This window comes from Lemur catta, chromosome 14 (genome assembly GCF_020740605.2).
Source record: "Lemur catta isolate mLemCat1 chromosome 14, mLemCat1.pri, whole genome shotgun sequence".
NCBI lineage: Eukaryota > Metazoa > Chordata > Mammalia > Primates > Lemuridae > Lemur > Lemur catta.
This window is the reverse complement of record NC_059141.1, coordinates 37,823,516-37,895,604: the sequence shown is the minus strand read 5'-3', so window position 1 is coordinate 37,895,604 and position 72,089 is coordinate 37,823,516. Positions and strand designations below refer to the sequence as shown.

At 34.4% G+C, this 72,089-nt stretch overlaps 1 pseudogene; it reads left to right on the top strand.

The window, feature by feature from the left end:
- Positions 1–21,266: 21,266 nt before the first annotated feature.
- LOC123649905 lies at positions 21,267–24,303 on the top strand (annotated as a pseudogene).
- The last annotated feature ends 47,786 nt before the right edge of the window (positions 24,304–72,089 follow it).

Sequence of the window (72,089 nt, the reverse complement as noted above, 5' to 3'; positions counted from 1 at the left end):
CTGATTTTGGACAGGAACCACAGGGAGAGAGACCTTCTCGGGCTGCCTGCCTTAATACAGTGATACATTTTGAGAGTTTACTCTTGCATTTCTTAACTCTATTCCTGTCACTTATATGAGAATGTTTTGAACCTACCATCTGCATGTTATAGGCAACATGCACTTCAATAAATTCAATAAAATGTCACACTGGTATATTTCTGACTCTGCCAATAACCAAAATAAGCTATTTTCTCCCATAAATGTGTTTCAGTTTCTCCAATGGTGAAATATATGAGCTTGCTTTTTACCAGCTGAGAATGATGTTTTGAGTATAGAACATTCTGCTAAAGGTCAGAGAGAGGATATGTCTGATATTTATCTAGTCTGAATTTCAAAAGTTTAGACAGAGACATCTTTTAATTGGATCAAATAGGTTATAGTACTAGTAAATCAATTTGACATCCTTTAAGGACATGCTAATATAGTGAATTATGTAATGTAACAGCAAAAGGATATCATGAACAGGTGAACTTTAAAATCATCCCAGAATAAAGATAAAAAGCGTTTTTTTAAGCTGTTTATCTATAGCTCATATATGTAATTTCTTCTGCTTCTTCCTCTTTTACTTCAGCATTATCATCACCATCATACCCATCACAAAATTCAGCCTTTGCTAAAGTGAAAGCACTAAACAAAAAAGAAATCACAGTTAGGGAAAATTTGTCACATGGTGACATGCATAGGATCTATTCCATTGATGTTTTTATGTTTTATTTTAGTCTACTCTTGGGAGAATCTTTAAATTTGGGTTTGATTGGTGATATAGGGAGAATGATAGCTCCCAAATGTGCTAATCCCTGGAACTTACAGATTTGTTACCTTACATGGCAAATGCGTTTTTGCAGATGTGATTAAGTTATGGACGTGGAAATGGGGAGGTTGTTCTGAATTAAATGGTGGGCCCAACATAATCACAAGCGTCCTTATAAAAGAGGGAGGCAGGGGAGTCAGGGAAAGGGATACGCCCACAGAAGCAGAGGTCAGCTGGAGTGACATGACTGCTGGAAGAGAGCCATGAGCCAAGGAATATAGGAGGCTTCTAGAAGCTGGACAAGGAAAGAAATGGTTTCTCCCCTAGAGCCTCTAGAAAGAAAGCAGCCCAGATAGCACCTTGATTTTAGCCCTGTAATACTCATTTTTTCCCTTTTTTACCTCCAGAATGATAGGAAAATAAATTGTGCTCTTTTTAGCTACTGAATTTGTGGGTTTTTTTTTATACAGCAGCAATAGGTTCCTAATATAATTGCTGATTAATTTTGAGACCTAAGAGAAGATCACATGCTACTCTTAATAAAAAGTTATGTAGCTTACATGACAGTGTCTGTATAATGAATAAACAGGATAGCTAGAGGAATATTTTTACCTTGTAGAGAAAATCAAATACCATATACATTCTGTCCATGGACGAATTCTTTACCCTCTGACACAATTTATCAGTTACTATTCCCTTCTCTTTAAACCTTTTTTCCCTCCTCACTTTTATAGCATGCAACAGAAGGTCAGACTGACCCTCAGAGAGAGTAGTATCTAGAGTAGAGACAGCAGTTAGCAGAAAGCTTATTAATACATAGCAAGAAACCATTCTCAGACATACACTTGGTGACGGACGTTTCAGAGACCTATTGGGGGACTGGAGCCCTGAAAGTAACATAGTGGTTCAGGAATACGTATTTAATGTCTGAGTTTTGAGCATCAAATAGAAACTCTAATTCATAGGGTCATTTCATTAAAAAATTTTCTTTCTACTGCTGACTGTGGTGGGCCAGAGAAAGGGTGAGACACAAAAGCAATCAGAATACCTTACACAAGCACAGAAGGGACATCACCTCAGATGAAATGGAAAATATTCTTTCTATACCTACTTTGGAATTTTCAGCAATATCTTCATTGTGAAGGATTAGAGTTAAAAATCAGGATACTTATTTATTTATCATCTACATCTTATTTTACTTCACAGGTTTGAGTCATTTACTATCATTATTTTGATATTCAAATGGTCCCAGATTTGAAGCAGGCCAAATCTGTTACTATAAAATCGCAGAAATCTGCTATTTCCACAAAATAACTGGCGTGGACACTTTGAAACTATAAATTCCTTGATAAAAGGAATTCCTTAATAAAAAAGAATTAAGAAATCATTCTAGATTAAAAGAGAATAAAGAGATATGTCATCTGCTTATAATTTTAAGATTTTACTTTGCCAAAAAGGACATTATTGGGACAGGTAGGAAAATTTGAATAAGATCTGTAAATTAAGAAATAGTATTTTATTAATGTTAATTTTATGATTTTCATACTTTTATTTTGATTATATGAGATAATGTTCTTTGTTTTAGGACATACACACTAAGGTATTAAGGTAAAGGATCAGAGACATATGTCTGAAATGTACTCCAAGTTTCTCAAGCTCCAGTGTGGAAAAATGTTAACATTTGGGGACTATTAAAGAGTATTCTGTAACTATAATATTCCTGCAACTTTTCTCTAAATCTGAAATTTAATAAAAATAAAATTAAAATAAAGGAAAATGAATATATGTAATTTATAGATTTGTATATGAAAATGAATTTCAGTAAGTCATGGTGTTCATATATCAAGGTAGGCGTTCAGTCATTAAAAACTACTTCTTTGTGTATGCCTTTGTGTGTGTGTGCACATGCTTTGTTAGCTTCTACAACAGCAAAGATTGTGTTCAGAAACACTCATACACTGCTGGTGGGACTGCAAGCTAGTACAACCTCTGTGGAAAGTAGTATGGAGATATCTCAAAGAACTAAAAGTAGAACTACCATTTGATCCAGCAATCCCACTACTGGGCATCTACCCAAAGGAAAAAAAAAAGACATTCTTTAATAAAGAGCCCTGCACTTGAATGTTTATAACAGCACAATTCACAGTTGCAAAGATGTGGAAACAACCCAAGTGCCCATCAATACAAGAATGGATTAACACAATGTGATATATGTATGTCATGGAGTATTACTAAGATATTTAAAAAAATGATGAACTACCTCTTGTATTATCCTGGATGGAGCTGGAGGCCCATTCTTCGAAGTGAAGTATCACAAGAACGGAAAAACAAACACCACATGTACTCACCACTAAATTGGTACTAATTGATCAAAACTAATGTGCATGTATGGAAGTAACATTCATCAGGTGCCAGGCAGGTGAAAGGGGGACAGGCAGGGATGGGTAAACTCACACCTAAAGGGTACGGTGCATGCTGTCTGGGTAATGGGCATGCTTGTGGCTCTGACTCTGGTGAGACAAGGGCGATTTATGTAACCAAAGCATTTGTACCCCTGTAATGTTCTGAAGTAAAATAAATAAATTAATTAAATTAAATGAGGAAACATTTAGAAAATTATTGCTTTAACAAAACACAGGCCTGGCGATTTTTATGCTACAATTACACTAGTGTGTAGAGTTACCAGATTTAGTAAATAAAAATGCAATAAATTCAGTGAAATTTAAATTTCATTCAGCCACAAAAAAGAATGAAGTTCTGATTCATAATACAAAATAGATGAAATGTGAAAACATGCTAAGTGAAAGAAGCCACGCAAAGGCCACATATGGCATGATCCTATTTACACGAAATGTTCAGAATGAACAAATCTGTAAAGACAGAAAGTACATAAATAGTTACCAGGGGCTGTTGGGAAATTAGTGACTGCTAATCGGTACAGGATTTCTTTTGTGGGTGATAAAATGCTTTGGAATTAGTGGAAATGGTTGCACAATTTTGCAACTATTATTAAAGAAACACGAAACTGAACACTGTGAGATGAATTTCATGGTATACAAATTATATCTTAATGAAAGTTTATAATAAAAATTAAGCAAACAAACCGTAAGCTAGCTAAATTTGGTCTGCAAGCCATAGATTGCCACCCTTTGCCCTACACTAGTTGTTCTCATTCACATTGAGGTCATTTGATCATCAGGGTCAACATGGAAGCCTTTAAAACCTGCTAATGCTGGGCCTTGTTCCGTATAATACTGATCCAGTTGGTCTAGGATGGTGCTTATTTGGTGCTTACCCGGTGATTCTGGTATGCAGCTGTGGCTGAGAAAAACTAGACTAGAGCAGTGATTTCTAGCTCCAGGTTTAGCCCAGATCGGTTGTAAACCATTGTGAGAGGCAGAATAATGGTCTCCCAGGGATGTACAAGTCTGAATCCTAGTAATCTGTCAATACAGTTCTTTATATCACAAAAGGGACTTTGCATATATGATAAAATTAAGGACCTTGGATAGGGAGAGTATCCTGGATTATGTGAGTGGACCCAAACTAATCCCATTGGGTCCTTAAAGTAGAAACCCTTACGTGGCTGTGGTCAGAAGAAGGGATGAATACAGGAGGTTGAAGAGATGCAATTTGGCTGACTTTAAGATAGAAGAAGGAGGCCATGAGCCAAAGAATGTAGATGCCTTCTAGAAGGTGAAAAAGGCAAGAAAAGAGTTTCTTTCCTAGAGACTCCAAAAAGTAGCTTTACAGACACTTTGATTTTAACCTTTGAATTTCTAACCTATAGGATCTTAGGCTAATAAATTTATTTTAAACCAAAATAAGGTTGAATTATAGATGAACAATTTCTTTTTCTTTTTTTGTTTTTATTTTTTATTTTTAGTATGTGTCACATGTAGTATTTAGGGCATATTTATATTGAATGTTTACATGTTGTTTATCTGCAATTCGAATTTAATTGAATCTCTTGTATTTTATCTGGTAACCCTACTAGTACATTTATTGAAAGAAAAACTCAATGGAAAAATTAAGGTTCCTGGTATCTGAGTTCATAATACATTTGTTGAATCTTATAATGGTGCACAAAAAAATTTTTAAAAATACATATAAACAATGCAATTGATTGCCATTCTTTTGGTGCTATAAGAAACCTGTAGTAACTTGTGATAAATTTGAAAAACTAAATGCTGAGCTAAAATTTAGTTTTGAAAATATTTTTCTATGTAAATATAGATACTTGTAGCTTCAAAATTATATGGAAAAATCACACTTCATTTTTTATCATAAGTACTCATAAAAATACCTAAAAAATGTGTATCATATTATTCTCTACTACTGGGACTTCTTATATAACTAACATTCACTTTTGCTAATACAAAACTCCAAATGTGACAGAGAGTAATTAATTGCTAACTTTATAAACATAGACTTGTTTGTTCTTTCTTTCTCAAATAATTGAGTAAAAAATATTCAAGTAATATATAATGTAAATGTAATTTATCTCTTTGGAGATTAAGCCAATGCAATCTTTTTACTTTAGGAAAATAGGTGATGGAATTTTAAAAATGAGAATATAAATCAACAGCCTTGTCATTTCTCTGAAAGACTTCAGTAATGACAGCAATTATTTTTAAAGGACTGTTTTGAAATGTGTGGAATTGAGCATTAATAATTTAGCTGTCTCTGTATAAATGTGCTCTTTTCTTATGTGAGAATCATGAGTAGTGATGTGTCTGCACTAATCCATCCCTGTTGGCTGTTCCAATTCTCCTTCTGCTGAATGGCACACAGGTGAGAGGCTTATTTGGGGCTAACTAAATACAGTATGTTGCAATGTCCCCTCATAAAGAAAAAGGGGAGGCTCAAACTCTGATCCCTTTAGCATTACAACAGTTCACAGCTTTATCAATGTCTTCCAAGTTGTCAGAAGTCTTGTTTTATATTATAGCTTTAGCAAATAAATTGAAATTGAGATACACAGATGTGTTAGTCATGTGATCCCAGAAATAAAGTCAACACAAATGGGTTACACATTTTCATGTTTGGAAATGTAGCTTATTTTGGACTTTGAATTGAATCCCAGTTATTCAAAAGTACATTGTATCTCAACGTTTGCCCTTCAAATTTTAGAATGACTCTCGGACTAAAGCAACAATATTTTCTCTTGTCTCTTGATGTGGGTGTTATCAAAAAATAATCTGAGGTAGAGGGGGAAAAAAAATCTCCTCTGTGGTCCTGCTCCAGAGCCTCACATACTACTATCATAATTTCATCCTGTAGCACAGGAGTTGGCAAATTTTTCTCGTAAAGGGCAACTTAGTAAATATTTTTGATTTTGTGTGCCACAAGGTCTTGGTTTCAACTACTAAACTCAATCTTTCTAACACTAAAGAAGCCATAGAGAATATATATTAATAAATATGAATGGGTGTGGCTGTGTTCCAATACATTTTATTTACAGATATAGGCAATCGACCAAATTTATCCTATGAGTTGCAGTATGTCTACACCTATATAAAACTTTGCCTTTTTAGAAAGCTTTGGTAAATTTCAAACCCTTTGAAAGAGGACCATATTAAGTCATGATTTGTCTTCCTCAATTTAGTGTAAATTACCTTATCAAATTTTCTGCCAGTTGTCTCAGAACTGAGAAAAATAGTCTATTTTTGATAGTGGGAATTTAAGTTCAAGGGTGAACCAATATTCAAAAACTGTGTTTTAGACAATGCTAATTATGTAGGAAATGAACAAATATTATGAATTAAAAGGATCAATAATGATTGTGAAACTCTGGTTTTAAAATGTTAATTAGCTTTCTTGGCTCTAGGATTTCTCAGTCTTTAATATACTAATGCATATTGTAGAACTCTATGGTAGGGTTATAATATTGTTTCCCAAAGAGTACCTTAGTTTTGCAGTGGGCCTCCAACACGTACAAACACTTATCATTAGTAAAGAACATAGTCCACTTGGACAGCCATACTTAGGATACCAGTGCAAGACTACAGGTAGCCAGAGAGTATAAAATATTCTTGGATCTGACATCCAAAAGAGAGGGAGAACACAGAAGAGCCAGAGGTGTAATATAGCTATTGAATTGCTCTTTTGCCTCAGAGTGAAATTGTGCTTTCAATAGCAATGATATTCTGAGCAGTGATGAAAATGAAAAGTTATAGAAAGATTTATTCTATGGCTGTTGAATGGGAATTGATTTACAAATGAAGTATGTATTTAGTTAGAAAAATTTAATACCAGATACAAAAAGTGGACACAACTCAAAAGGAAGTATTAAATATCTCTGACATAGGGCATTAAATATTATATTCTCTATTACTAACATTTATCCTTTATTAGAAATATATTTTTTGCTATATTGTATAGCAAAAATAGCTATACAATATAGTGAACATAGCTTTTCACTTTTTGTCTGTTTGTAGCATTAGCTTCTTTCATTCTGGAAAGAAACGTTGCAGTGATAGCCCCTTAACAGGAGAATGAGCCCATAATTTAATAAGAGAATAATTTTCTACATGAATTTCAAAATAGCATATCTTTTTTCTACATACCTTTCTGATATTTATAGAGAAAACTTATTGCACAAGTAAAGATATTGGCCAGCTCTAAAAATATGATGTCTCATCAAGATGAATGACATGGAAAAGTTGTTGTGATTCTAAAGTGTTTGTCATAATGAAAATTGTGGTGATACAAAGGAGAAAATCATTATAGACATTATACATGGGGAATATCATCCTTATAAACCTAAAAATAAACCATGGAATTGCTAAATTTACTTTTGGAAAATTAAAATTACATCATGCTAACTCTAAATATAATCTATTATCTACCTATCTACCTATAAATTATAATTTACTTTTTTAATTTAAATTTTCATGATATGAATAAGGAAAAGCTTGCTATGGTTCTGCTTCTACTTTTTTTCATTCCCCATACTTTCCTTATCTCCCATATTGGCATATGAGCACGGCATTATGCTCTGAACTTGGAATAGGACACTCTCTTTTAGTCCTGTTCTGGTTTTCTGCTTTTCCATTCTATTCCATAAAACATTAGGCTTTTCACATTACTTCGAATTGGCCAACAGGCTTGATAAAGGCTAATTCTTCTTAAATATTGTATCATGAATGCCAAAATGATTTTTAGATACCCCATTTCTTCCACATTCCTGTATAATTATTCATTCTGTTCTCTAGATCTCTAGATCTAGATCAGAGGAAAATAATAAATCTAATTTCTACCAAAGTATACCAACTAATGTTAAACTCCTCATTGGTATATTTTTATCTTAAGAGTTATATGGTATGTGAATTGTCTAAGTTCTTAGTTCCATTTTAATTTTAATGTAATTATTGCTCTTATACCATATACACAGATTATACACTTATTTCTATTTTTCTTCATTTATGTATTATTTTATTGTTTCTCCATTCCTACTGTTTCTTTTGTTTCTCATGTTTCAAATGTCTATGTTTCCACACTTTGATATAGATTCCAATTGCCTAGAATCCTATCATTTGATTTTTGAGATGAATAGTCCATGTATATAATCATAAAGTTATAGTTTGGGGGTAATTAGTCCAACTATAGGGATATTGCCTCTACTTATTCATTTTACAAATGAACAACTCAAAATCTAGAGAAAGGGTCACACAAATTCTCAATGAGCTGAGGTCTCAAGACTCCATATTTATGACAGTTTCCAAGCTTTCATGCTAGATGCACAATTGTAGAATAATTTTTGAGAGTAGAAATAGTACCAAACAGCTACATTTGTGGAGTCACTGATGTGTGTCAGATATGATATTACTATTAATTCTAGTAATGCTTGAAACATATTGCAAGACTGAAATTATTGTACTTGTTTAATGTGAGAAATTGAGAATCAGAGAAGATAAGAAATATACATTTAGAGAATTCTTCTTTACACTTAGATACATCTGATCCAATAACCTCCTTCTTTTTCACAATAACTTACTGCTTTTACGAGTACTTTAAAAAGGACTACATCCTATGGCTAAGCCAGATGTCAAATAATTTTGATTATGTATATTTTGGTTTTGTTTGTTTTTTGAGACATCCTTTACCTTTATCTTACACATAATATTCTCTGTTGAAGATATTCTGGCCTCCAGCTCGAAAGACCCCAAAGAACTGAAGAATAAGAAGAATAAATTTGAAGACTACATGGTATTAAAAAAATGGTTTGTTCACACTGCCCAATAAAGTTTTATGCTTTAGGTTTTTTCTTATATTGCTAAGAACTAAGTCAATGGTGTCTTCAAATCTGCACTTTTATAATAAGACCAACTTTTGAAAGATTTTCTTTCTATAAGTACTGTTTGAAACCTAATTCATGTTTCCGACCTAGATTTTATTAATATAATTGCTAAGAGATTCTGAGGAAGGTGAGAAAATATAATGTATGTCATTACATTGCCCCCAATTACTAATAATTGGTAACCAGTTATCATTTATTCTGAAGAAACTAGTTCAGTCATCTTATTTTATATGCTGGTTCATTATCCAAGTCAAAAATGTGGTCTCCCTCTAATCTAAAAACACTCTTTTTGAAAACCTCATGTGTGTCCACTTACCATTATTAAAGAGCAAGACCTCGTATTTTGGCAGAATTATAGAACCCCAGATGATAGTAATTTGAAGGAAACAGCTACCCATTGTGTCTCTCTGATGAACTATTCACTATCAATGATGATAACAAAACTTCAAAAGCCTGACCGTAATAATAGATCCCAGTACTGCTTGTTATTGTTAATGATGACACTTGCTATTTTATAAGAATTAAGTTTGCAGGCTGCTCTGAGGCTGTTTAAGTCTTTAATGATCTTGTTATCATAGCAGAAAAAGCTAGAAACAATCCAAATTCACCTAAATACTTTGGATGCAGTACTCAAGACTGGAGAGGCTGTGATATTTTTGTTTTGATGCATTGGCTCATTTGTCCCAGTCTGTCTAATGGAACACTGAGAAGCTCAAAAGGAAGTTTGTTGCTATACTAGGCAAGATTTACAGTTGCTTTCCTGAGATGATGCTACAGCCTGAAACCATTTTGGATTTAAGGTTGGTAAATAGGAATGCACAAATAGGAATGTACAGAGAAATCACACTAGGAAATTTTCTATAATCATGGAAAATATTCTGGAGTATTTATGCATAACTCTATCAGAAATATATATTAAATGTCCTTAAAATCTCCCACAATGCTGACTGCTTGAAGAAGGCGATGTGGCTGAGTGTGCAAGAGTGGAAAGAGTACAGCATCTGCAATAAGCCAACCAGGTAACCTAACTGCTTCAAGACACTTAATACAGCCATAAATTGGTGATGATGCAAATGTTTTTCCACATTTATAAGGAAATTATAAGACCTAACAAAATAAAGCATGTGAATCTACCCTTTATTTTGAACATGCCCGTCCAAAAAATGCCTCTTTTGGAAAAAAAGTTGCGAGTAAAAAAAAATATATCAATGCCAGTCATCAGTCACTGTATTTTGTTATGGTTAATACTCACAGAGTAATTTTTAAAATGGCCAATAATAACAAACAGCAAATCTTGTCAATAGCAAGAGACCTAGAAGGTAACTGTGTTGGCTATGGATTAGAGAAAATCTATGCGTATCAATTTTATTACTGTTGTTTTTTTCAAAGTTTAGAAGTAATCGGAGGCTACAGGTGAGTGAGCATTTCATACTAAATTCTTCTCACAACTATGAGAAAAGACTTTTGAAATCCTTTTGAGGGACAAAATCTGTGGATTAATGTGGAGTAGTAGAATAATGATATCCCATATAATTTATTTTCTATATAAATTCAATTTACTTTTTATTTATTTGGTTACCATTAGAGCCTATGAAAACTGCTGTATTTATTATGGCCAGGTTTGGTGGCAGACATTGTGTATATAGAAAATGGGCCACATGGCATACATGACATTCATTGCAAAAGATTCTGGGGCAGTTGAAGGTTTGAGGGGTTGCTATTTGTGTGAAGAACAGTGTCTCTGCCAGTTAGCCTATGCAATCTATGTACAAACATGTTTGACTTCCAATTACATAAGACATGCCCTACATATCTTACTATGCTAAACTTATGACTCTAAAAATATGTTATATTATTTTCTGTACAAAACTTTGCTATGACTGGCAAATCCTAAGTAGTGTATGCTTTCTTACCAGTAAGAATAACATGGAGTCAATTTTTAAATTCTTCAGAAAAGTAGAAAACATTATTTACAGAGAAATAACCAGCACTGACATTTAGAAAATAATGACTGCATTTCAACTGGCTGGAATAAGAAGGAATAAGTTTGCTGCTCTCCCCAATTATTTTTTATTTTTGATGGTCATTAGTCCATTCAATTGAACAGTAATTGATGGATCTGGGACATAAATCCCTGAAACTAATTCTGAACTGCATACTCTCAACAAGTACACTATTTGCTATCCTTTTCTATTACTTTCCTACTGCTTGGTATCTGTAAACATAAAGCTCTGTAAAAGAGTATAAGGTATTGGGTATCTTAAAACATTGGCTAAAACTTTAAATGAGGTCAGGATCAATATATTTCATAAAGAGATCATGTCATTTAAATACTCAGTTTAGAACTGTCCTGCATCTTATCCGCATTGGATTCTCCCCAAATAAACATAGTCAAAAGTACGTTATTTTTTACAACTTTAATTAAATAATATAAGGTAAGTTATTGGAGTTTATCCAGTAAGGATATGGAGCATGCGCAAGTTATTGTACCAAGAAATTAAAAGATTTGGAGATGAAAAACAATGACAATTTATAAGTGTTTAGTGTAAGTTCTTTCCCATATTTGGCCATATCTCAAACTAAGGTTGAGAGTTGGTTTTAGCTTGGGCTACTGCATTCCGGCCTGCTCAGTACTACTGTGACATTAATTTCTTCACGCTGCTGCCTTTACTGGGGAATGTGTTGCCCCATAGGTTTTACTCATCCATCCAATTAGTACACAATATTTAAGATCCTGATCAATTCCCAATTCCTGTAGGAAATAATCTCTTCTTACCCAGTCCACATTAAGATGTTTCCATTCTAAATTCTTACTGTCATAAGAATATGCCCATGCCTTACAGTCTTCAAATAACCGTATTACATTATCTTTTCTCCTAAAACAATGTTTTAGTGGCAGGATCCAGTGACCAGGTTTACATTCCGTAACTTCATAAAGCCTACACAACCCTCAGAGGCATTGCATAAAGTTCAAAAAAGATTATCAGAATGTAGTTTTATAAATTATACTAATTTAATATTTCTTTGCAAAATTTATTTGTACAGATTCTGTTTTCTTTTAGAATATAGAAAGTTGCAAAAAAATGTCACAGTTACATTTACAACAAGAGAAAAAAAACAGAAAGTAAACAAAATCATAATTTTTGCTCTCCATCTGAGAAGTGAGGGATTAAGGCAAACAGGTAAACTGAATTACAAATAACTACAAAGCATTTGAAGGAGAGGTGGAACACAAATGGGACATATGACCTGTTTTTCATGTGATGGATAACAGGAGAAAGAGTTGGGATCTATAAAAGTGGATAAAAGAAAATAAAATGTAGCAAATTGTTAAGAGCCAAGAGTGGACTTCCATTGTTTAGAATTCCTAGGGAAACGAGGTACATGGGAAGTTCACATTTTTTGCTATCTCTTTGTAATGGAACTTCACTGGGTATTGACAGGGAATATTTACAAAGAGTAGAAATCTGAAGGAGGATTCTTGGTGGTGTAGATATTCAGGACTTGACAAGGTCTCAGGAAGGAATGTATGTTCCTGGAAAAACTGGCTATTGATTCATATGGGAGAAAAATTTTCAAAAATTTCTTCAAAATCTATAAAAATTATCCTAAATTGGTCCATGATACTTAAAGTAAAAAGCTAAAACTATAAAACTTTTAAAAGAAAATGTAGGAGGAAACATTCAAGGCTTTAGGGTGGGCAAAAATTTTTTAGGCTATGAGAAGTATTATATAATAAAAATTTTGATAAGCCATAATTGATAAAAATAAATTTCTGATTTTTATAAGACCCTATTAAAAAAATGCAAAGGCATGTCACAGATTAAAATAAAATACTTTCACAATATGTATGTAGAACAATGCTATAAAATTCTCAGTATAAAAAGACTAACTTAATATAAAACATCCAAGCCAGGAGCCCAAGAACTGGGGAAACACTTCAAAGTCCAGGCGTGGACAAGACTGTGACATTTAGGAGGAGTACTGGCATATAATTTTCTTGTTTTGTAATGTTTTTATCAGGTTTTATAATGTTAAGGTAATGTTTTCCTCATAAAATGAGATAAGATATGTTCCCTTTCTCTCTATGCTCTGTTTTAAATGTATTATTTCTTCCTAAAATGGTTGACGGTATTCACCAGGAAAGTCATCTTGTCCTGGAGTTTTCTCTGTGGTACTTTTGTTTTGCACTGTTTTGTTCTGGTTTAAAAACAAATTTATTTTAAAAACACAATTTATTTTAAAATCATAATTTATTTTTAAAACAGTTTACAAAACCAACCTTTAAATTATTCCACAATCATGTCAACTACAGGTGTCTATTTTAATGTTAGGAAACAATCTTCAGTAGTATGCTTTGAATGTGAATTAAAATCCATATTGATTAAATATCTGGATAGTTGCCATAGAAACACAAAAATGTAACCCTCACATCCTTGTCTTTCAAACAGCTGCATTTGCACCAATCTTACTCATAAAGACATTACTAAACTATCAAATTAAAGAATTTCTAAACATGCTTCGAACTCACATTGAATTTTGATTAAAAGCCACAAAAATGATACCTGTAAATACTACTGGAAGCCCTGATATCCTTTCATCCTACTTTTGGTAAAATATTGCTTTGTATTTTGCTGTATCTGTTACCATCAAGGCCCAAGCATTACACAGACAGCTGGTCTCAAATATTAATACATCCACTCTATTGATTCATATCAGCTTTGTCTTGTTTTATGTTGTCTAAGTGTTTGTATCTTGGTTCTTTTAACCTACCAGGATCTTGATATTTAAAACATTTTTTATTATATACTTTTTATAACTGTTTCACTGTGTTTTTTATCCGGTTTTAGAATTTTTTTCTGTAATACACAGTATTTTGGAAAAGAATGGCTTAAAGTAGCCTGTGAATCTACACATATATAGAGCTTTGTAAAGGGAAAACTTGAGGAATTTTATCAAAATTAGAATGACATAAAGTTCAAAGAAAAAAACAAAAAGCAGAACTCAAAAGATATTTTACACATGTCCGTGTCTATGCTTTCATAACAAAGAAGACAAAATTGTAACAAAAGTCATAAGAAAAAAATGGCTTTTATTCCCTCTTGCCTGAAGCAATTGGTTTGAAAGTTAAGCTTTGAAGTAGATGCTTTATAAAGCATTTATACTGAAAATAAAGAAAAAAAAATATATTGTACAATTTCTTTCTAATTGCAGTATATTTCTTTCATAAAAATGTCATACTATGCAAGATAAACTTTAAAGTCAAAAAAGTCATAAATTTGAGTTGAAGGCAGTGATTTTCCAAACTAATTTTAATACATAATACACAGCTTGGCAATAAAATCTTCAAAGATGATTTCTAAAGGAATAATTTGCTTTGAGTTGTGTTAATAATAAAAATGGCCTTTACTTGCCGCCAGTAAACCCAGAGGCAAAAGTTGCTCCTCACTCATAGCAATTTTGAATATCCCATGAAGGCAAGAATGACACATCATTGGTGCTCACCTGTCAAGCACACAGTAAATTCATAAATGATGCTTTAATAGTGATGAAGGGGCAATGATAATTGCTGGAAAGCAGGACAAAGGAGTCTGGTTCTGAGTCTGCTGCTCATTACTTGGGTACCTACATATTTCTGAGTCACTTAAGTCCTTCTGGTCTCTTGATAATTGGTTAAATATCAAGGTTCCATTAGATGATTTCTAAGGTCCCTTCTAGTAAGAGCTAAGTTAACAAGTGATTTATTTACAAAATGCAAGCATGCAAGAATAAGTAACTTCAAACTTTTCTGCATTGAACTTAATATTTTATGCCTATTCTGCCTGATATAACACAGATCAATTCCAAGTAAGGTATTTTAGGTTAAGTTTAAGTGCTAAAGGTTTTTTTCCTTCCTCCTCATTGTTCTTTGGGTGGCATCTATATTGCCATAGATTTTGCTGCATTGTCACATCTGTTGGTACCTACCAATGGCATCATCTGCTGACGTGTGTACATCCTCCAGTCTGATTCTTGCCATTGCCACCTTCTCATCTATATCTCTAAAATATCTGAGTCCTGATCCTCACAGCTCCCTCTTGTCATACCACTACAACATGTGCAAGTTTGCTCTCTTCTAACATATGCAAATCTTGGGGCCATAAGAAAATTCAGCTGCTCCCTCATGCCATTCTGGAAACAGGAGAAGCCTTGTTGGCCGCCTCAGTTAATCTCATCTTAGATTTGACTCACTTCTAAATATCTCCCCAGTGAAGGCCCAGGTAAGCTGCTTGAGAAGCAGGGCAGGTTTCTATTCATATGTCAGATTCTCTAGCCTGTCTGAAAGTTGTTTTGTATTCCCTCACCAGGATGAGGATACAATCTGAGGGGCGGATAGTTTGAAGATTTCCTTCAGAGAGATACTCATGCTCCTACTTTATCACTTTGCTTCTTTTTGTACTCTTTATTTTTTCGCTCTCCCCTGGCTTGTAGGATTTTTTATTTAATTTCAGTTTTTTGTGCTTGAGAAGGAGGAAGGTCAAAAAGATCAGATCAGATATTCTTCTCTACCTAATTATTAAGATAATAGTTTAACCCACGATGTTGAGACTTTGAAATGTATTTTTCCCCTCAAAACTGTTGTCACATTCCAAAAAACGACCGCCATTTTGAACCTCAAAAGCTTTTTGCATTTTTCTTCACTACTTTGTCCTGAGGATACCAAAGATGAATGGCTAGATTTTGCTTCTTGGGCCTGAGGAAGTCCAAATGCACAAAAAGAAGTATGTGGAAATGCACCAGGTAATACTTAAATTATTTTTCTTCACATAACTTGCAATGATTTTTATTTTGCCTAAGTTTTTTAAATATGGTACTTTTAGCTAGTGAACATTAATTACCTGATATAATACACAGAGTTGATGAAAGTACAGAGTTTGATATACATATACATTTTAATAATACAGGTGCTGGGAAATTCTGAGGATACTTTGCTCTCTCTAAAGGATATTAATCTTTCATTTATATGGCCATGAAAATGTGCAAAGGGAGATGGAAATTGTGTGGATTATTATATATTCAACTACTCCTGAAATAGCCTGGTTCACAGATATGTTGCTTCAGGAAAGCATAATAATGATTTGGGCCTAAGATCTTGCCTTTCAATAAACAATGTCAAAAATAACTCACAACAATTCTTTATAGCCCAGCTGGTTATCAAAGTTTGTTCATAAGTCCACAAATATGGGCATTACTGAAAGCATATGCCCAACGTTGCATCAGAGATGGAAAACATTACAATCACTGGGGAGTCTTAAACAAGGGATAAAAAAATGTTGTTGTCAAATCAAAGAGCAAGCTATAAATTATTCATAGACCATCAAACATACTAAGTCTCACATTATACAATAACTAGAAAGATTTTAATATAGGAGAAGCCCCCATTCTGTTTCGTAATTGAATGTTTTATGACATTTCATTGTATTGGTTCATTGTTAGTGCTAGGAGATGTTTATTCTCTAAAGAAATAAACTTTCACTGAGGATTGGGAATTAGAAACAATTGAAAGAACAATATAACAGAATAAATAAATTCATTGTAAGGGGAATAAAAGTGGATTTTGGTTTTCACAAACAAAATCTGATGCCTTGTCATATGATCTGTTAGAAAGTCCAGTAACATTTTCCAAATGTTTCTGAAAACAATACTTTATACATAGTCATTGTCACTAGGAGACATGACTGACAGATTATAATATTATAACTAATGAGACAGATGAGGTATATATGAACACTAATCAAAGAATTAATTTTGTTATCATTTGAAATAAACAAAAAAGAGCATGAATATATTGTTATGAACAGGAAGTACACACTTTTAAAATATTTTTAAATAATAATTTGAATATTATGATTTACATATTTTTATTTAGATATATTTTCCAACTAATAATTTTTCATTCCTGAAATAATGATTAATAAAATAGCTTTTCTTTACTTTCTCAATATTTTAAATAAAAACAAGCAGTTTCATTAAAAAAGAACATAACCCAAATATTTTTATGTATATGTATGAACTAATGTATCTAATTTGTTTTACTGAAGGTGCACAGATTTAATTTTCCTACATTACTGCCAATGTTTTCTCTATTTTTTCTTTTGTAAGTACAAATATGCTATATCTATGTTTCATATAAACTTTAAAAACTAAATATATACATACACTTCAAATTTAAATTAATTGAAATTAAATAGTTAATCAGTCACACTAGTCACATTTCAAAGGCTCAATAACTACATGTAACTATTGGATACTGCAATGGACAGTGCAGATATAGAACATTTCATCATTACAGAAAGTTCTATTGGATGGAACACCTTAAAAGAATTTGAAACTATTTTTTTGAAACTATTTTTAATGACTGCATAATATCCCATCATGTTTTACATCCTAATTATTAATATTTAAATATTCCTATATTGCTGTATATTTGCAGTGCTTACAGAATGATATCTTTTGTTTGTTTTTATTGATGTGGTAGTTGTCCTTGTGGTGGTTGCTTTGTTATTAAAAATAGTGTTTTAATGAATCATACATAACATTTTTTACATTTTTATTTTGTAAATGCTCATACATTCACACTTTTTTTTCTGTACTCATAGCTGAAGTTTGTATAGCAGAAGTATTGGCTAGAGTACAGAAGTCTAGAAAATGACAATTTTATTGAAAAAATTGGGAAAAGATTCCCTGAACTATTTTGAATTAAAATTGATTTGGTGGGAGAATTGTATATAGTTATACACTGGGATTTGGGGTTTTTAAAGAGTATTTAACTTTTGGGTCCTGAATTAATATGAGCTCACAGTACTAAGTGAATGCATAAGATCTGGATAGCTTTAGACTTGTGTACTTCATACACTACAGACCTTTGTGACTACATATTTCCCCAAAGAATCAATTTTTGTCTGGATCATTGTTCTGAATAAATATTTTGAAAAATCTTTGAGGAGTAAAAGTATTTAAGGCTGAGTAAATTTGGCTTCTCAATGGTAACATCTTACTTTTCTTTAACAATTTTTATATGAAGGAAATAATTTGGGTAGCAGAGTGATAGTTTAAGTACTTTTATGAGCAAATCAGAGGAAGTAATTGGTATGTAGCTATAATTATGTGATAGAAAACACTGAATGTATTATCCTATTATTACAAAGTTTCTGCAAACTTTTTTGTTTGTAATTGATTTTTCTTTTTCAAAAGAATCCCTGATGCTCATTTTTTCTCCTAACTTGCAATTTTTCAAATTACTTCACTTTCCTTCTGATTTTTACATATTACATCTTGATTGTGAAAGAAAGCTGTCTAGATGATGAACTTTAGAGGCAGAAGGGACTTCATTCAATACTGGGTTTTGAAATATAAAAGAAAATAAAAATCACTGCAACATCCCACCTCAATTCCTTTTGCAAAAGAGAAGGTGAAGCCTCAAGGCTGAGTCATACAACACTCCCTTCCAAATGAATAGTTTTTACTAACATTATGCATAAGCCCGAAGGAAAAGTAAAAGCCCTCAGGCACCTGCAAAGGACTGCCCCCATAGATCATTGGTAAGGAAATTCCTTGCCGGCCTCCCATAGTAACTTTGGGTCTGCAGACTAAGTCTAGTTCTTACAAGTAAAGTCTGTTGGATTCCACACTAATAATGTTGATTATAGGTTTATCTTCCTAGGTGCAGAACAGAAACAAGATTAGATCATTCTTCCACCTACACGGGACATCTACATAATTGATGATTCTTTTACTCTCTTTTTCTCTTCTAATATTCACCTTATCTTATGTAAAATATAGATTTCCTGGGCTTCAAAAGAATGCAAGGATTCACCTCAACCCTCCTCCCTTTTTTTTTCTTTTTTCTGTAAGTCTACCCTTAAATATTGAAGTTCTCAAATTTCCCTTCAGAAGATAAGTTACAGATTTCTCTGTGGTTTGTGTTTTTCCCAGGCATGACCTCAAACTTTGGCTTAACAAATTTCCAGTAATTGAGACGTTTGTCTCAGTCACTTATTTTGGTTTATCAGAATGATCAGAGACATTTTTTGGCCCATCTCTGAATTTCAGTCTCCAAACTCCATAGTGGCATATGCACATTAGTGTCTTTGGAGGGAAGCAGTCAGTCCTAGTTTCAAACCCAAACTTTGGCACAGATTAACTGTGTGACTTTGGGAAAATTATGAAACTTATGGTGCTTCTCTTTCATGAGGCAAGATGAGAAGATGAAAAATAGACACTTGGCATGGCACATGGCGTATCAGTAATTATTAGCTGCTGTTGTCATGATATGGGGTGAACTGAATCAATCATTGAAGAAATATCTTCTATTAATAACTTCTAATTTTAAGACAGAAAAAAATTAGATCCAAAGAGATAAAATGGCTTTTCTTAATTTTCACAATTCACATAAAACAGACTAAGAATGTGTAAGTCTCTCATATATTTTTATAGTATGTTTTTTCCCTGAAGATTTTAAATCTATATCTAGTTTAATTCTTAGTGAAATGAGTCAACCATCAGCCATTGAAAATACCTGTGAATTCAGGGATGGGGAGGTAGCCAGGTTGAAACCCAAAGTTCCTGGAGGGAAGGAAAGATGTGCAGGGAAGATGTAACAAGAAAAGATGTGGGGAGGCCCCTATCACAGATATCTGTGCCAGATTTACAGCCCAAAGTGAAACTATTCTAAAAATTGGTTTCAGAATCTACTGAACACCATTGTACTAGAAGAGATCCTATGGGGAACATGGTGGTAATGAGACTGGGAAAAGAGAAGCATAAGACTTGGTTACTACTTTCATTCAGGTCATGTTTTATTTAGAGAGTCAAGGAAAAAAGTGAGTTATTACCAGAACTCATCTAGTAGTCCTAATTTGTTCACATGAAGGTGAGTTTTAATGCCAAACAGTATGTTGAACCTACAAAAAATATTGTTAAATCAAAAAATTAATGTGTGAAGTATGTATGCCTTTACCCAAGGGTATCCAGACCATAATTCGCAAATATTGGTGTAGACTTTAAAATTTAAAAATAATACATCTTAGATCTTACCATTCTTATTTAAAATCTCTCAGGGAATTAAACTTCCAAAAAATCAAGGAAACTAGGAAAACAAATGTGAAGAAGATCAAAAAGATACCATGAAAGTACGAATGTCTGGCATACTTTGAAAGGAGGTAGAAAACTATTTACACCTAGGACAGAAAGGATGATACTCATATTACTGTCCTTTTTCCATACCTTTACTTGAAAGTCATCCTTCTGTTGCATCTAAGGCCAATTCCAGCTTCAGATCCAGTTAGCATGAAATTGGACCATTAGAACTTTGTGTAACACTAAGGCCTATTGCTTAATAAATGTCTCATATATTGCATATGTTTTATTGGGCATTTAAATGTTACCAGTTCTTATAGTGACCCTAAGAAAACATAGGAACAATTATCACTTTTCTACACTAGACAAAACCAAGGATTAGTGAGGTTAAATGATGGTCCTAAGGGCATAGATAATTAGTTAGTGGACATGGGTTCAACCACAAAATTGCCAATGTCAACATTCAGAAAGGCTATAAAAGCTTTAAAAGTTCAAGATTTTAATGACTTATGAACTCTTGGAGAGTGGGGGCACTCTAGTCTTCAACATTATATATTCCATTATGTGGGGGGGGGGAAGAGAGAGAGAGAGAGAGAGAGAGAGAGAGAGAGAGTGAGCACATACACAATTTCTTTATCCATTCATCTGCTGACAAACACTTCAGTTTCCCTATCATGGCTATTGTAAATAATGCTGTAATGAACATGGCAGTGCAGATATCTTTATGAGGTGGTGATTTCATTTCCTTTGGGTATATACCCAAAAGAGGGATTGCTAGATCATATGGGAGTTCTATTTTTAATTTCTTAAGGAGCCTCCATACTGTTTTCCACAATGACTGCATCAATCTACATTCCCACCAACAGTGTAAGGATTCCCTTTTCTCCACACCCTCGCTGACACTTATCTCATCTTTTTGATAATAGCCATCCTAACAGGTGTGAGGTGACACTTCATTGTGGTTTTGATTTGCATTCCCTGATGAATAATGAGTTTGAGAACCTTTTTATATACATGTTGGCTGTTTTATGTCTCTGGGGAGAAGCGAGTAAGATGATATGTGAGGTGATGTTGACTGTAGAGGAGGCAGAAGTACTCCCAGGAGGAAGTGGGAGCCATGGATTGGCTCCCCCTTACAACCAGATTCAGATTCACATTTTGAACTGTTGGTGGTCTCCATGCTAGAATAAGTGACGGTCATCTCGACAGGCCAAGAGAGTCTAAAGAAACACTGGCATAAACACAAGTTTGGTCATGAAAGAGATTCCTTACACAGACTGTTCACAAGTGCACCCCTACAGGAGTTTGCAGCACTTACTAAAGAACTCAATGTGTGCAGGGAACAATTGCTTGAAAGAGAAGAAGAATTTCTGAACTGAAAGCAGAAAGGAACAACACCAGGCTGCTGTTGGAGCATTTGGAATGCCTTGTCCTAGGCACGAGCAGTTCCTTGGGATGGCTGTAGTAAAGAGACAAGCACAGCCATTAGCAGGCATGTCCAGAGAAGAAGTGCTTCAAGGGCTGAAGTCATTATTTGAACACCACAAAGATCTCATCAAATCTGAAGAAATGAACACAAAATTACAGCAAGATATCCATGAAGCCATGGCCCAAAAGGAAGACGTGGAAGAGAGAATCACTACTCTTGAAAAACACTATCTCACTGCACAGCATGAAGCCACACCTGTGCATAACCTCAATAAACTTGAAAATGAAACTGCAAATAAAAATTCTATGCATCTGTAGGCTGAAGATAAAAACAGCCAATTACAAGATTGCCTGAAATTGAGCAGAAATTGCAGCAGACTCCGAGGGAAGCAGAGAGGTGGAGGCAAAGCTGGCCCATGGGGTTGTTGTGCTTTCCAAGGAAAGGCAGAGAGAAAAAATAAATGAAGAGTATAATAAACATTTATCAGACACTGTTGGCACATTTCTTTCAGAATCTAATGAGAGGCTTCAGCTCCATCTGAAGGAGAGAATGGCTGCTCTGGAAGACAAGAATCCTTTATTATGAGAAATTGAAAAAGAAAAAAAAAACAAGTAGAAGACATGCAATGTGATTAAGAATCAGCTTGTCCTAAACATTGAAGCACTGGGGGCTGAACTAGACCAGATGAGACTAAGAGGTGCTTCATTTCATCGTGGTCAACCCCCCTTAGGCAGTGTTTCAGATTTCAGGTTTCCAATGGCAGAGGGGCACACAGTTTCCCATGGCACCAGTGCAGTGTTGCAGTACCCCCAGACTGGCCATCTGACAGCCCTGAGAGACACAAACCCTGAGGTACAAACTCTTAATGAACAGGACTGAGAACATGCCCAGGAAGTTAGTGTCTTAGCAAATGTAGTACAACATTTTAGAGTGATGTTGATGTGTGTGATGGTGAAGATGACAGAGACACTCTCCTTAGCTCAGATGACCTGTTGGTTAGAAATTTAAACAATCTTGGTCATTTTAGATCAATGAGCTCCATTCCCTTCTATGCTGCCTCCCCACTTCCCAGCTCCTCCCCTCCAGGCAGCAATCACTCCACCCCAAGAAGGATTCCGCACAGTCCCACTGGGGAAGTGTACAGACTGGGCATCATAACTATTTCTGGCTTCCAGAGGAGAGGTATGAGATGATTAAGACAACAATAAAATGCGAAACCTCCCGTCCTTCCTCCCCAAAGTCCCTCTGGTTAGACAGGCTGCACAAAGGAGTGCTGCATATAGTCAGCCATGAGGACATCAGAGACGTGAGAAACTCCCCAGGCTCCCTGGAGAGTCCCTTGAGCAATCCCAACAGTAGCAACAGTAGCCAGGACTCTCCACAAAGCCCCAAAGAAGAAGGGCATCGAATCCTCTAACAGAAGCTCATTTGGCAAGAAAGAAGAGGGCCTACCTGGACAAACTAACAAAGAGTTCTTAGGACAAACTGGTGTTTCAGAGACAGATAACTCATCTCAAGATGCCTTTGAACTTAGTAAATTGGGAGGACAGGCTGAAAAATATTGCAAACTTCCAAAAAAGCAAGAATTGCTAGAGGAAGCCTGGAGAACAGGTTTATCTTTTGCTCAGGGGTGATGGGCAACTGTTGTTGTTTGTCTGGAGCTCTGAATTGGGATGCCAGCCTGACATTTGTCCACCTGTGGAGCAAATATGGAGAGCAGGGCCATCATGTTGGCCCCATCTGATGCTGAGATCCATTGTGAAATTAACATCAGCAACTCCCTGCACAGGCTGAAGCTGCAGCTGACCACCCAGAAGTTCATGTCACTGATGAGCCTGTCCACCCTGCCCACATTCAGAATGACACTCACATTCCAGGACATGAACCACAGTGGATTGGCAATGAATGATTCCCCAGTCTGGGCCTTCCTCAGTACTGCAGCTATTTCATGGAATGCCTTGTGTATGCTAGGATGCTAGATCACTTGACAAAGAAATACCTTCAAAGGCAACTGAAAATGGCTTATAGTTTTCACAGAAACAGTTTCCAGAGTGGAATTATGTGCCTGAGAAGGTTAAATTATGATCAAAAAGAACTAAAAAGAAAAAGAAAAAAGTCAGAATGAAATAAAAGATGTGGTTCCTGCATCATTTGGAGCAACAATAGAGTGATTTGCTGGATTCTGTTAATTGGTCTTAAAGAACATGCAAACAATCTCATGGAGAGTGCATTCATGGTGCACTTCCGGTCTTAGATGAAACCTTCAATTGCAACACACGGGGGCCATTGTAATAGTTCCCAACATAGAACTATAGGCTCATGCTGTCTTAGAAAGGGAGTTTAATAACCTTTTGGTAATGGGGACTGTCAGAAAGTTCATGGAGAAAAATTTAGACCAAAGGGCATTAGTGGCTTAGCTGCTGGGTCAGCAAAGGCTCTCCTTGCAAACTTCCGGGTTACTTCTATGTCTTCACCATGCAGCCGAAGATGATGCAGATAGACAGCAATGTATCAGGAGCACAGAGGTTGGATTCAGCTACAGTCAGACTTACTCCTGCTAAAGCCTCCTGTTGTTAACTCATACTACTTGTACAGATGATTACGCAGCATTTTGAATCCAACAAAAACTACATTTTAGAATTCACTGGAATCTTTACTTTGTTAATGATTGTTATACGGACCCAAAGATATTTTATTACAGAATTTTTAGATAGTGAAAAATTCATGAATACCATAGAGAAAATATTTTAGAATTTAATGTTTCCTATATTTATATAAACTTATGACTCTTTATTTATATAGTTACTTTTTGTGTATGTCCAGGCTATAAATATCCTTTCAAATCAATTCATGATCTTATACCTAGTTTTAGTCTTTCAAATTAATGGACTGTAATGCTTGTATATATAAATCCTATAAACAATTATAGGGCTTTTATAAATTAGGCATTTATTGTAGTTATCATTAATTTTTTAATGATAAACCATGGCAAAGGATTTTATTATGTTTATAAAATTATCATGACCTGGACAATATTCATTATCCTTTACAAATGCAACTTAGCTCTACAACAATCATTCTGAAATAAGCATATTTAATTTCAAGCAATTATTGTTGTATTTCAATGACTAACCTTAACTATATTTTTTCTAGCAAGAAATGCTTTATTCTGCAGTATGAACAGATTTAAAATATCTAGTATTTAATATCAGCTTCTAATAAAATTTGAACTGACAGAATTATCAGTGCACTATGAAAATCTCAGCATTGGTTAACTCTTTCCTAGCCTAGTCTCTGGACTTGGGTAGCTTGTCTTCCTCGGCAGACCAGAAGCTGTGAGCTGGAAGTTCTCTCAGGGAAAAGAGAAAGACTTGGGCTAGGGTAACCTGGCCCCAGCACTCTAGGCCTTCTTCCCTGGCTTTTCTCTTTGGAAGCACGGTGGAAATACGCCCATGCAACTACTCTTTGAAGACCAATCCCCCAAGCACTGAACTCTCATTGCACACACATTGGTGCATATAGCAGATGAAGGCAGGAGATCCTGAAAACAATGTAGTAATGAAGGCCTATTTTTTTATGTAAATCATCTTTTTTACATTTGTTTACAAATATGTTTAAGGAATGAACCTAAATTGTACATTTTTAAATTTGATGATATAGTTGTTTGGATTGTATAAGTAGCAAATATAATTTTTACTTTTTAAATGGCATATTTAAAATGCCGGTAAGAAATGTATCAGATTGTGGTGTATTTATCATGCAACTGATAGAGACAGAGACAGCATGTCTTTTTACATTTGGTTTCTGCTTTTAATTTACTTATATAATTCATTGTTACTGTTCTGTTTTTCTGTTAATCTTTGGTGAAGTTCCTGATGATGTAACAAGGTATGTACAATCTACTTGTGAGCTATTTTTATCACAGTACTATTTATTGCTTTTTTTCAATAAAGTAATGAAGTATTTTCTACTGTCAAAAAAAAAATCAGGTTTTTTTTACAGTTCCATGAACTTCTTGTCATCTTCAAAGAGAAAAGTTTTTAGATTCTAATATTTTATTATTTAGATTAGTTGGTAATCCTTTTATCTGACATGATAAAATATATCATTCACTAATAGAATGTGGTCACTTAAAGATTTACCGGAATGTAAAAAATTTACCAACGGATTCTCTGGTGCAGAAGAAAAACATCTCTCTTTAAACCTCAACCTATTCCTCCAAGCTGATTAATGTACTTGTCAAAAGAGTCTGAATATATATAATATTATATATTATATGGATAGATATAAAATATTATTAACACATATTATGGTTTATATACATATATATAGAAGGCAATTTTTTGTAATAAATTTAATCTGGTGAAAGATAGAGTATACAATAATCTGTTCATTTCCAAAACAATTTTGTTAAAAAATTAGAATTTATATTTAATACTTCGATTGTTGATTTCTGCTTTCAGGATCATATAATCAAGAAATGTCTTTAAACAATATTCTTTCATAAGAACCTTTCATCTTTCATCTTCAAAGATGATGTAATTGAAAGAAAAGGCAAGTAAAAAATCTGCTAAGAATTAACTTATTCAGACTAGAATGGTTACCATTACAGCCCAACTTTTAAGAGATGGAATCATCCGGTCACTGGTTACTAACATTACTTCAAAAAAATAATTGCTCGGGCATTACTATAATGAAACATTCCTGAAGGTGTTCCTTCAAGGATTCTAGTTTAAAACAAATCAATAAATTAGTATGCAATAATTAAAAGTTTTTTATGTATATACCATCTACAGTTTATTAATAACATCTTTAATCATATATAAAATATAGCTGTTTATGCAAAGTATACACTCTCACTTAAATTATCTAGAAGGTGTGTCTCTATTTTGGTTCTCAGCCTGGAGCATATCCTCCTTTTATCACCTCCTGTTCTATATGTCTGTATAAAAGCGTCTATTTTAGCAACCTGTCTGAGTCTAACATATTCTGGTTACTTCATGCATCACTTGATATTATTTACTAAGTATATACAATGTCTTAGCACAAAGTCCTTGAGGCTAAAGAATGCTTAAATATTTTTAGAAAAAGCAGAAGTATAGGACATTAAAGTGAAGTAAATAAAATTACTAGGAGATAAAATTTGAAAATTATGAGGATCATATTTTCTAGAGCCCCAAATGCCTTCATGTTGACTTACTCTTTTACTCTGTATCTTTATTAGAGAAAGCCAGTGGGGCATTTGAAGCATGGTATGATCTGATCTGAATTATGTTTTTTAATGGATCACTCTGGCTGCCACATTCAGAATGAACTTTAGCAAAGCAAACGCTGAAGTATTGAGATTAGTTGGGAGGTTACTGACATATTGGAAGGGAGAGATATGGTACATCAGACTAGCATAGTAGAAGACAGAAGTAGTAAGAAGTGATGCAATTCTAAATACTTTTGAAGATGGAGATTATCCTTTACGCCTGTACTGTGGGTTAAAGATGATAAGGAGGCAAAATTTCACCTCTACACTAACAGGATTTTTTTCAGCCTAGACTGAGAATTAAATTGACATAATACAGATCAACAGGAAAAAAAAAAACTTACATAGTTATTTAATATAAGTTTTATGGAACATGAGAACCCTCATAAGCAAACGAAGATCCAAAGATGCAGTTAAACAGTTATATACTGAATTGGACAAAAAGTAGTAAGTTGTGAAGAAGTAACTAAATCATGTCAGGAATGTAGAAGATGAAATTACTTTAATAAAGTCTGCACAGAATTCTCTCATCTCAACTTCCCATCCTTGATTATAAGAATGTTATTTTCCTTCCAGTATAAAGAGAACATCTTTCATATGGACATTTTCCCTCCTGTTTTCATGAAACAACATGAAGGTCAGAGTGATAGTCCTGTACCTGCCATTGTTCAACTGTATTTAACTCAAAATAGTTAATATGCTAGAGTGGCATGTTTTGGGGTGGCATATTTTTAACTCCTCATAAGCTTATTGTGGAGCATCCACAGTCTCACTAAATTCAATAAAAATCATCCCTTAAATTCCTGCATCACATTCATGGATTTTTTTTTATAAATTAATAAACTTTATTTTTAGAGCAGTTTTAGGTCCACAGAAAAATTGAGCAGACTGTGTAGAGAGTCCCCATGTACCTTCTGCCCCCACCCCTATGCCCACAACTTTTCCCACTATCAACATCCTGCACTAGAGGCTACATTTATCACAATTAATGAGATAAATTGACACATAATTGTTACCCAAAGTCCATAGCATACATTAGGTTTCACTGTTGGTTGTACATTCTGTGAGTCTGGACAGATGTATAATGGTATGTATCCACCACTGTGGCATCATACAGAATAGATTCACTGCTCTAAAAATCCTCTGTGATATGCCTATTTTTCCCTTCCTCCTCATCTCCAGGCATCTACTGACTCTTTTATTATCTCCATAGTTTTGTGTTTCCAAGATTATCGTGTTATTAGAATCATACAACATGTAGCCTTTTCAGATTGGTTTCTTTCACATAGCAACACATTGTTAAAGTTCCTCTATGTCTTTTCATAGGCCATTTTTAAATTGGGTTTTGTTTTTTTACTGTTGAGTCTTAAGTGTATGCTGTGTATTTTGGCTGACAGTACTCTATCAGATGTGTCTTTTTCAAATATTTTCTCCCAGTCTGTGTCCTGTCTTCTCAATCTCTTAACAGTTTATTTTTCACAGTAAAAGTACATAATTTTAATGAAGTCCAACTTACCAATTTTTCTTTCATACATCATGCTTTTGGTGTTCATCAAAAAAATCATCACCAAACACAAAATCACCTAGATTTTCTCCTGTGTTATCTTCTAGAAATAGCCTAGGAGATAATACATGTAAAGGTGGTACCTAAACTGTACGATGTAGTAGGTATTTAGTAATATTGATTGTCATCTTTTCTCATTTGGTTAAAATATGAAATTCTTTATTCCCAGTTAAAATTCTAAGCTTAAGTCATTTATCATGTTAGTGAATGCTCTAGGCCCTTTAATTTTTACTATTCCCTGTTATTTCCTAAATCTTCACAATTCTATACATTTTTAGGATTATTGCTAGAAATAGAGAGGAGGTTGAACCTCAAACCACTTAATACTGTTCTTGCTCCATTTGTTATAGAGAGGTTTTGTGAGGCAAATTGGAAGTTAGTACTTTGACCAAGGATCTTATAATATCTGTTGATTTGAATAATTTATTTAATCATGTTCACAAAGAACACTCTATATCCCTCTATTTAAGTGTATTTCCTGTGTATTTCAATTATATATACCTCCTTGAATATAGTTTCATAAAAGTGGGGACCATGTCACTATTTTTTCTTATATCCAAACAGAAGTTGATTACTGGAAATAAATACAAAAATCAGCCGTTTAAGAACATGTTGTTAACAGTAAGGTCAATTATTATTATTATTTTGATCTGTGGACCCAGTTCCTGACAGTTTTTGCTCAAATATTTATATTAAGTGAGAGAGATCTGAATTCTAAAAGTATGCAATAAAACTAATAAACAGATGTAAATAATAGAAATGATACTTAGGTTGAGTTTTAAATTAATATCAAAATTGGTATGGATTCCAGAATCTTATCCAACATGAATGAGAAGAGACATAAGAAAAGCATATACAAAGGTGTGAAGAAGATGAACAGACAGAACAAATAGGACATAATTGCCTCATTCTTTTCAATTACAAGGAGAAGGAAAAATTTGGGACAAAATTTCCCTCTTGGTTGAGATATAGTTGACTCTTGATAAAATAGCAGGCTTCTGTTGAGCTTTTGTTTGTCTGCAGAACAATAAACTAATGTTCTAGCTGGCAACAGTTCACTCATACAGTAGTACATGTTTTATTAAAATGTTTGGCAGGATTCACTATGAAAACACAATGCTTACCCACTGGGTTACCAGAAGTGGACATCTCTCGCATTAGGTTTGGTGAGAGTGGATGACATAGGAGAATTACAAGAAAGCTTGCAACTGCTATAGGAACACTGACCTTAAGAAGAGAGCTGTAAGTAACATAGGATTATGACAATGCAATATTTCCCACAGAGGAAACGAATTCAGTCCACTGGGAAGAGGAAAATTCTTGGAGTAAAAAGACCTAAGATTAGAATTGAGTTCTGTATTCACTGTGTTTTATAAAGTTACTCACCTCTCAGTAATAGTATGGGGATAATGACACCCCATTCAGCTATTATGAATATTAATTGGAACAATCTGTATAAACCATTAGGCAGAGTGGCTAGTATACAATAAGACATCAACAAGTGTTTTGTTTTTTTTTTTAATTCTAGCAAAGAATAGATGAATAGCAAAGATGACTGATGTTGACTGATTTAGTATATTGCTTACAAATACTTACAATAGATTTCTAAATGCAAAACTAATTAAACAACTTTCAAGTTGTTTTCCTCTTAGCTACTGAATATTTGTTTAAAGAAAATGTTTGATTCTTGTGTAAAAAGTGAAAATATGCGAGGCTTCTGGGGTTTAGTCTAGAAGGAAAGCTAGTGTTTTATGCTTCCTTGATCACAGGGCTGAGCCCTTTATAGCAGTTTATGAACTTTTGAGGCAGGGAGGCTCCAGTAAGTTGGAGTTCAAGTTGCTTGACACTGAACTCTGCCTAATCACTTGAAAAACAGAATATGTGAAACTTAGAATATTTGAATAAGCGTTTCAGTGGAAGTTACTTTTGAGGAGGAATAAATGAAGGTAGATATAGCTGGCAATTGGAGAAGAAGGGAAAACTGATTCCACAGGAGCCTGGTCAATGGGGGCAGATAATATAAAGACATCATATGAGGACATGAAAGTTACATGTTAAATTAAAGATTTGTACTTTGTCTTAGAGAAGGAAGTTATTGGTAGATTTTATGCATGAGAATAACTTGAATAGACATAGATTTAATAAGTCATTCTGCCTGCACTGTGGGAAATGTTTTGAAGAGAGCAGTTACAGATTCAGAGAAACCAGTTTGGAGGTTTTATAAATACTTTGGTACAAAGAAGATAGCTCCTAGGCCTAGAATTGGATAAGAGGAGATGGATGAAGATGTAACTAGAAACTAGACTCAACAGATGTGGTGAGTCAGTGGAGCTTGGTGTAAAGAGTGATTCCCAGATTACTAATTTTTCTAGCTCTATTCAGTGAAAGAAAACATTTTTTTGCAGTCATGCCTTTTTGAAAATGAGTAGGCATTTCTCTTGTGTATATCCTAGGTAATATTATTTGGTAGTCTGTGCCTGACATATGATTATAGGTATTATAAGAGCATGAAACCACAACTCTTGTATTATTTCTCATTCTAGTTAACATCATTTAGTGTTCCTGACACATGCAGCAGTGTTGAAGGGACAGATGCTTAGTTTACCAATTAAAGAACTTTGACACATAATGTGAGTCAGATATTGCTCAAAACAATAAACAATATTGACATACAGTCTTTCTTCATGGAGCATTACTCTAATATAGTCTGCCTCAGTACATGCCCACCAACTCCCCATGAGTCACAGGAAATTAGGAAGAAGAGGTAAAATGAAGCCCACAGATTGATGTCAGTGGAATTTTCACAAGTTCTCTGGCATTCGGCCATGTTTACAATAGTCTTCTGATGCCATTATTAAGTTTAATAAAAATACCCTCAACTTTATCAAAAGCATTGTTGTGCTGTTTTCCTTTTCAATCCAGAGAAGCAGAACATTATTGTTCTGGAGTGTTCTTTGAGTATCTATCTTAATTATGAAAATGTAAGGCAAGTCTTTTTCCACTTGATATTCACTTCCAGTTAATAAGACAAAGATAGATATGTTACCAAATTGAAGCAAGAAGTGTTTTGGTAGAAAAGGAATCACCTTTTTCCTCATCTTCCCTAATGTTAACAGTTAGGCAAATCTCCCCATTAGCAGGAAAATGTCATGGGGTTTTAGATGTAAATTCTCATAAAGAAAATGAAGATATAGGGAAAGTTCAGTATCTCCCCTGAGTTACTTTCTCTGAAGTGGAATGAGAATCTTGGGATTATGTTTTATCTCATATTTAGGTTGCCCAGCCTCCCACAGTATCTGGCACTACACTAAATGCATTGATTTATGTTTCTGTTAAAACACAAAGCAGCCATTGGGTAAATTATTCCCTCCTTCATTAAGTTCAGCCCTCTAACAAGCATATAAAAAGTTTTAGAGGGAGGATGGGAGAAAAGCAAAATAAAAACCCTCTTTTATATGCCTCTTTAGAAATAGAACCTCATATCATTACATTTATGTTTAAGTCCTTTCTATGAATATTGTTAAATGTCTCTGAGACAATCCTCTGGGGTCTGACCCCAAAGAAACATCCCATTTTTAAAAAAATAAGAGTTCTCCAAATGTTGTGAAGAGTAATAGTGTTATGGTCTGAGTGTTTGTGCCCTGCCCCCCAAATTTATATGTTGAAATCCTAATGCCCAAGATGATGGTATTAGGAGGCAGGGCCTTTGGGAGTTGATTGTATCAGGAGGGTGGAGCTTCCATGCATAGGATTTGTGCCCTCATAAAAGAGGCTGGAGAGAGACCTCTCACTCTTGCCATGTGAGGTTACAGCAAGTGGGCACTCACAGAACACAGAATCTAGTAGTCCTTTGATCTTATAATTCCAGATTCCAGAATTGTGAGAAATAAATTTCTACTCTTTGTAAGCCACCCAGTTCAGAGTATTTTGCTATAGCAGACCAAACGTGCCTGCAAATCTAGTGCCCGGTGAGAGCCTGCTTCCTGTTTTGCAAATGGCCATCTTCTCATTGTATCCTTACAGGGCTAACAAAGAAGTCATTTCTCTCATTTCTTCTTATGAGAGCACTAGTTCCATTCATAATGGTCTTACCCTCATGATCTAACCTTTCAAAGGTCCCCTCTCCTAATACATCACTTTGGGGTTAGGATTTTGATACATGATTTTGGGGGGGCACAAACTTTAGTCTATAATGCCAGACATTTCCAAAGGCCATGCATGTTATCTCTTCCCCATCTGCAGATTTCTTTCTTATATCAAGTATCTAAGTTTTTTGTTATATGTTTATTATAGCAGCATTGCCCTATAAAAATATAATACAAGTCACATAGGTAACTTTAAAATTTCAAGTTGCCAGGTAAAAAGTAAAAAAGAAAAAAAACCTTAAAAACATATATTTTTTAACCCAAAATATCTAAAACACTATTATTCTAACATGCAATTGATATTGATATAAAAAAGTGTTAATGAGGGATTTTACATTCATTATTTTTTAACTAAGTTTTTGAAATTTTTTTTTTTTTATTGTTTGGGACAGAGTCTCTTTCTGTTGCCCAGGCTAGAGTGCTGTGGCGTTAGCCTAGCTCACAGCAACCTCAAACTCCTGGGCTCAAGCAATCCTACTGCCTCAGCCTCCTGAGTAGCTGGGACTACAGGCATGCGCCACCATGCCTGGCTAATTTTTTTCTATATATTTTTAGTTGTCCAGCTAATTTCTTTCTATTTTTTTTAGTAGAGATGGGGGTCTCGCTCTTGCTTAGGCTGGTCTCGAACTCCTGAGCTCAAGCAATCCGCCCGCCTCAGCCTCCCAGAGTGCTAGGAATACAGGCGTGAGCCACCGTGCTGGGTCCCGGAAATTTTATATATAATTTATATGTATAGCAAATCTTAATTTGGTCTTGTCACATTTTAAGGTCTCAGAGTAACATGTGGCTAGTTGTTATCATATTGAACAACAGAATACTACAGTGTTTTCAAGACCTTTATCTATTTAAAGAAGAAATAAACGTAGTTGAATTATTGTTCAAATGATGCTCTTTCTTGTCTTAGGTGAAAATTGGTCTTGGCTAGATGGCTTAAAATGTGGAGGCCATCTGCTTTGGAGTTATTATGCCATCCTGTTACTATGCTGTGGGGATCATTTGGAAAACAAAGACAGCAATGTACATATCTAATCGATAGATAAAAAATTAACTTTTCTCATTTATTTTGTTTTGCAAATTTACCTCTCAAAGTAGTTTAGATGTCATATTCTTCCAGTACTCTATCATGTCATTCATTATTAATTTTATTTTAAAATAAATTTTTGCTAAGACAAAGCTTTAATACCCCACAAATTAACCACTTTTTTCAACTGAGGTAAAATTCACAAAACTAACCATTTTAAAGTACACAATTCAGTAGCATTTAGCATGTTCACATCATTGTGCAGCTGTAATCTCCATCTAGTTACAAAATGTTAATACTATCACCCCCCAAAAAATATCCCATACCTATTGAATACTCATTCCTAGTACACACTGCCACCAATATACTTTTGTTCTTGTAGATGCACTTATTTTTTACTACATCTAAATAGAATCATACAACATATAACCTTTTGTTTTTGGTTTCCTTCATTGAGTCTAATATTTTCTTTTTGAGGTTAATCAATGTTATAATGTATCTCAGTACTTCATTTCTTTTCTTGGTTGAATAATATTCCACTGTATGTGTAATCTACATTTTCATTATTCATTTATTCATTTTTAGGCATTGGGGTTGTTTCCAGCTTTTGGTTATTGTCAACAGTGCTACTATGAACATTCACATACAAGTATTTATTTAAGTTTCTCTTTAAAATTTTTTGGATATAGAGCCAGCAGTGGGATTTCTGGGTCATGTGGTAATTTTATGTGCAAATTTCCAGTAATCATGAAACTTTTACAGCAGTTGGACCTTTTTATTCCCATCAGCAATGTAACTGGTTTCCAATTTCTCTACATCCTTAACCAAACCTTGTTATTTTCTGAGATTTTGTTTTGTTTTTATTGTAATTCTCATCATATATGTGAAGTGGCATCTCAGTGTAGTTTTTCTTTACCTTTCCCTAATGACTAATAATGTTAAGTATAATTTCATGTATTTGTTAGCTATTTGTATGTTTTCTTTGAAGAAATGTCTATTCAAGTCCTCTGTCCATTTTTTAAAAATCAGACGCTTTGTTGTTGAGTTGTCCTTCATATATTCTTAATAGACTTTTATCAGATATGTGACTTGCAAATACTTTCTCCCATCTATATGCTATGTTTTCACTTATTTGATAATGTCCTTTGAGGTACAAAAGTGTTTTTTTATTATTTATTTTTTAACCATTTTTTTTTATTTCAGGAAATTATGGGGATACAAACATTTTGGTTACATGTTATGACTTTGCCACATCCCAACCTTGATTTGAGATGTGCCCTTTCTCCCCTACAATGCTCACTGCTTCCATTAGTTGTGAGTTTACCCACCCCCAACCCCTCAACCCCCGAAGAATATTTACTGCTGTGTGAGCACCTTAGTGTTGATCAGTGGGTGCCAATTTGATGGCAAGTACATGTGCATGACTACTAAAAGTTTTTAATTTATAAAGTTCAGTCTGTCTAATTTTCTTTTGTTGCTTGGGCAACATATCTAAAAATACATTGCCAAATGCAAAGTCATAAATATTTACCCCTATGTTTTATTCCAAGACTGTTATAGTTTTGTCTCTGATATTTAGGTCATTGGTCATCTTCAGGTAATTTCTGTATGGTGTGAGGTAGAAATAGAAGCCTAGCTTCATTTCTTTTTTGCATGTGGATACATAGCTTTCCCAGTACCACTTGTTGAAGAGACTATTTTTCCCTATTGAATGGTCTTGGCATCCTTGTTAAAAGGACCTTAAGTTGTTCAAGAGTGGTGTTTAATCTCCATAAATTTATGAAATAATTCTGTTTTCCTTCTGTTATTGATGACTGTCTTCATTCATGGTGGTTAAAGATACTTTGTATGATCTCAATTTTTTTATCTCTACTGAGACCTGCTTTAAGGCCTAACATATGTTTTATCATGTTCACTGGAGAACAATGTATTTTTTTTGAGTATTCTATATATGTCTTTTAAATATGGTTGGTTTATAATGTTGATCAAGCCCTCTATTTAACACTTTCCTTCAAGGTAACAAAACAAACTGCTTGTAAAGCTAATAAATGAGTCAAGAGCACAAATGCTCAGATCACTGAAGCTGTCAGCAGAACAGATCTCACAGCTTTTTGGGGGAATTAAAAAAAATATATAAAGACATTAATGGCCCTCTAAATTTAGTCTTTCATCAAAGTTTTCTGAGTGTCTACTATGATCCAGACATATTCTAGGTGCCAAGAGTATGTTGTACAGAAAATATCTCAGCCTTCATGGAAATAACATTTTAGAAGGTGAAGACAGATGGTAAACAAGGTAAGTAAGTGAAATGTATAGTACATTACCTGGTTATAACCAGTATGAACACAGAAGGAGGGAAGGAGATTAGAATTGTTGTAGGGGAGAGATTAGGGGACCACAGGAGACCACATGGAGAAGATGACTCACGATGAAGGTGATGAGGGACGTGAGACTGTGAGCCATCTATGGGACATATGTGGCAGAACATGAAAGTATGTCTTATGTGTATAAGAGATGTCAAAGAATCTTCTTCAAATGAAATACAGTAAATGAGGAAGAGATAGTTTCAGAGAGCTGAGAGAGGACAAGATCATGTAGAAACTCTGAGTGTCATGGGAATAGAAGATGGACTTTCGGTTTTAAGATAACTCAGGTTGCAGTGTCAAGAATAAACTCCTGGACATTCAAAGCAGAAGCAGGGAATTCTCTGTTTCTTACTACTCTGAAGACATACATTTTTGTCATTGAGTGATTCACATGGAAATCGAAAGTCTGTGTGTAACAGTAGTGCAGTACCATTAAAAATCAATGAGATTCTGTGCTGGCTAGGTGGCAGAATCTGCAATGGGAGGCACTGGATGGGTTCTCATACTGTTGATTGTCAATCCTATTGATCAATCGTTTGCACATGATGCCAGAGCTACAAAGCAGAAAAGGAAGATGAGCTGGTTCAGTACAGTTACTTAGGAGTTAAAGTGAACTCACTCAAAATCAAGTTGATTTCAAATAGTGGAAACTATTAGGCAGTAATGATTTCAGTGTAGGCAGAGTTTTCCTAGGCAGGAAGATATATATTGATATTAAACCAGACAAATAACAGGTATTCAGAGGGGTGCAAGACCATCTTTTGATAGTTGTCCAAACTATTCTGGAACCACTGCCAAACCACTTGCAAATAACAGAAGTGTTATTTTCTTGTACCACCTTGGTATTCTTGTAAAATAGCTCTGTTCAAAAAGTGACTCAGTCCTTGTATTCAGGAGTGCCCTTAAAATATAAGTCTTATTCTCACTTCCATAGTCAATGACATGGAATGAAAAGTCACAGCCACTGACTAGGTAATATGTACAAATGACCAAAAATATTTTCCGAATGGAAAATGTGAACTAAGATGAAAGTTTTGAATGCATTTCAAAAAAACCCAGTTTTGGATGAGTGATATTATCCCATTTTTAGGTTCCTTTTGATTTTGCTTTCTTATTTTTAAGCTTACCTTCAAAAGGTTGGTTAAAATTCTGCCTGCTTCTGGTCTGAATGTTTCCCTTTGTACCAGGTCAGAAAAGTTATAAAGTTACTCTCCTTTGCCAGGTTTGTATATCAATTGTCCATCTCCATTTATTTGATTCTATCAATTGTCCATCTCCATTTATTTGATTCTTCTATCTCTGACTTTTAATTTCAATTGCCCCCCTTTTATTAGCTTTGTGTGGGATTATATATGCTTTTTTAAAATCTCTATTTCCTCCATCACTCATCCTTTTTTTGATGGATATTTCTTTGAAATCTCCTGTGCATGAGGCAATAACACTTGATTTTAATATAACAAAGATTAATTCCAAGTCTCCTTTATCTTTAAGAAATATCAATTCCTAAAGATTCTTGTTCATATAAACTATTATTTTACTATAGCTTTTCAATGAGGTGAATTAGCTGTAACCAATCCCAAATATATTAAAATTAAATAATCACTAGATTTACTGTTATCATTGTTGTTTTTGATATTTTGTCATAACTTATAAATAGAAAAAATGATCTCATAAATGCAATAATATATAGTGATTAACAGATGCAAATAAAATTGTGGAAAATTAATGTAATTGATAAAGCCATCTTTGAAATTGTGGTTAAAGATTATATAATTAGGCTTTAAATGTCACAAAATAAAATAAAGTTGTTGAATCAACAGGCATTTATTTAGAACCTAAATTAAACTAAGTACAGTGATGAGGCACATGATCATAGATCTGGACAATATATCACTCTCTGACAGTAAGGAGGTCACTATGTTATCAGAGAAGCAGACAAAAAGAAAGTAAATGTTAAAATGATGCATAAAAATAAATGGTTGTAGGCTGGGCGTAGTGGCTCAAGCCTGTAATCCTAGCACTTGGGAGGCCGAGGCGGGCGGATTGTTTGAGCTCAGGAGTTCGAGACCAGCCTGAGCAAGAGTGAGACCCCATCTCTACTAAAAATAGAAAGAAACTATATGGACAGCTAAAAATATATATATAGAAAAAATTAGCCGGGCATGGTGGCGCATGCCTGTAGTCCCAACTACTCGGGAAGCTGAGGCAGAAGGATTGCTTAAGCCCAGGAGTCTGAGGTTGCTGTGAGCTAGGCTGACGCCACAGCACTCACTCTAGCCCAGGCAACAGAGTGAGGCTCTGTCTCAAAAAAAATAAATAAAATAAAATAAATAAATAAATGGTTGTATACAAATGCTGTACTACTATAACATGTCAGTTCAACTGGTGCTTTAGAAGAATATTAAAATATCCTACTGAATGTTTATTCTGTATACCTTATTTACTTACTTATTTCTTGTATTGAATAGAAACTTTTTTCCCCCCAAAATCATATTATTTCCAGGTCACCTTCAGTTAAGTGAAATCAGCTAATGCCTGGAATTAGAAAAGGAGCCTAAGTGAAAACATATAGTAAGGATAGTTGATAAAAATAAGATGTGTCTCAGTATTTTACCATAGAATACTTTGGTGTTATAGACAATATTTTAAAAATTATTTTCTCAAACAATGTGTATATTTCTACCTTTGTTAGAATGACCTAAGTTACACTTCCCTACTACAATGTTTCAAAAGGTACTTCCTCCTAAGATGTTCCTAATATCTACTCTTATTTATTATGAGATGATTTCTACTCTGCCATTGAAGATTTATGCTCTAGGTTTGCATCTGTCTTTCCTTGAAGACAGGTTGTGATATTATCCAGTTCCATATACAGGTGATTATAAGCAGAATCAATTTTATGAGTGGGCAACCTATGCAGTCAGTTGCATAAGGCCATGTCTTTAGTATAATGCTCTGAACTCAGTGCCTTAAAATTCTTAATAATTTTATTATGACCTTGGGTTTTAGAACTGAAGTTTGACAGCACAATGGAGCATTGTGTGAGTAGAGTAGATATGTGCAATATATGTATCCACTGTTTCTTTCTGCTCCAATTGCATGCATATAGTGTTTGCACAGAATCCTGGTGTACTTACAATGCTCAGAGTTCAGCAATGCTTGCTTGAGTACAAGGTAAGCATGTGTCTTAGCTCAGGCTGCCACAACAAATTACCATAGACTGGGTGGCTTAACAATAGACATTTATTTTCTCATAGTTCTAGAACCTGGAAGTTGGAGATCAGAGTCCCAGCAATGATTGGATTCTGGTGAGGGCTCTCTTTCTGTCTTGCCCATGGCTGCCTTCTCACTGTGTCCTCAGAAAGAGATGTCTGGCGTCCCTTCCTTTTCATATAAATACACCAATCTTATCATGAAGGCCCCATCCTCATCATCTCATCTAAACTTAATTTATTTCCCAAACTTCATTACATTAGAGATCAGGGCTTCAACATATCAATTGGGGGGAGGGGAGGACACACTTCAGTTCATAGCAGCATATTTCATCTATGACTGACCAAATAGGGGTGCTGACAGCTCTGATGGGCCATACTTTCTGGTCAAGCCAGTACATTCAAATGCAGAAAGAACATCATGGTGTGAATAGAAAGAACCATAAACATCTTTCTTACTCATTAGCCAACATATGCTAAAAATAATGACATAGAAGGAAAAGGAAAGACAGATCAACACATAGTTCATTTTTTTAAACTTTTTCACTCCTCCATAAGCCAAAGTCACAAAGTTTTGGTAGAATGTGCACATATCACATATAAAAAAGTAAAATAAAGGTAGTTTGAAGCAGTTTTATTCAAGTTTCTATTGTTATTATAAGAATTATTAATATATAGCATATTTGTATAATTTTGGTAATTCTATATACATGGTAAATATTCAGGTATCAGCATTTGAAACTGGTATTGCCCAACAGAAAGAAGAACAATGAAATTCATGCTAATAACTAAAAATTGTAATTATTCTTACTCAGAACAACGCAAGTAAAAAACACTATGGGATGTTAACAGACATTTTACTTTAGTACCCTGAAGAACACGTTTTTCCTATGTTTAGAACAAAGGGCTCAGTAAAGTATGTTGCCAGCCCTGATTACATTACTCTGTGATGAGGCTGGCCATTTGGGGTGAATCAGGGAGCGAGAAAGTGCCAGCCTACCTTTCTGTTGTCACCATGAAGCAGAAAAAATTGCAGCAATATTACAGCATTAATTTCAACGGAGAAATCCTGAATTCTAGATCCACTAAAAAGGAGTGAGAATTGATGCACAAGCAAAGTCCTCTGCTGAAATTTAACAAATAAAGGCTGATTAATGAAGGAGTAACATCCAGACTTCACTGATGCAGGCCTGTCTGAAAATGACCTTGGTCTCTATAGCATTGTTTCCTTGAAAACAGCCAAGCTAAGAGAAATTGGCTGTGTTGTGTCTGCCTCAAATGCTGTGTGGAACTTCAGCTGGGTGGAGGGCTGTGGGTTGGCATGCTGGCCTTAGGTCTGCATAGCTAAAATGGTACAAAAAATGGATAGGGAAAGGGGTTCTGGTCAAGGTGAACAGTACACTCATTGGCTCTTTTTTGGATAAGCTTTATCTGAATAAGGAGGCAACTTGGTAGTTGGCAAACTTCCTGACAAGATAAAGATGCTGTACCTGCTGTATCTCCTCTTGTGTCCTTTATAAAGCTAAATAAATATGGCATTAGATTAAAACCTATTTGTGTCTCATGAGTTTTATTGCCAATACAATCTCAGAACCAGGGGTGCTGCACCGTGGAGTAGAGTCAGAAATTGGCTTGGCTTTCAGAACTTTGATTCTATATGACCAATCACTAGGGTGTGGGAGAAAGAACAGTGGTGGAGGGAACGAAGAGAGGTCAATGGCTAAGGGTTAATGGGTTGAAGTAGTAAAAATTTTTGAGGCAAATAACAGAGAATAGATACAACTAGTGAAATCTGGAGGACATAATATTATCCACAAGGAGTTGCCAAAGTATATGGTCAAGGAGAAAAGTGAAGAGATAGTAGCTAAAGGTAGTACTTTGGGGTTTGTATTGTTAGCCCTAATGAAACTGAAAGTGCTACAGAAAAAAGTAGAGAAACCAAAGCAGCAACATGCCCAGTGTTTGAGATAAACATATCCACATTGCAAACCAAAAGTCTTGCCAGGAACCTGGAAAAACATTACTTTAGTCATTATGGCACAGCTTCGTGTCTGCTCATCATAAATATCATTCTGGGGCCAGATGGTGATAGAGCCAGAGGCTATACTGTAAGAATCATTTCATTGAGAACCTTATGATGCTGGAAATCTCTGTTTTTCTTGAGTTTTAGATTATAATTTCTAAGGGCTAATATTTATTTATGGATATAGCAGAAAAGAAAGGAATATTGGATCCAAGTAAAGAATTCACAACTTGCTGCAATGGTTGATGTTCAGAAATTACTATCAGTGATAAGAACAAAACTGCTTATGGGCAGACAGGGTTAAGACTGGATTGAAGTTACTCTCTGCAGAGGAGGAAAATTCCTCCGTTTCTCTCTGGCTGTGTAGTATTAATAGTATAATTCACAAAAGTCATAAAAAGATAGTACTTACACACATTAATCATTGAATTTTCAAGTCATTTGTGTTATCGCCTACTTCCTTCTATGTCAAGTATCCATTATTCACTAATATGTCTTGTTCCCTGCACAAAATAAAGTGTCCTTAATAAAGCTGACCCTGTCACAGATAAGTCTCAGGGTTATACTGATCATATTTCAATAGTTCCACCCATACTTTGAGGCAAAGTGCTCATTGGAATGAAGAGATTGGAATTGGATTTGACTGCTTTTTCCTTCTTTTCATTTGACTGCAGATAGTTTTCTGAAAAATTGGAAAAAAAGGGGGAGAGCTGCCATCATGCTGAGAATAAATAAAAGACTGGAAATTTCTCCTGCGAATGACAAGTTCGATCTTATAAAAATATGGTTTGTTGTTTTACGGCAGTAAGAAGTTTAGAGTACTTTTTTATATCCTTGACTTTTTAGCTCAATTGCGTTCCAGACAGGAAATACTTTTTACAGGATTGACAGAGTGTAGACTAAATTGAACAATTGCTTGTCCTTTGTAATGCGTTTTAAAGGGGAAGGTCTTATTTTTAAAAATGAAGGAACTTTCCCATCTAACTTTTAGGTGGTATCCTAGAACAACTTTTTAAATTCCAAAACACTATTTAGAGGCGGAACATGCAGGGGCTGTGTTCTATTTTCTTAACTTAAAGATTAAGGTCTGTCTAGTGGTTAAGAATTTGGGCACTGCTGTTAAAATCTTGGCTTTGAATCCTGGCTTTTGTGCTTCCCAGGCTTTGCTGAGCTCTCAGCCAAATAATTTACTTTCTAAGACTCAATTTCCTTGTCTATAAATATTAATAAATTATTGGCAGTTACCTAAGAGAGCATTAATAAATTAACTGACACAATGCTTGAAAATAACCTATCACAGTGCTGACCATGTAGGAAGAGCTTATTGCTATTATTATTACAATTCTTATTTCTCCTGTTGTATTTCTTTATATATCCTTAGGCAGGATCTATAGAGTTTGATAAAAATTAAGAGAAAATGAAAATCAGTAGCTTATTGGCAACTTTTGTGTAAAAAGAGAGCAAAAATACAAAAAATACTGAGATTTTGCTATCCTCAAATTCTTATCAGAAAGTAGCTGTGTTTGATTATTTTGAACATTTATAATATGTGGGATTCTCATCTGTGACCTTCTTTTATAATTTAAAATACAGACAAATTCTATTTTTTAAGGACTAAGTAAGATAACATGAATCATAGCATGAAAATGCATAAAACAGTGTCTTCTGCCCACTTACGGACTAGAACTTAGTCAATATTGCTTTCCATTTTTTCCGTACACATCAGTAGAGATATTAACAATGCCACTACACCTAACAATATAGTAATAATAATGACTGACATTTATTGACCACTAGTAATATTGTAGAAATTCTTGTCAGTGACTTTTTTATGCACCAGTTGACTTAAATTTTCACAACACCACTCTGTGAAAGTTCTGCTGTTGCCCTTTCCAGTTTACAGAGGAAGAATCTGAAGCCCAAAGAGGTGAAGCCTCCTGCTAAATTCCACAAAGTTAATAGAAGTAGATTCAGGATATGGCCCTAAGTAGTCTTGCTCCAAGATAGGTATTGCACTATAGAGTCAGGTCATTTTATTACAAATATTGTGTGGGAGCTACAGATATACATGTATGTGTGTGGAAATTAAAAATCAGAAGAGAAGAACCCCAATCAATGGTGAATTCATGGAGGAGTTGCACTTTGAAGGAGCAATAGGAATCTGAAATGTCAAAAGAATATTCACAAGAATTTTTAGTTTTGAATGAAGTCTAATTTTAAAAGTTCTAAAAAATCACATATAGCATTGGAAATTTGTAGAGAACCTCCCACACAGACTGCTTTTTAAAAAACAATGCATATTCAATTATTTAATGCATGTTATTTTAAAATTTATATATCATTAAACTTCACAAGTAAACTAATAATTCAGTGGTCAATACAAATTTAGATATGAATGTTTACTCACAAAATGGGCATTAGATAAATTATTTTGTGACAATTATAATCTATCACTTTCTATCATAATTATGCGATTTGAGTCCCCAGAAAAAGCTTCTCCCACTAAAATATTTAAGAAAGTAGAGGTATAGGCAAGATAGGGCCCATGTAAAGTGATAAATATATTGATGTTTGATCTTTGATGCTCTCAATATTTCCTCTCTAACCCATACTTGCTTATCTCCAGGGATTCTTTTCCCCTCCCTTTCTTATTCTGTCTTCTAAGATCTAACCAAACCTATTCTCAAGGAATATCCCACTATTAGTCTCTGACAATTCAGTTTCCACTTAAGTCACATTTTTACCTCTTCTAAAGGATTATCTATTTAAGACTTCTTTCTTAGTAGAGACATTGAGAGTCAGGTATTTTGTAGAATGTCTCTCTAGTGCAATTTGCCTGACATTTTTCTAATGCTCAGACTGGAGTTATGGGTTTTTTAAAGAAAGATCATGCAGGGAAAGTATTATTTTCATCACACAGTTTCAAAGGTCTACACTATTAACATGGTTTATCACTGTCAATGTTGACCTTGATCCCTTTGTCAAGGTAAGTTTGCTTCATTACTCTCTTTTCTGCCTTTCAACCTGTACTCTTTGGATGGAAGTCTCTATGCACAGCCCACACTTACGGGCCAGAGTATTGTGGGCCACCTCCTTAAGGCCAGACTATCTACATAAATTATGTGGAGTTCTGCACAGTTTGTCTCTTCTACCTCATTTATTTATTTATTCCATCATTTATATCAGTATGGACTCATAGATTTTTATTTTATACTTTATATTATAAACCAGTCCTACTTTTAAGTATTTTGTTGCTCAATTCTTTTGTGGTTTGGGTCATTGGTATGTCTTGATTTGGCACCTGAATTCCTTTAACATACACCCATCAGTGAGGGGTTTGTTTCTTTGTAGCACCTACTCAGTTTCTGGCACTAAAAGGTATATCATCTTGTATATTTCCCTTCTCAGTCTTAGAATCAACCATTTTCCAAGGAACCCTGGTTGTATTAGAAACCAAGATCTGACATCACGTATGCTTATTGCTACTACATGGTATTTCTTTCAGTCCCGAACACCTGAGAGAACACAGAATTGTGTATGTGTATACAAATATCTGTATACACACATATCTGTGAATGTTTTCATGTGACCACTTGTGCTTATATTAAGCAAAACATGAGTTAATATTGATGTCTCAAACTCTAATTCATTACCATATGTATCATTCTAGGTTAGAATGATTTATGAAATTTTAAAGAAGATTTAATAACAATCTTCCAAAAAGAGGAAGAGTGAATATTTCTCAATTAAGATTGTTAGCATGATACCAACATAGGAAAGAAAGTATAAAAAAATAAAAGTACAGACTAATATCCCTTATCAATATAGATTCAACAATCCTTAACAAAATACTACCAAACAGAATTCAGCAATATTTAAGAAATATATACACCATGTCCAAATTTGTCATGTCAAGAATGCAAGACTAGTTCAATATTTGTTAATTCATCATGTTATAAAGCTAAAGAAGAAAAAATCACATGATATCATCTATCAATACAGAAAAATACTTCATAGAATTAAACCCCCATTTATGATATAAACATTCAGAAAAACAGGAACAGAGGATAACTTCTTCAATTTCATGAAGAACATCTAGAAAATATCCATAGCTGATGTTATAATACATTTAATGGTGGAAAATAGAATGATTTGCCCTACAATCAGAAACAGGAAAAAGATGTCTGTTCTCACCACTCATATTCAACACAGGCTGCAAGGTCTAGCTAGTGTGATAAAGCAAGAATAGGAAATAAAAGGCACACAGAACAGAAAGGAAGAAATAACTGCCTTTATTTGTAGGTGATATGATTGTCTATATAGATTATCCCTAGGAATCTGCAAAAAAAACAAAACAAAAAAAAACAAAAACCCAAAAAAACCCTTCTATAACTAATAACTTAGCAATGTGTCAAGTAAACTTACAAAACCAAGTAAACATACAAAAAATAATAAACACATGGGCACCAAAGTAAAGAATGCAGTACCACTTACAATTACTTCCTCTCCCGCTTAAAAATGCTTAGATGTAAAGCTAACAAAATATTCATAGGGCTTGTATGTTGAAAACTACAAAACATTGATGAATGAAATCAAAGAAGATACAAATGAATGGAAAGATGTATTTTGTTCATGGATTGGAATATTCAACATAGTAAAGATAGCAGTTCTGCTCAAATTGACATATAGATTTCATGTAATTTCTGTCAAAATTCCAGCAAGAAATTTTTGTTCATATAGAGAAGATAATTCTGAAATTTATCCAAATTCATTCATTTAGATAAATGACATTTCCAGATAAATTTCACAATTATCTTGCCTATAAGAGATAAATTTCAGAATTATCCTATCTATATGACAGTATATAGCTACAATAATTGAGACTGCCTAGTATTTGCAGAGGCATAGACACATAGATAAAATGAACAGATTAGAAACCTTGAAAACTGAGACACCTAAATGTGCACAAATGATTTTCATAAAATTGTAAAAGCAACTTCGTGAAGAAGAGATAGCCTTTTTAAAACTTATGCTGGAGCAAACGGACATCTATTACAAAAAAAAAAAAGAATTTTGATCTACACTCATACTTTATACAAAAATTAACATGGATCATATTCTTAAATGTAAAGTTATAAAACTTTAAAAAATAATAGGAGAAAAGTCTTCGAAATTGAAAGCTAAGCAAAAATTTCTTAGATTGGACAGCAAACGCATGATCCATAAATGGAAAAACTGATAAATTTGACTTCATAAAATTAAAATATTTTCCTTTATAAAATATTCTATTGATAGTATAAAAATACAAACTCCAGAGTAGAGAAATAATTTGAACACCATTAATATAAGTTTGATAAAAGATTAGTATCCAATATACATTAAGAATTCTCAAAACTCAATAATTTTTTTAAAGAATAAACAGTCCATTTAGAAAACAGGTAAAACAAAACAAAACAAAACTTGAAAAGAAATTTCGCTAGAGATGATATGTAAATGGAACATAAGCACATAAAAAATGTTCAACATCATAAGCCATTAGGGGAATGCAAATTAATAGTAAAATGATATATCACTACACATCTATGAGAATGACTAAAACAAAAAATAGGGCCATACTAAATACTGGCAAAGATACAGAGATTCTGGGGCACTCACACATTGCTGTCATACCTTTTAAGCCACTCTTGAAAACAGGTGGAATTTTCTTAGAAAACTAAATATACAACTACCATATGACTCAGTTTTACATTCATTGGCATTTATCTTAGAGAAATGAAAACTATGTTCACACAAATATATGGTACATACCTGGATATTCATAGCAGATTTCTTCATGATAGCCCCCAAATGGAAACCACGCCAATGCCCTTCAATGGGCGAATGGTTAAACCATCTGTAGTACATCCATACTGTGGAACACTGTTGAGAAATAAAAAGAAAGGAAGTGTTGAAACACAACAACCTAGATGATTCTTCAGGCAATTATTCAGAGTGAAAAAGATCTAATTCCCAAGGATTACACAGTATGTTTCCATTTATATAATCTTCTTGAGATGAAAAAAATATAGAATTAGATAACAGATTAATGCTTGCCAGGGTTTAAAGAAGGAAGTAGATATAATTATGAAATGGCACTAAGAGGGTTTCTTTTGGTAAAGGAAGTATTCTGTATTTTGACTGTATCAGTGTCAATATTCTGGTAATAATATTGTCCTATTTTGAAAGATAATTCCTTTGAGATAATCTAGACAAAGAGCACATGTAATATCTCTCCCTTTTTTACAACTGACATGTGAAGCTATAATTGTATCAAAATGAAATAAAATAAAATAAATTAAAGATTAAATAAAAACAAAAAATACACAGAATGTTTCAAATATTATTCTCAATGTTGCTTCTATTTTCACAAACGCATTACAATATAATCTGCTAACCACCTTGGAAAATACTAAAATGAGGGGTATTCTTTCTGCTCTTAAGAGATTTCCAATCCACTGAGAGCAGTATAGTAGTTGCAACAATAATATAAACAATGTACACTTGAATATTGCTTTTTAATATGTACCATATTTTATAGAATAACTTCATGATATAGTTGAAATAAATTATTGATATCAAATAAAATAAATTATAAGGTAAGATTATATTACACATGAAGAATTTGAGACTTAGAGAATAAGTAGTCTACTGAAATTCCCATAGTTTATATAAATTAAGATTAATTTAGAAGCCAAGTTTGACTTCTAAGAGAGTTTACTTCTGATGCACTATTTCATATTATAGTAATACATAAAATTTTTTTTATAGATAGCATTCATAAATTTTTATTACATCTCAAAAGGAAAAGTGATTGCCTACATTATCAATGTCATTTCTAAGATCTGAGTTTGATTTATTTTTACTATATGCTTCCACTTCAATAACTATGGGTTAAGGAGGTATACCACAGTTTACTCAATCATTTTGTTTGTGTGGTAAGAGTTCACTGTTTTCCTATTTCTTCTTACAAAGAAATAGCATCATAATAAATGTATCATAAATAATATGTCCCTATCACTGCTTTTGCTATCTTTTTTACTTCGGCCTAATTCATTTTATAATCAAATTGTTTTTTTCACTTTGTGCTGAGACTCCTTATTTAGTTGTACTTTCCCAATAATTATGTTCTTCTTTTATTTCAAAATATTAAGGGGGTACAAATGTTTTGGGTCACATGGATTGCTTTTGTAATGCTTGAGTCATGGCTGTAAGTGTGTCTATCATCCAAACAGTGTTCACTGTACCCTTTACCCCTCCCCTCCACCTCTCTCTCCACTGCTTGATTTCCACTGAGTTTTACTTCCTTCTATGCACATGTGTGCTCATAAGTTAGTACCAATTTAATAGCGAGAACATGTGGCGTTTGTCCATTCTTGAGATATTTCACTTCAGATAATAGTCTCCAGTTCCATCTAAATTGTTACAAAAGGCATTAATTCACCCTTTTTATGTCTGAGTAGTATTCCATGGTATAGATATACCACATTTTATTAAATCCACTAATGAATCAATGGGCACCTGGATTGATTCCACATATTTGCAATTGTGAATTGTGCTACAGTAAACATTCAAGTGCAGATATCTTTTTGATAAAAAGACTTATTTTCCTTTGGGCAAATACCCTGTAGTGGAATTGCTGGATCAAATGGTAGGTCTACTTTTAGTTCTTTGAGGAATCTCCATACTGTTTTCCATAGAGGTTGTACTAATTTGAATATTATGTTTTATTTTCTTTTTCTACTTATCAAACTTGTCAGTCCCACCAATTTCCCCATTATTCATTGGTTTTAACTCTTCAGTGAGCAAGCCTGTCTTCAACTTCCAGTAATGAATAGTGGATGTAGGGATGTCAAACTGTGGAGGGTAGTCCCTCATAATTATCACCCCAGAGATGCTTTATGGACATTTACTGTCCTTAACAGCTGACTTAAAGGATTTCCTTTTTGATTCCTTGATGTCCTACCCCATTTTCATACAGACATAACAGCATGCTTTTTACTTTGTTTTTAAAACAGTTTGATGAAGTATGCAGTTATCAAGAGAATAAATAATATATCAGAAACATTAAGAATTACTGGCTTTACTTGATTTATGAGTGTCCCTTATAATATGAAGTAGGAATAATTTAGGCTATTGACTTATTCATAATTTACTTTTTACATCACAATTTTGTTTTGGCAGTATTGATGGCCAAGGACAGACACCTACTCATACTAGCTCCAATAAAGTGAATTTACTTTAATAACATGCATAGGATAGTTAGAATAGTAAGGAGAATTTCATAAAATTTTGTAAAAGAGGAGTACTAAGGATAGTATTTATAAATAGTGGTACTAGAGCCCATTTATGCAATAAAAGGATATCTATAAAAAAAAGAGTAGAAGTTTGAGATATTCATAGTATCCCAACATTAAGGTACCCGAACTAAAACTACATATATCTCCTTCTTCCAATTCCACTACTAACACCTGTTTGTTTTTTTAAAAAATATCAATCAGTACCAGGTCGCAGATTTATAGTGAGTTTATGGATATTAACTTTGCAAGAGTCCAAAGACTCCACCACCCAGATTTTTAAAACTATGGCAAGAGGGACAAATTATTTTTAAATGGCTTTCTATGCCACATATATCTTCAATTTCTATGAGGACTCTGAATAGCCGGTTTCCTTTAAAAGTCTTGATTGAGGAAGTACAATGATTAACATTTCTCGCAAAATCATTTCAATCATCTTGTGGCTTTCAAAGACTTTTCATAGAGAAATTTATTCATCCAACACTCTTGCTATTCTTATAGAAAAACTGAAGCTCAAAGGAATTAAAAGAGTTACCACAGTTTCACAATTCTTTAATACTAAAGATCTAGGATTACAGTCTACCTGCAATTATCAGACCTAGGCTTTTTCTGTTATATAATACTTTTTGCATAAATGTTACCTTATAATAAGCAAGGCATATTTAATATTTTTTTGCTGACTGAGGAAGGTAGAAGCTTAAGTAAATAAAATGACTTATCCAAGCAACAGAAGAAATAGGTCAACAAACTACAACTTTTGTTCTTTGATTCAAGTCTCTGATCTACCATTAATAAAGTGCATTTTTATGAACAGCATAGAGTCGTAACTTGATTTTTTTATATATATATGTGTGTGTGTATATATATATATACATATATATATAATCTGGCAATCACTGCCTTTCAATGGAATATATAGACCACTTACACTTAAAATAAGTATTGATTTTTTGAATTGATTCTATGATTATGCTAATTGTTTCTTTGTTTGCTCTTTATTCTTCACCTATATTTATAGGGTTACTTGACTATTTTTAAAATTCTTCTATCATTTCTATAAGTTGTTTGGTTATACTTTTTCTGTATTTGTATTGGTTTCTTTAGGGATTTTAATATGGATTCTTACTTTCTAAAGTCTATCTTTAATTAATAATATTCCAGTTTGCAAAATATATAAGAAACTTAGAAGATTCTAATTCCACTTAAAACCTCTTCCATTCTTTGGATTATTGTTGTCAAATATTTTATTTCTAAATAACTTTTAAACTTCACATGATAACTATTTTGCTTTAAACATACAACTTACTTTTAAAGAACCTATGAAAATGTATTTTTATATGTATTCATAAATTATCATTTCTAAGACTCTTTATTTCTACCAAATTTCCATATGGTAACTATTTTCTTAAACTTGGAAAATGAAATCTAATATTTTTAGCAGTAAAGAACTACTTCATAAATTCTCTGAACTTTGGTTCTTATAAACATGCCTGTAAAGCACCTTTCAAACTTATAACAGGTCAACATTTTGTCCCTGTCTTGTTTATGTCTCTAAAGACGTTTCTGCATTGTCTTCTGGCTTCTACTATTTCATATTACAAGGTGATTCTCATTTGCATTGTTATAGCCATGATGTACCAAGTCTTTTTTCTTTGACTACTTTTAATCATTTGTATCGGCTCAGAAGGAAAGATGGCTGACTAGAGATATTGGTCACCAGATCATCTCAGAAAGTTTTAGGTGGAAGCAAAAAAAAAAAAAAAAAACAACCCTAAGCAAGGTGTAATTCTAAGGGGAAAGTGCCAGAACTTACTGGAGATTCCATGGGAAGAACTTGTGGAGCAGAACAAGAAGGAGTGAGATTTTGGCAGAGATCAATCCCCAAGGAATTTGGAGCCCCATGTAAAGAGTAGGTTTGTTTTTCCTCCCCTCACACATCTGGCAGACTGTAGGCTCCTGAACTGCTGGAGAGCTTCTCTACTCTCACAAGCCCAAAAGCTGCTGCCACTAGTGAACTAAGATCTTCTTGAGGACAGAGCACTGAGCTGCCAGCCCCTTGGTGTCCCTCCCCCTCACCACAGACTTGAGGTGAGGCAGCAGGCACCATACGGCTTCTTCACCCATTGCATGCTTTGTCCTCCCCAAGGAGCTTCAGCCCTTCAGTTTTCTTGTCAATGGTCCCCACATAAACATTTCCCAACACCTGCCCAGACTGCAGTGGCCACAGAGGGCTGGCGGGTCCCAGGGGAACTGTGCGATCCCAGAGCTTGGACATTCAGGGTGGGCTACCTTAAAGGGAGAGAAGAGTGCAGCAAGCCCAGGGAGCCCTTTGGGACAAAGAGGACCAGAATGCCAGCTCTCCTCCATTCATACTCTTCTCCTCCTCCTCCCTTGCCCCTCCCACAGCTGCTCACACAGCCCTGGTAGTTCCCATGTGAATCAGCACAGGTGTCTCAAGAACAAGTGAGCTGCAGCTCTCAGGAGCAGCTGCTTTCCCTCTATCGGTATGCCCATGACACCAAGGCTTCCACAGAGAGTGGGGCTCACACCTTTCCTCTTAAAGATCTGCAGTGGACCAACGGGTGCTCAGACTGTGAGCTCCCTGCCCACCGGCCCTCCCCAGTGCTGCCTACCTGGCTGCTCAAGCCAAGCAGGGCGTACCCTGAAGCAAAGGGACATTAAGCCTGCTTGAGCACCCCATGGGCAACTCGAGACCAGCACACTTCTCCCTGGCATGGTCAGGGATTGAACTTGAGGGATCAGAGGACAGACCTGCAGGCCAGATCCAGTACCCCTGGGATTTGATTGTGTTGCTTGGAGGAACAGAGGAGAGATTTGAAAACTAGTCTTGGGAGGTGAGGGCGCCCACATGGGCAGAATGAAAGGACAGTGCAGTGTGAATCTGACCTGCAAAGCACTCACAGAGCACCCCGCCCCCCACAGGAAAGCCACACTTTTGATCCAGGGTGAGATCATGGGCAGGAAGCTCTGAGCCTGTGCCACCACTGCTGGTGAGCTCAGCTAGTTTGGGCTGCTGCTTGTGGCCAGACCCCCAGAAAGAAATCCATGGGGCAAGGGAGAGGGAGAAGAGCAAAACCCACTTCCACCTACCTGACTGTGAATCCCAGATGACCCTTCCCCTGCAAGCAGATTTTCGGCTTGGTGGGTCTGTTTCAGCCCATCCCTGGTGGCTTTCCCAGCAGTCTCAGAGCTGCCTCTCAACCTCTGCTGAAACAGCTCTTGGGCCCACCTTTGTGGAGCCTGAATGCAGACTCACCTGACCCAACCCCACCCAGCCACACTCCTCTACCTGCCTTGGCTATGGTGGAGCACAGGAAGAGGTATCTGGGAGCTCCAGGGCCCCACCCACCACCTGTGGCATCCAAGAGCTTCTCCTGATTGATTAGAGCCCATCACAGGTCCTAAAAAACACTCTGCACCTGGCTCTTTCCTGCAAGTGCCACCTACTGGCAATGAGGGCAACTTGTATAGCCCATTACAACATTTACTAATGCATATAGGGCATGACTGACTTTTACCTACAAGCACCACCTACTGCCTTAGAGATTAAAATGCATTAAGAAGTCCACAGAGCTGCAGAAAGAGAAAGGATTTCACAGAGCTCCATCTCCCCTCCTCAGCAAGAGACAGAGAATCTGCCCACGCACATAGTATACCACCACAATAGCCTACAAATAACTAGCAATTGACAAAAACACCACACTAAGGACATCTATAACCAAGGTATCCATCCTGAACTTAGACCTCCACTAAAGCACCCACAAGCAAAGCCAAAGTTCTTTACCCAATGTATGCTACATACTCACCCTTAAGAGTGAGGGGGAAAAATTCCACCTAAACAAAAGAAAATCCAAAACCAAGAAGTAAAAGCTGCTCCACATGAGAAAAATCAGCACAAGAACTGCAGAAGTATGAAAAATCAGAATGAAAGAATCCCCCCACCCAAAGGAGCACATCAGCTGTCTAGACATGGATCCTAACCAAAATGAAAATGCTGAAATGACAGATAAAGAATTCCAAATATGGATTGTAAGGAAGCTCAATGAGATCCAAGACAAAATGGAAAACCAATTCAAAGAAACTAGAAAAATAATTCAGGAAATGAATGAAAAATTTACTAAAGAGATAGATATATTTAAAAAAAACAAATAGAACTTCTGAAAATGAAAAATTCATGTAGGAAAATACAAACACAGTGAAAAGTTTTAAGAATAGACTAGATCATGCAGAAGAAAGAATTTCAGAGCTTGAAGACAACTCTTTTGAATTAATCCAGTCAGCCAAAAATAATAAAAACTCAAGAGGAATGAACAAAGTCTAAAAGAAATAAGGGATTATGTAATATAACCAAATATAAGAATCATAGGCATCTTTGATGGTGAAGAAGAAAAGGCAAAAGGCCTGTAAAATCTATTTAAGGGAATAATTTAGGAAAATATCCCTGGTCTTGGTAGAGATTTAGACATCCACATACAAGAAGCTCCAGGCACACCTGGAAGATTCATTGCAAAAAACGCACTACCAAGGCATATAGTCATCAGACGGGCCAAAGTCAACATGAAGGAAGAACTCTTATGAGTCATGAGGTGAAAACATCAAGTAACTTACAAAGGAAAACCCATGAGACTAACAGCAGCCTTCTCAACATGTGGAGTCAACCTAAGTGCTCATCAATTCATGAGTGGAAAAAGAAAATGTGGTGCGTACATACCACAGAGTACTACTTAGCCATAAAAAGGAATGGAATAATGTCATTTGCAGCAACTTGGATGGAACTGGAGAACATTATCCTAAGTGAAATATCTCAGAAATGGAAAAACAAATACCAGAAGTTCTCACTAATAAGTGGGAGATAAACAATGACTATACATTGTCATAAAGTAGTATAAAGGACATTGGAAACTAAGAAGCAGGAAAGTTGAAAGGGGAGTGAGGGATAAAAACTTACCTATCAGGTACAATGTGCACTATTCTGATGACCAGCATACTAAAAGCCCTGACTTCAGCATTATGTAATTCATTATACAAGTAATAAGAACACTTGTATCCCCTAATATTTTAAAATAAAAATTATTTATAAAATTTCTCTTTGTCTTTGTTTCTGAGCAGTTTGACTATCATTTTCCTCTAGGGTGTGTGTGTGTGTGTGTGTGTGTGTGTGTGTGTGTGTGTGTGTGTTTTCAATATTTATCCTAATTGTGGATCTTTGAGTTTGTTGGATTATGATTTGATTTATTAAACTTTGAAATGATTAAATAATATTTTTAAAATACATTCTGGTCTAATCTTCTCTGTACTCTTTCCTTCTGAGACTGCAGTTATATGTAGGTTTAACCACTTTTAAAAAGTCATTGAATCTCTATTTCAATTAGTTTTATTTTTCATTTATGTTTCAGTTTGAATTATTTCTATATTTATTTTTCTTCAAATTTTCTGATCTTTTTTATCCAAATTGCCATTTATCTTAGCTATTTTTTTAACAAAGTTGATGTATTTTATTTTTCAGTTTTAAGCATTGATTTCAGTTTTTTCTTAAATGAAATTTTCAGGTATCTCCTAAAATTCTTCACCTTTTTACACAATATAACGATTCTTCCCATTGCTTTCTTAAACATATAATACAGATATTTTAAAGGCCTCATATATTAATTCCAACATGTTGTTTCTTTATGGATTATTTATTATTGACTTATTTTCTGTTGACCTAGTTCATCTTTTTCTGATTGTACACATCTAGAAAATGTTATTGTATTTTAGACATTGTATATATCATATACACTCTGAATTATCTTATTGTCCTTCAAATATGTTGAATATTTTTCTCTCAGACACTTACATTACTGATATTATATTTATATTGTGAAATTTAGTTTCACAAGTTGTTAGGGCAGGATAATTCTGGTTTTGTTCTTAGTTCTGAGGAAAATTCTTAGTCTGTAGAGTAGGCCTTTTTTCCTAAGGTGTGGCTCCTCCATGATAGCAATGGAAAGCTGTATAAGTTTAACAAGCCTCTAGAATGACAGGATTCAAATTGCAAATTTTGTCCCCTGCATTACCCATTGACAAATACCTCTGCTCAGGTTTTCAGCCAGAGAGCTGTGCTTTTACCCTGGGCTCTCTGAAGTTTCATGTCATGCATAGGCAAATTACCAGACCAACAGGTTTTTGAAAAGACTTTGAACAAAGACATTGGGGACCACCTATCACTCCCAGGGGCTTTCACCTCTTTCTACCTGCCCTCTAATTCCTCTGCAAAAAAGATTGTAGCTTTCTGAGTGAGTTTAATTTCTTGCTCTGAAGTGACTAGGAAGTTCCTTCAGGAGGAAATCTGTATAAACATTGATCTTACCAAGTGTGGGTAAAATTCATGCTTTCTATGGTCAGAACCCCTCCAGTTTTGTTTTTTCCTTAATTTCTCTAAAATATCTTCAAATAATCATAGTAACATAGGGAAGTAATGTTACATCAAACAGTAACATTGTTTCATATGTTACATGTACACATATGTTTGATTTACATAAGTTTTGTCCATAGTTTTACAAATTTTATAGGCATGAGGGTCATTCTAATATAACCTAGTCTTTACCAGAAATTGGAAACCTACACTATCTTTTAAATCTTAATTTTATGCTCTTGCCTTCTTCTTTTGGTTGAGGATATTCAATCATTTTTATCTTTCCATTTGTAATGTGATATCTTTTAGGCTGTCACAATGGTCCAAAGTAAGTATATCCATGAAAAGGGAAAGATGCCAAGAACTAAGATCATTCCCAAATTAATAATTTGCCCTTTGAAAAAAATTGAAGGTGGAGCACAGTTAGGTAAGTCTGTTTTCCTGAAATCCAGGGACTTATTTCCCCTTTATTCATACTACAATCTTGTTTTGCCAATAATTAAAAGGTTCACCATTGTAAGGAGTTTGAATTTTATTGCAGAAAAAAAAAGGAAAGTGTTGGAGAGATTTAAGCATTTGAATATCACGGTCAAGACTGAAAAATCACATTCAAAAGGGAGAAACAAGAAGAGAGAAGAAGAAAGAAAAACACTGGAATGGTGGTTGTTTTAACTTGGGAAACCAAAACCAAGGGAAAAACTCTTGTTTTGTTGGCCTGGGAGGATGTTGGCTTTTGAGGAGAAAAGACATTCTTCACGGTAGCTTGGAAGGTTCTTCAGCATTACTTAAAAAAATGTCTCCTTATATGATTACTTCCTGTCTCTCTTTAGATTTCCCATTAAAAGGAATCGCCTTTCCAGGGCACTGAGTACGCCCTAACCAGCTAGGTCTTTTCTGAATATGATGCTTCACACTCACCTCTCCAGTTCTATCAGACAAGTGCCCCTTTGGAGAGAAAAAGCTATATTTTGTTTAAGAAAAATTCCATGAATTACATCCTTTCTAATTTAGTTGATTTCTAGCTAGAAGGAAAAACAAAAGAAACATTCTTTAAATGGTCTGTATGATCCAATGTGCTAGAAGGTATTTGGCTCATGAGTTTAATAACTTTCAATAAATAAAATCCAAACAAGAGAAAAAAAACTTTGGTATAATCAAAGGAAAAAAATAATAGTTCAAAAGCCAAAAGTTTTCTTCAAAATAAAGGAATACTGAAGAGATTGATTGTGAGAGAATACCATGTGATAAATTGTTTAAATGCACTAGTGTTTGGTATATTGACTTTCAGAATTCTCAGTCAAATTTGTAGTTTTGAAAACCAGACTAGTCTTTATATAACAAGCAAGTAGATACTATTTTTTAAAGATCTTTTCTTTTTTAACATAAATCAGAAAATTAAAATTTATAAGTTCATTTTTTCTTCGATAACATATATGTGTATGAAAATAACCAGTAATTCAACCTTGGTTATGGAAAATTGTTTCCTTCCTTGCAGGCCTTAAGTTTTATTCCCTTTTGACATCTCTTAGCCTGTCTCATTAAGAACACAGTGTAAATGGAGTGGCAGTAAGGAAGTAAAAGAAAGCTAAAAATAGTTAAGGTAAATTCATTCATTATTAGTGAATGTTTTCCAAAGCTTCAGTGATGTAGCTAAGTCCAATGAGACATAGAGTCTTACTAAGGAGACGTGCTAACTTTTCTAAAAAGTAGCATCCTGAGTCTTCCCAGATCCCAATGCAGACGTTTATTGGCTGTATTTATATCATAAATGTTTCAGGAAGTATTTGAAATAATCCTTAAGGAAGACATAATGTGGTCTATGCAAGCTCTTTTTCCTTTCAGGGTGAATGTAGCAGAAACACTTTATTGTTATGATGAAAATTATTTCCTCCCTATACTTGTACTTGAATGTTATCACAGGCCATGTGTATGACTTTGACTGTGGAAAGGACAGGGACAATATGTCCCCCATACTTATATGTTTAGCTTATATGCAAAACCTATATGAAAGGGCAATAGCCAATATATTAATATAAAGGCAAATAGTATAGATGGACACTTTTCTCTATCTTTTTAGAAATTCTCTCCTTACTACAAGCCCCTCTTTCATGAATTCTAGATTGCCAGTAGGTCTTATTATGTGTCCTGTAGAACTATCTTTCATAAGTACCCTCGATGTGGCAGACTTTAGTGGTGCATTTGCTTCTCAAAAGTCCCTTATTCCAAGGCATAGAACTATCAAGTTATGAAAAGAGAATCTAAATTCCACAGATTGACTCACAAGCCACTTGTTTAAACATAAGTCACCTGGGCTTTCCACATAGTACATCAATTTATTCTTGCTCAATATGTCTTGATCAATTTATCAAACATAAACATATTAAACAAACAGTTTTAACCTTGGGAAAATCTAAAATTAAAAGACTTAGAAGACTACATTAGCCCTACCTTATTTTTATAACATTTAATAAAATAGAACTCTCTGCCTTAAATATTTAAATATATACTTCTAAAACATCTATTATATAAGTGATTATCATTAAAAAACATCTCATCTACTATGTTATATATACATAGCACAATGCTTTAAATTTCAATTTGTTGTAAGGCAATCTGCTTATGTAAAAACTTCTTTGATTTGATGGCAGGCAATTTGGGACTATAGAAAACTCCTTAATATCCAGAAGTTTGAAACTGTATTAGACCTTAAGTTGGGAGAAAATAAGGAAAGCACTGGGAAAAATCCTGCTACCTTCACTTGAATGCATATCTTACTTGAATGCTGGGCTTCCAGAATATTTTTTCTTCTTTTTTTGTATACATGCAGCAACCCATTTTTATTTCCTTTGCATAAACCATCTTCCAGTTAAATATTTCCAAATTCTCCTCTTTGGATGGATGTTAGAAAAAGTGGGTCTTCCACAGGCCAGACTGTATGATGAATTTTGATTCAGATGTCCTATTGGCTGTGAATATTAACTGTGTCACTCCCATGGGGGTGGGGTATAGCTATTTTTGGCACATATTATCTTTCTGTATTTTATTATTATTCTCTATAATTTTGGATGAGGGAGATTGGTATAGATGAGGTGATTTCTAAGGTTGTATTAATATTTAGAATTAACTTTCTATAATTTGTATCTGATTTATCCTTATAGAAAATTTTTTTCAAGCCTAAAAGAGTAACTATCTCTATTTTATGGACGAGGCAGCTGAACCCCAGCAAGCTCAAATGGCTTACTGAGCAGAGATTAGATGAGCTGCAATAATACTGTACTAGCCACTGGCCTCGTGATTCCCATTGCAAAGCTCTGCTGAAATTTAGCAGCAGTGTACACAATGCCTTATTTTAGTTTTCATAGTTTGATAGGAAGAATATTTCTTCAATGCAATTGTTGAGACAGTTTCCTTTGGTTTTATAATATATTGAGATGCTAATGTTTTTTATCATCAAAATTTAATAAAAGATTTTGACAGTTTTACTAGCCAATCCCAAGTTAGTCATTTGCAATTTTATTCATCAATCCCTTACATATCTTCCACTATATGCTTGACCGAGTTTCCAGCTCTTTGCAAGTTTTGTCACATTTAAACCTCATAACAACGCTATGTTGGGGGACTTACTATTATCTCCATTTCACATTTAGGGAAGCTGAGAAATAGAAAGTTGAAATAACTTGTTAAATGACTCTGTACTCAAGGTCACAGGGATAGGATGTGAAGGAGCTAGGATTCAAACTTCTAAGTGCATACTTATCCAGTATGGATAAAATATCATAGGAAAGTTCTATTTAAAAAATTTCAAATGAAATATCATTTGAAAAATAATTTTGTTTTCCTATGTCACAGGAATGAGGATATTATTTCAATTTTAAAAAGTGAATCTTATGTGTAGATAACCTCATCCAGAGCAGATATGATATTTATGACAATAGCACATATAACAGCATTAAAATTTCACTGTAAATATTATCTTTGGTATTGAGAGTTTCTAACATCTTGATGTGAGTACGTTTACTTGATAGACTTACTCCATTAAACAAGAAAGAGAAAAAAAAAATAAGGTCTTCAGTGTCTTCACAGGGTAAGGTCACCTAGAAAGGCACTAAAAAAAAAATGAAGAAGATAGAGACTTCACCCTCCTTTTGCCAATTTCTATTTGATATTTTTTCCAAGTCAGGCATTACGTTTATTTTTCAAAACCTTTAGGATATTAGCTCTAAGATGCTTAAAATTAGGCTGTTTGGAGGAAAGTACACATCAATCATCTAAACCTAGTTATTTTCCCCATCTGGTTTATTTGGAAGACATAATGGGCTGCCCTTCTGGGTCTATTTGGCCTCTTCAGTCCACTCTGTGGGGGTGCTTTTGGTTGTGTTTTAGAACATGTTCAAACTCATTCCTGCAGAGAATTCATCATCCAATCTCACATTTGCTTTTCCTTATTTACTCTGTAGGTTCACTGGTAATTGTCTCACTTGGTTACCAAATTCACCAAGCAAATTTGAGGGTAGAGAAAAGTGGAAATGATTCTGGAGAGAGTAGTGATTCTGAGAGTTGGAAGTGACTTTTATAAAGACTGTGCAGGACAGGAATAGTCAAAAAGATCTAATTCTTAGGATCACAGCTGAAGTTTTTGATATGGATAGATATATTTCATCACAGAGCCAGCAATGTACTAGTTTTGATGGGGTAAAAACATTTATTGGATGCCATAATAGTTTTGATTGCCTGACAATGTTTCTGGGAGAGTGAAGAAAAGGGGACCTTTGAAGTGGAAAAAACAACCTAAATTAGAGTATGTATAGGACTTTGCATCCCCTCCCCACACCCACTTCCCAACACTTCCCTCATGCCCACACACAACCACACACACACACCTACAAACCTACACAACCATATTCACACATGCAATCACACATACATACAACTGCATGCATATAAACACACATTGGGAATCATCAGATTGGGATCTAATAAAAATGAATAATTGAAAATCCATGTTAATAACTGAAGGGCTGGGGAGAGAGATGAATAGAATAGGGATACTACTACTAGCCTGTGAGTTCAATGTGAATTCAGTATGGTTACAAAAAAATAAATAAGCCTACCTCAAAGACCTGTTTTTACACATTTTCCTAAACTCTTGTGTATGTGTGTGTGCATGTTCCTTTAGCAAATACAAATATTTAACAATCAAGGAAACCAATCAATCCCTTTTAATGGAAAAGTATAGTGCTGGAATTAAATATATAAAGTTTTGGCTCTAAGTTTCTGTGTAGAAACCCCTAATCTTGGTGGTCTGAGGAGGATGTTATGAAAGCACAGGAAAACTTTCTGCCTGTCTCACTTAAGCTTTAGACCAAAATCAGGACTCTCTTTTCCATAGGTCCGTTCTCTGATCTTGACTTAGGGAGAATTTTATTCCAACGGTGAGATGATGTTGTTTTCCAAGACTTAAAAAACCAAGTCTGTACTGAAAAAGAAAATGCTTTGCTTCCGAATGGGTATTTATATTCCTCCTTTGATCAAAGATAAACTTTCCAACAGGTTGGCCCTATATCTTGACTCTAAAAGTAGTGAAGAATCATATTTTTGAGCCTCCCTGGAAGTCTGTTTATAGACAATAAAAAAGATTGAACAACCTTATCTTGCACTTGGTCATCTTTATTATTTTAAAAATTGCTTGGCCAAAAACAACAGCAAACCCAAAACATTCCACTAATATGCATCCCTTCTTTTATTTAGGATTTCAACTCATGAACAGTTAAGATGTTCACAAGTGGATCTTATTCCTTTTTTTTTTCTTGGCTCATTAGGGCTGCAGAACATTTGAACAGTCTACATATACAAGTATATATATATATACACACACACACACACACACATATATATATACATGGACATGCACACACACACACACACACACACACACACACACGTATATATACTTGTTTAAAGGTCACTGTTATGTCCTTAACTGAAAATTGAAAATTCCAAATAATATTCAACAATCATACTTCTCCATCCACATAAGTGTGACTTTTAAAAGACCTGCTATCATTTTAAATATCTTTCCTGAGCTTAAAGCATTTAAGCATTCTTCTGAGTATAAAGTATTTTGGTGTGATGCTCATAAGAGATACATTAACTCAGCAATAATATGATTCTATTAGTGTAGTTAATGATTTCATTAAAGGCAATAAATCCTGCACTATGACTTTGGTATACTTTGTATTTTTTCCCAAAATGCTATTACAATTTTTATGATCTTGTGAAGAAGATATTAAAATAAAAAAAAAATACATGTTCTTAGTAGAAAATTGAAGGTAATAAATGCTAAAGAGATGTAAATATCTCTTTTAAATGACTTATCTATTTTCAAAATGTTAAATTATCTTGTAAAATGAAAAATTTTTAAAGGAGCCAAATACCCAAGTGCAATGACTAGAGCATTACTTTCCAGTATCTTAAAATTTAAGTAGGTCAAGGGGCTGCTTCTTGAAAGACCACAGAGTTTGGAGTGTATAAAAACAGCTGCTATATATTAGGCAGTGTTTAAACATTTATTGATCATTTACTCATGCTTGGAGTAGTCAGTTGTTAAGAAAACAAGAATTTCAAAAATGTGGAAATAAGCCAAAGGATAGCTGTCTGCTCTTTAAGTGTTTTATTAGAGCTTAGTATGTGGGTCTAAAAGTCCCACTAGAAGATGAATTTAATCATCTGGGGATATGTAGGGTTCTTTTAACTTACTATTTATTATAGGATAGGGTATTCTATAACTCTGTAAAAGTTGATGTTAACTTATAGAAAAATGACAGTAGTGCAAATGATCTTTCTACAACAGCAAGTCAAATGGATTTTCTCCTGTAGAGATACAAATGATTTATGCCCATAGGAAAGATAATTCCAAAGGTTACAGTTTTATTACACTGTAGGACATTAACCAGTGTTGAATCTATTTTAGCAATCTTATTCCAGTATTCTCTCTTTCAGTGCACATGAATAACTTTATTTCCTACCTTCCTTTGAACCAGAATTTCCTTCTAGCTAGTCCCTGTACTGAGTTAAGTAAATCTTTGAAATGTGCTCATCTTATATTTGTGAAGTCATTTTTTTACCTTTTGAAATTCATATTTAACATATTTTTGTTCATTCTGTTATTCCCTGTTTAGTTGAGATATATATGAAGCCTAAGCTACATAAAATCTGCACATTTCTATATTAGGTCATTAAATATGAAATGTCTGATTTCAAATCAAAAGTGTAGTTTAGTATATCTTAAACAAGAAGTAGTACAATTAATCAAACTATGTGCCTAAACTATCAAGGCATTTTTGCCATCTTAAAGGTAGCTCATTTATGCCAGCAGCAAAGAAGCCTGGAGAGTGCATGGCGATGAAATCTCAAAAGGTATTTTCAACAATTTATTGAGAATTGAATATTTTTCCTTGCAAGAAGTGATCTGAAGCCAGGAAGAAGTGGTAGTCAGTTGGTGCAAGGTTTAGTGAATATGGTGGATGACAGAGAGTTTCTAAGTCCAGCTTCTGTCGTTTGAGCAGTGTTGTTTTTTGTGACATGTAGTCTTGCAAGAAGATTGGTCTATACCTGTTTACGAATCTTGGCTGTTTAATCACAAGCATCCTCATCAGTTCAGCCAATTGGTTGCAGTAGACATCCACTGTCATTGACTGACCAGGTTTCATGAAGCTATAGTGGATAATATCAGCGCTGGACAACCAAACAGACACCTTTAGATTTTTTTTTTTTTATAAATATTCGGTTTTGGATGGTATTTCAGCACTTCATCTTTATCCAACCATTAAGCTGAACACTTGCAATTGTAAAAAAAAATCTGTTTTTCATCACACATTAACAATGCAGTGTAGAAATATGGTTCGCCTTTATGTTGTGACAGCAAAGAAAGGCAAGCTTCAAGATGATTTCTCTTCTAATGCTAATTTAATTCATTGGGAACCCATCTCTTCAACTTCTTTACCTTGCTGATTTGTTTCAAATGGTCCAATACTGTTGGAATAGTAGCATCAAACCTTGCTGCTAATGCACATGTAGGTTGAGATGGATTCGCTTCTACTATAGCTTTCAGCTCATCATCATCCACCTTGGTCTCAGGTCAACCACAGGGCTTATTTTCAAGATCAAAATCACCAGAACAGAACTTCTCAAACCATTGACTACTGTGTGTTCATTACCCACATCCTTCCCAAACACTTTATTGATATTTTTAGCTGTCTGCACTGCATTGGTTCCATGATGAAACTCATATTTGAAAACAACATAAATTTTTGACTTATCCATGGTTTCACAAAAATTGCTCTAAAAAAATTCGAAAGCTAAACACAAGTCAAAATGTGCATTTGAAAGACTGAGGATGCACCTTCACAATACAAATAAAACTAGAAGTGTCAAAGCGAAATGTCAGAGATATCAACTGTCAAACTTAGTACTTAAGGAAAACAGACATTTCATAATTAATAACCTAAATACTACTTCAAGGCTTACTCCTTCTAATTACTTATTATAATTTATTAGGGCCTCTTCTAATTACATTTCCCATTATTATTTCCTTCAGTTATCTTCAATATCTTCAATTTCCTCAAAAATATTACTTTCTAAGCTTTTTCCTCTTAGGATTACCCCTGTACATAGGCTCCTATTACCTGTCTTTGTATTAAGATTGACAAGTGAAATTAGGCTTATAAATAAATTTGTTAATCTTTCTCTCTCATTATCTTTATTTTTAGGCATATTTATGTCTTAATACTCCTACTTTATAAGGATTTCTCTCATTTTTTTCTATTTTGTGAGGGTTTTATTTTATTCTAGTCCTACTGTAGTTTTATTTTGTTTTTCATGCAAATTTCTAAATCCACTTGTAATTTATTCTAATGCATGAAGAGAAAAAAATAAATTCAATGATGTCATTTCCTTGTGTTTCTTCAGTTATCCTAACTCTAATTACTGCCAGAATTACTGCCAGAAATTTGAATTGACTTTACTGTCTATTAAATTCCCAAATGCAGTTGATATTTCTGAATTTTCTGTTCTGTTTTATTGGTTTATGTGTATTCATGTAGTGATGATATAGATTATAGAGAGAGACTCTGGAAACTAAATAAAAGGTAAGACACAATTTCAGGTTTTAATTTGGTAGTTTAAAGATCTGGGAAGAACTTCTCTCCTGCACTTACAACAAGAAAAATGCTGAGTAAACAGAAAATTCATAACTTTTCTTAAAATGACCTGAAAGCTGAGGTTGAAGGGCAAACCATTAACCCAAAGTCTGAGAAAAACAAGTACCTTCAAGGAGAAAAAAAAAAACTGAAGTGTTTGCTTACCTAGGGCAGACCCTAATGGATGCCATATAAGCCAGTAAGAAGATCTCCAGCCCTGTGCTTATCAAAGTAGGAGAAAAGAGATTTGGCAAGATGAAAACTAATGGAAACTTATAGAACCTGTCCAAGATATTCTTGAGGAATGGTAAATGGGTATTAGACATTATTAAAAGGGCATAGTGAATTTTAAAAAATAAAGACTTTCATATTTATTTCCAAAGAGTAAAATTCATCATTGACCTGGTTAAACAGTGATCCTCCAATAGTCTTGACAATATCAAGTATGCACAACAAGACCAGGACTACAACATCTAAACAATGGTCAAAACTCTATGTTTGTAAATTAGGGATTATTATGGGATGTGGATTTCTTGGCAAAAAATAGGCAGGATGTCTGCTGTACATTAAGTCACTACCAAATGTCAGGAGCAGGCAAAAGATCTGGTATGCAGGATTTAAGTAAGAGAAAATGCGACTTAACAGGATGAAACTTATGCTTCGCTAAAGCACCTATTATCCAGCTCTTTCCACATATTCAGCCTAGCATTATTCTAGAAATTGCCTGACCCCATATTGTAGTAGAATAATAATAATTGCCCTAATAACATAAATATAATTAAAACTAATTGCATACTTAATAAGCCAAGCACTGTTCCGAGCATTACTTCTACTATCTTGCAGATCTTCAAATTATACTGTGAGGTGAGTACTACTACTATTTCCATTTTCCTTTTAAGGAAACTGAAAATCAGAGAGGGGAAATATCATACCAAAAAGTATTCTGTGTCTTAAATACAGTTGGCCCTCCATATCTCTGAGTTCCACATTGATGGATTCAACCAACCTCGTATCGAAAATATTTTAAAAAAGGGCCTGTATTGAACATGTACAGACTTTTTTCTTGTTACTACTTCATAAACAATATAGCATAACAACAATTTACACATGGCATTTACATTGTGTTGGGTACTATAAGTGATTTAGTGATGATTTAAAGTATACAGGAGGGTATTTGTAAGTTATATGCAGTTCCTGTACCACTGAAGAGACTTGAGCATTTTTGGATTTTGGTACCCATGGAGGTCCTAGAATCAATCCCTCAAGGATAGTGAGGGACAACTGTATTGTCACATACAGAGAAAGATGCTTTGAATTTGTAGTTTGGGCATTAATTATTAATTACAAATATTTAGAAGAATATTGTACAGTCCCGTAGTGTGACAGGGGCGAAATTTGACAGTCGGGTGATATGGACTCCACAGGCGCATCTTCCACAGACCAAGGTCAGATCCTCCTCCTTTTATGTCAGAAGCCAATTCACCCAGGGACAATCAGACTCTCAGTGGTAGATTCACACTACACTGATGAATAATCCTTGTTTACAGTCATTCTGGCTCATGCATTTATGGAGAAGGATGCGCTTTAAATAGGTAGAATGTCATAATGCTTCCTAGGGCACTTCCTACCTCAAAATCAAGATAGCCATGACATCTATTAGTAATCACAAAGTTAGCAGTATGAGTGAAGTGACAATAGAGACAAATGGAGAGCTGGACAGATAAATAACTCAGGCCAGGGAGAAGCTGAAGAAACGTCTCTGTCATGTATCTGAGGATGCACTTCAGTGACCACTGTGATTCCATCTCCCATATTCAACACCCATCTCTAATCACGGCTGCCCTTTTTAATGCTTTTGAACTCCTTCAGTACATGCATACATTCTTTAGATAGACTAATATCATAAGTTGAGGTATAATTGCTCCTGTATATAGCTGTTCCTTTACCACTGTCTATATATTGATTTACTTTGTTGAATACATAGAAGACAATATTTTTCCATTAAGGTAACTCACAATCTGCTGTGTCCTGCTTACAGTGGGAATAAAGAGGGGGAAAAAGAACATATATTTGAAAGTGAATTCTCAAAGATGTCAATGAATAATTGTATTCAATAGGTCTAGGCTTGGGCCTGTAAATCTGCATTTTTAAAAAAGCACCGTGAGTAATTGTGTTTATTATGTGGTACCTCAAAGGTTCTTCTGGTTTCCAACTCTTCAGTTCTGAAACACTACCATCATTTATTGAATTATCTAATCATCACTATAACTAAAGGCATAGTTAGTTGTTCCATTTACTCATAAACTGTCAGAACCAGGTTATAGGTTGCTTCAAGCTAGTTGTTAGTAGTCTCAAGTCAAGAATGGTCAAGTTTTAGTCCATGCTTTTGGACAAGGGCAAATTTGAATCCAACAGGCCAGCTGGATTTTGTTTTATGTATTCAACATTCACATTGGGCAGGAACCATGAATAGAGATGTGGTTATGTTTAAAACGTAGGACTTAATGTCCAGATGTTCAAGCCACATGGGAGGTCACAGTTTCAGCTATACAAACCCAAATCAGAGTTTTGTGGTATGATTTAATGGGGGAAGCAGATTATACAAGACCTAGAAAGGGCAAATGTTTTCATTCAGTACTAAAATGGACAAGTGATTCTTGATCCTACAGCAAAAACTGCCTATTTTCTGATTTAAGCAGTCGTGCTGTTGGATAAAAATGAGCTCACTTGCTTTATTCCTTTCAATACAGCAGTGATCTCTGGGTGAAAAGGATTGTCTGGAAGTCTACTTTCTCTGGCAGATCTTCAGAGTTAAGGCAGATAGTTTGGGCAGTCTCCCCAAATCTCTAGCTTTTACTTTATTTAACTTCTAGGAGGCAGAAGCAAGAATACATTGCCCAGTCAATAACCGATACCCCCTGTAAGCTCTTTTCTTAGATAGCTCAAACTGTAATTCTTTAAAATGAGTCTCATCTCTGAACATGTGAGACTTATTTTTATGAAAAAAAAAAAAGAAAAAAAGAGAGCTGTCCACAGAAAGATGAGTTCTAAGGTTTTTTTTTAGTCCAATATTCTGCGATTTTAGGATTTCAGATTTAATTGTTTTCTTCATATTATCATGTTTTGTTAGGAAAGTATATTTTTTGTTTTTATGCACACCTTACCAATCTAGGACCAAATAAGACGTTTGGTCCTCTCAGCACTTTTTTTCCTACATCTATTATTGACTAGATAATTCATTCAGGGGTAACAACATGCCTGTGCTTTCAGCTGAGCTATTTTCTTTTTGATTACTTTGGTTCTGAAGACCTAAAACAAATCTTATCTGGCCCCTACCAATTGTTTTGCTTTCCTTCTATTTGCTTCATTACATTCTTGAATTGATTTCTTTTGTCTGTTGGGTACATTCTGTTTTGAGTTTTTATTTCTCAAAAATAGTTAAGTAGGTGACAACTGGAAAAGGAAGAAAATAATTTATACCTATTTGCTATGTTTCAGAGTTTACCACCAAAGCTTCTCCCACTGCATCAAACAGTCAAATTATTCACTTTGATTTCTAGGTTAGTATTGATAGTGCTAAGGAAAAGGGTGGTTTTTTTTCTGAAGCTGTCTTAAACTGAACACTAAATCATGACTTAGGTTTCACTGCTAATTTTATCTGTTGTTGATGACAATATGAGGGTAAATGTGTTCTATTTGTTGAGGCTGAAGTTCAAATTCTAACAAAGAGATATATGTTTTGACTATAGGTCAAACTTGTCACCCATTCTAGCCTGATATTTCATCTTTAACACAAAAGCGTTCTAGAGTGAAGGCCTAATTTTTTTTTTTTAATTTTACCAGAAATGGTCAGGAATTAACCCAAATATCAACTTTTCAGCATAGTTTCGATAAGCACCAAATATTAATTCATTGTATTAATTCAGCAACTAGTGATACACTATGAAGCTATTGATAGTATGATTTAGTGGTTAAGATTATGAGCTCTGGAGCCAAATCACGTGGTCTAAATATCTGCTCTGCCTCTTATCAGCTTTGGGCCTTGAGTAGATTATTTAAAGTGCCTCAGTTTATTATCCTCTAAAAAATAATCCTACCTCACAGGCTTAAATGATGGAATGCATATAAACTATTAAGAATATTTTCTAACACATCATGCTAAGTATATAAAAGTTAGCTATTAAGTTATGTACCAAAAAATATGCTGAGTAGGTAAAGGACGAAAAGTTCCTTCAGACATGATGTCTACCTACCCTCCAGAATTAAGAGTTTACACAGGAATGATAAGCTCATTTGAACCATTACATGTAGCATCAACATGGTCGGCAGTCTTAGAGTTTTACCCCACACCTATCTTACTCAGAATGTTGCTGCACCTTTTCCCCCTCCCTAACGAATTGTAATTTATGTGGATTTTATTAAAATTTATGTGGGGAGATAAGACAACTTAAACTTCCCAATTATCCCTTTATCCTCTCTCCCAGGATTCTACCCTTCATCACACACTGTCAAGCCTTTCGTCTTTATTTCCTTCTCTATGAACAGTCATTCATGACCCTCCCTCCCCTTGATAGTCTAGACCGGAGCAATTAACTTTTTTCCTTAGCCTACAGACCTGCTCAGCAAATCAAAATCTCTGCAGTTAGTAAGTTGCTCTCTCTTCTTCCACAATCGTGAACACATAATGGCCTCAGTTTATCAAGTTATGTTACAATAAGATAAAAAGTAATGTGGAAGAAAGAAAGCACTATGTGACTTCAGAGGTGGGATATTTAATGAAGTCAATAATTTATTTCTGGCTGGAAATGTTTGGAAGGTGCTCATTTCATTGGAATAAATTACATTTGTACAGTAAAGGAATAACTCAGTAAGCTTGTTTGTTTTTTATTGTTATTGTTTGTTTGTTTGTTTTGTTTTGAAATCTTCACATTCTAAAGAAAAGTCTGATCCTAGACTGGCTTCTGGAAGACAACCCCTAAGTGCAGAAAATAGCCTGCCTGATAAGAATGTCTTTGTTTATCTGGGGCTTTAGGCTAAATCAGATTGTTAGTCAGGTTTATGTTAACCATGTGATGTATGGTGGAGGCCTTGGTCCATACAGTTTCAGTTTGAACTCTGGAGATGCTGGAGACTGAGGAAATAGGTCAGCCATGTGTACGTGGGCACTCTATCCCTACATGGCCCACCCCCAATAAAAACACTGGACACCAAGACTTGGGTAAGCTTCCCCAGTTGGCAGTACTCCATGTGTGTTGTCACACATTGTTGCTGAGAAAATTCAGTGCTATTCGTATTACTCCACCAGGAAAGAACAAGTAGAAACAAATGCCTGGTCTCTCTTGCACTCTGTCCTATGTGCCTTTTTGGGGTATATGTGTGTGTGTGTGTGTGTGTGTGTGTGTGTGTGTGTGTGTCTGTATGTGTGCTGATTTTAATCCATACCCATTCATTGTAATAAACCACAAACATGAGTATAACAGCTATTCTGAGTTCTGTGAGTCTGTTTAGAGAATGTCTGAACTTAGGGGTGGTCTGGGGGAACAACAACGATTCATCTGGACTTTCAGTTGGACTTCAAAGAATGAATACACTTTTGGAAATTCGGAAATTAGTGGGCAGAGGTTGGAAACAGAAAGTAACAAGAACACAGGTTATTTGAGATAGAAGAAACTGGAAAAATGTGGGAACAAATGGAAACACTGTACCATATAGAGGTATTAATGCACAGTTCAACCAAGCATTGCATTAAATATTATTTTTAAAAAAGTCCACCACCTCAAGAAGCTTAGATAGCAGTGGAGAGATAAGATGTGCTCAAGTGAAAAAATCAAGAATAATATGAGGCAACGAATAAACACCAAGTGATCTGAGTTGAGAGGAGGGAGTATTGTGTAAAACAGTTTAATCTTAAACTCCATGAAGGTCTCTCGGGCCTTGAAATATGCAGATGGGATACAGCAGATTAATTCCAACAACAGTGTTCCCAGCCTCTATTTTAACATGTAATATAAATGAATTATATCATTATTAATTCAAGGGAATGAAGTACACCAAAAAAATTATTTAGTCACTGTCTTCTCTGATATCACTATTTGAATTTAAAAGGTTCAAATAATTTTTAAAATATAGCCAAACCTTGTTATTCATGAATTCTGTATTTGGAAGTTTACCTACTTATTAAAATTTATTTATAAACCCCAAATTATTAGAGTATTTTCATAGTTATTTGCAGACATGTTCAGATCAGTGAAAAAATTTGAGTCACCCTATGCATACATTCTCAGCTGAGGTTGAACAAGGTGATACTTTGCCTTCTTGTTTGAAATTTCATACTGTAAATAAGTGTTCTTTTTGTGGTCTATTTAATGCCATATATTTTTTTTTTTACATTTTCATCCTTTTTCTTTGTGATTTTGTTGTTTACCATCACCCTGAAACATAGTGCTACAGTGCTGTCTAGTATTCCTAAGTACAAGAAAGCTGTGATGTTGGTTACAGAAAAAATATGGGGTTAGATAAACATCATTTGAGCATGAGTGATAGTGCTATTGGCCATGAGTTCAATGTTAATGGATGAATACTATGTATTAAATAAGCTGTCTTCATGCAGAAACCATATAAATCATAATTATGTGCTGACCAGCTGACAAAAAAATATTTTTAGAGCCTCACAGGAAGCTAATTCTGTATTTTCCATGGAACCAATAGCTCAGGATTTACTAATTCTGTGTTTGAAGTGATTTTATAGAACATAACTATTGTGAGTAACAAGAATTAACTACACTTAAAATATCATCTTAGCAAAAGATGTTAGAGTAACCCCAAGGACTACATTACATCTTAACTCAGGTTGTTAACTTTCTTTCTTTTATACTCGATTTATATATAGGAATATAGAAAAAAATCTTTTATTACCA